Consider the following 71386-nt stretch of genomic DNA (forward strand, 5'->3'; position numbering starts at 1 on the left):
AATACTCTATTATATATAAATAAGTATATATTTTTTTATGTTTTGCTATTAAATTTTAGATTTTATTTAGAATATATCCGAACCGATTTGATATAACCCGAATCCGAGTGGTATATGGTTACTTCGGATATTATCCGAACCAAACCGAAACCGATGTGTTATATCCGAACCCGAACCGTACTTGTAGATTTACTAGAATGGGACCTCGAAGGTGTTACAAAATAGAACCGAAATCCGAAAAACCCAAACCGAACCCGAATGGCTACCCGAACGCCCACCCCTAATCATATTTATGTCTCAACGAACAATCTGCAGCCTTGACTCCTTAATAAATAAACCAATTCTTTCTTTAAAAAAAACAAAAAAAAATTGTATGAGAGGAAGCCATAATCAATGTCAAAACAGAGGTAGCAACGAGAAGAAACAAAAGAAATAAACATTTCACATGAGATATAATAGAACAATATAACATGATCATCGCATGTTAATATTAAGAAAATCAATTTGGAGAAAAAGCTAGTCTAAATCCACAATTAAAACCAATCAATCAACTACTCTCGCAAACTAGTTTGCTTCTACCAACATGATTAGGAGAAGGTCATAAATGAACAAATTTTCCTTCTTATAGGCAAGACTTGTAAATGCAATGGGAAATTCTAAAGAGTGAAAAAGGCGTCAAAAGGTCAGGTGATCATAAATCGAAGAAGGAAACCTGGAAAATAGTGAGATACAACACAGGTGGAGTGTAGAGGTGATCATACTACATGTCTGTAATCATCCTTGTTGGCTGAAGGATTAGCAATCCTTGCCGCTCTGTAGAAATTCATAGATATAAGAACTAAATATCAGAAAATCGATTTAGATTTATTCCACCGTTCAAGATATGAATCACAAACCCATTATAATTTTAGTGGGTACTGAGTGAATCTTTGGTTGGTGGTGGATTTCTATTGATCGCCTTTCTTAATGGGTTTCTATTATGACTGAATCACTACCTCTCCGTCTTCTCCTTCTCGATCTTCATCTTCTCCAACATCGCATGCATCTCCATCAAATCTTCTCCTACAACTTCGCTTCTTTCCCTTGGCTGAGACCTTCGATGACAACAATGGTGACTCGATTACCGTATTCTTCTGCGCCAACGCTTTGTTGGTTTTTTCAATTTCTTTGATGGAGTATGATCAGCGGCTGTAGCCATTAAACGGAAGAGAGTGTGAGAGGTTAAAAGAGAAATGGATGCTTTGAAATTTAGGGTTAAGTTTTACAAATAGAAAGAAAAGAAAGAAACCATTAAAACATGCAACCGTTTATGTTGGAGAAAATGAACGTGGAAGTTAAATAATTCTAACGTATTTTGACAGTGAGAAGGGGAAGTGAAAACGTTTTTCTTTTGTTTGGGACAATTGATTGGTTTATGAAAGGAATTAGAAATTGAAAGGTCTGAAAAAGAAGTTACGTGTCTCTACTCGCCGTTACGTCTAAAATAAAGAAATCCTATACAATGAGTCTGACCAGAATGAATTCAATAAATTAAGCCCAAACATAAGATATTCTTTGAACGGAAATAAAATAGAGTCACAGAAATTTTACAGACGAAAAAGTATAACAAATGAAGAATTAACATGTAGCGAAAAAATCTCCCTCTCCAGAGTGACATGGACGCATGAGAGGACATATATCTCTACTTTATTGTAGAGGATTACTATTCTATCAAATTAAATTAGTATTTCCTCTGTTTCTTTTTATTAGATGTTTTAACATCACATAAATTAAAAATTATTTTTATCAAAACCACTTGATTATAATAAAGAGTATTTATTTAATCATTGATGTTTTAACAAATAAGATAAAAATTATACATTACTTTAATATTTTAATCAATTGTTTTAATAGTACTAAATAGAAAGATTCAAAACATCATATAAATTGAAAAACATCTTCTAAAACATCTTTAAAAAAAACGGAAAAGTATTAGAACAAATATGATTAAAATTAATTTAAATATAAAAATAATTTAAAAATAAAAACAAAAACAAAAATATAACTTTTCGTAGGACGGATTAGAATGTGTTAAATTACAACCAAATCCATTATATATCTTCTTTCAATATTAAGTGGCATGCTGACAAAAAAAATCAAGTGGCATTTATCTATGATTGTTTAAAAGGAGAATGTCTTAGGAAACTTTTGGCATTCTCCAAAAGTCGTCAATTCCTTAATAATGACTTCTTTTTCTTTAAAATGTAATCATTTTTCTTCACACAGTACCAAAACAAACACATTAAAACAATAGACTTGAACAAAACGGTAGACGACCATCAACACTTTAGAAATTAAAATGCATACATATATACACACACACATGTATAGCTAATATATATTTGGTTGCTATACGTACATGTTGTGTAACCGAAGATATAACAACATTTTGTATAACATAAACTACTACAAATGTTTGGATTCAGTGTGTTTGTTTTTTCTATTAAACCACATATCTTAAGCATTTGAGCACAAAGAGAGTTTTGCAAAAATAGCCTATAATTCGAAATCAACTACAAACAAAACATTTTTCTCTGCTATATTTAACCATTTTTTTCTAATACAATCCTTAACTTAAAAAAAAATATTTATATAAATTCCAATATTGTTTAGTGTTTCCTAAAATTTCTTCTTATTTTCAAATATGTCATTATCATTATTTTTTCCAACTACCTTGAGCAGCCAATTTAAGATTCTTAAAACTAACATTAAATTTTCATCTTTTTCACTATATACCAATAAACTTATTTTCTTCTCATTTTCTCTATATTTTCATCTAAAACCCTCACAACTTTCATTTCTTTTTTACAAAAAACTTCCATATTTTGGTGAATTTCTATTAAGAAACATCAAACCATCTTTTTATTAAGCTAATTTCGAAGTTTTGATTGTGGAAAGTCTGGAAACGAGCTTACACATGAAAAATTAGCTACTACATAGTTTTCATTACTATTCAGATTCGTGTCGCGAGAGCAGACATCTCTATATGTCTATGCATATTTTTATACTTTGTAATCTGCTAGTAAACGCATATGTTAATGGGAAATTTTCATAAAAATACTCCAACTAATTTTTTAAAGATTTTTAATATCCAAATTTTTTCACTGTCCAATTTAATATCCCAATTAATTATTTTACTTATTTTAATACTCAAACTTTTAAAATTAGTATCCATTTTAATACTCAAACTTTATTCATTTTAATAAAAATACTACTAAATTTGAAAAAAACTTAAAAAAATTTCAAAAATCTCGAAAATCTAAGAAACAAATATTAAAAATTCTAATTTTATTTTAAGATTTAGGAAAGAAGGTAGATAAACCATGTAAATTTTTTTTAAAATAAATAAATAAATTTGAATGATAAAAATAAATTTCGTTTTTATTTCAGAAAACAAACTAAATACAATGTTTAAAACTTACAAATTTTATTACAAAATTTAATATTTTACACTATTTATTTACTTTTATTTCTCAAACACCAAAAAATTTAGATTTTATGAGTTTGTTTTGTAAATTTTAGAGATTTTTAAAAATTTTGTTTGAAACTTATTAGTATTTTTATTAAAATAAATAAAGTTTAGGTACTAAAGTGGGTATAGTTTTAAATTTTGGGTATTAAAATGAACAACATAATTAGTTGGATATTAAACTGAGTAATAAAAAAATTTGGATATTTAAAAGCTTAACAAAATTTAGTTGGTGTATTTTTATAGAATTTTTCCTATGTTGATTTTAAAATGGACCAAATTTATATTTTTGTACAGCAAATTTCACCATAACCAAAAAACAAAAACAACAATAAAGTGATGGTAATGGCGGTTAAGCCACCAGCCACCAGGGTTAAAAACTTTGGTTTAAAGCTATTTTGTTAGAGAAGAGAGAGAGAAACTTTTTAGTTCACAAGAAACATAGATTATTTTGAAACAAATGGAGTATAAGAAAGAAAGAAAATTACATAATTGTAGTGTTCTGTTACGAAGAATTTCTACAGTTGAATAAAGGCAAGGACTTTAAAACTTACCAAGCCAAACCACCACATACACATAGAGATTAGCTAGACATTAAACGACCAACAAAGGAAAAATACTTCCTAAGCATTATGAATCGGACAATTTGCTAATCGCATCCCAGTCGATCTCCACCGAAGGAAACTTCACAAGCCCGAATCTCCTATTGATGTATAGATACCGGTTTGATGTATAGACACTGGTTATGACATTTCGGTTTAGCAATTGTAATTACTTTATCCGGTTTGTTCCGGTTAGTTTGTTAGGACAACTGTATATAGTCACATGACTATCACTCTTTTCAATATAACAGAAAAGTTCCTTTTGTCGTCTCTCTCTAAGCTTTACTTTCCGCCATTGTCAAGCTTGAGAGCTTCTTTCTGTTCATCGTTTGTTTTACTAAAATGGTCTCAGAGCGTTGAGCCCTAGCTCAACAATCGATTCTCTCCTCTCCGTTCTCTTTTCGGACCTCTCTGTTTTCTCGTCGTCTCTGTTTCCTCGTCGCTTTTGTTGCTACGATGGTGGTTAATCTTCGTCGGAATCGTCGTTCTGGTCGTTTCACCCGCGCTGGTAGCACGAGCACTCCACCTGAAGCTTCGGCTTTGGCGACCTCGTTTGCTCACTTCGCCATGATGAACCCAGACAGTATTCATTCTCCTCTGTTTCTCCATAGCGCTGATCATCCTGGCATGATGATTACATCTGTTCAACTTGATGGATCGAACTATGGACAGTGGAGCTCTGCGATGAAGATAGCCTTGGACGCGAAGAACAAAATCGCTTTTGTTGATAACTCTCTCCCTCGCCCTTCTGCAACTGATCCTCTTTACCGGATCTGGTCTCGATGCAACAGTATGGTTAAGTCGTGGATCCTGAACGCCGTTTCCAAACAAATCTATGGTAGCATCCTTTCCTTTGATGATGCTGCTCAGATCTGGAAAGACCTTCACGATCGCTTCCATAAAACCAACTTGCCTCGAACCTTTCAGTTGGTTCAGCAAATCCAGGATTTGCGTCAGGGTTCGATGGAGCTTTCCACATACTACACTACTCTGAAAACGCTTTGGGATAACCTTGACTGTTCTGAGATCTCTGATCCTTGTGCTTGTTGCAACGCTGTTAACTGTGCTGGTCAGCGTCAGGCTCAGGCTCGTGTTGATCGGTCCAGAACAATCAAGTTCCTTGCTGGCTTGAACGAAAAGTACTCAGTCATTTGTGGTCAAATCATTATGAAGAAACCACTTCCTGACTTGGCTGAGATCTGCAACATTCTGGATCAGGATGATAGCCAGCGTCAGTTCAACACACCCATCCCAGCAGCTTTTCACTTGAGTTCTTCACAGACTCCAACTCCCTTGGTGTCTTCTCCTCCAAGCAACGTTGCTCCTGATTCTTCTCCTGGTGCTTTGAATGCGTTCCAGAGAAAGGATAACCGCCCCATGTGTTCCCACTGTGGCGTTGCAGGACACATCATTGATCGTTGTTACAAACTTCATGGGTACCCTATTGGCTGGAAGAAGGGGAAACCCATTCATAGCAAACCCTCGTCTGCAGTTGCTGCCAACGTATCTGCTTCAGACGCTTCTTCTGGTGGTAACTTGGACTCTCTGGTTGGTAACCTTACCAAAGATCAGATCCAGGAGTTCATTGCTTACTTCTCATCTCAGCTCCAGCCCTCTTCCTCCTCCGTCAATAACATCACCACCACCTCACTTGCCTCAACAAGTCAGACTCCCTCTGTATCTCTTTCTCACCCTCCACATACAGTTTCATCTGTATACTTACTGTCTCTGCGTGTGTGACTACTGAGAAACTATGGATCATTGACTCCGGTGCAACCCACCATGTCACTCATGATCGATCTTTGTTCACTGAACTTGACACTTCTGTCGTTCATCATGTGAACCTTCCTACTGGACAGTCTGTTAAGATTGGTGGTGCTGGTACTATCATTATCAACACTGATATTGTTTTGAAGAACGTTCTTTTCATACCTGAGTTTCGCTTAAATCTGCTCAGCATCAGTGCTTTGACTACAGATCTTGGCTCCCGGATTATCTTTGATCCTCAGTGTTGTGTGATACAGGATCTTTCCAAGGGGTTGATGATTGGAAGAGGTAGACGGATAGCAAAATTATACGTTTTGGAAGGTGAAGACTCAGTATATGAAGACACTGCTTCCCCTTCTTTCGTTACAAACTCAGTTATTGATGCATCTGTTTGGCATCGCCGTCTTGGGCATACTTCTTTTACTCGTTTAGACTCTCTCGCAAATGTACTTGGGATTTCGAAATTTAAAAATAAAGGATTGGTTCATTGCGATATTTGTCATAGAGCTAAACAGAAGAAATTGCCTTTTCCTACACGTCAGAACATTTGTTCATCTCCTTTTGAGCTTTTACACATCGACACTTGGGGTCCTTTCTCTGAACCGACTCAAGATGGTCATCGATACTTCCTTACCATCGTCGATGACCACACTCGTGCCACATGGATCTATCTTATGAAGCTCAAGAGTGATGTTCTGCAAGTCTTTCCTTCCTTCATCTCTATGGTTGAGACTCAGTTTAATGCTAAGGTGAAATCAGTTCGTTCTGACAACGCTCCGGAGCTTCGCTTTGGTGACTTATACAGCAGAAAAGGCATCATCGCATACCATTCTTGCCCAGAGACACCCGAACAGAACTCCGTGGTTGAACGCAAGCACCAACACATTCTAAATGTTGCAAGGGCTTTGCTGTTTCAATCTCATGTTCCTTTGTCTTTGTGGGGAGATTGTGTGCTCACGGCTGTATTCCTCATCAACAGAACACCTTCTCCATTACTGTCTAACAAGACTCCCTTTGAAATTCTTCACGGCAAAGAACCTGAGTACACGAACTTGAAGACTTTCGGCTGTTTGTGCTATGCAAACACCTCTCCTAAGCAGCGTAATAAGTTCCAGGAACGTGCAAAAGCGTGTGTATTCCTTGGCTATCCTGCAGGATGCAAAGGTCACAAACTGTTGGATCTTCAGAGCAATTCAGTCTTTGTGTCTCGAAATGTGATCTTCTACGAAGATATATTCCCACTTCATAAATCTGACATTTCTACTGATGCTCAGATTTTCTTTCCTTACGTTGGGCACTCCTCTCCTGAGACTACATCTTCTGCTTCTGAAAGCTCTCTTCCTCCGGTGACTACTAAATCAGCTCGTCGCGTTTCTAAACCACCAAGTCATCTTCAAGACTATCATTGCTACGCTATGGATTCATCAACAGAGCATCCTATCTCTAATGTTGTCTCCTATGCAGCACTTTCTGACCCGTATATGATATTCATCAACGCTGTTAATGGTGTTGCTGAACCATCTACATACGCTCAAGCACGAAAGTTCAGAGAGTGGTGTGAAGCTATGGGCATTGAGATCACTGCGCTTGAGGATAATGATACTTGGTTGATATGCTCTTTACCTGCAGGAAAGAAAGCCGTGGGATGTAAGTGGGTGTACAAAGTTAAACTTAACGCCGATGGCACATTGGAGAGATTCAAAGCTCGCCTTGTCGCTAAAGGCTACACACAACAGGAAGGCCTTGATTACGTTGAGACGTTCTCCCCTGTTGCGAAGTTAGCTACGGTCAAACTCTTGCTTGCGGTCTCTGCTGCAAAGGGTTGGTCTCTCTATCAACTTGATATCTCCAATGCCTTTCTCAATGGAGACTTGGAAGAAGAAATCTATATGGAGTTACCACCTGGATACTCACCAAGAGAGGGGGAATCCTTCCCTCCCAACGCTGTTTGTAAGCTAAAGAAATCTATCTACGGTTTAAAACAAGCATCTCGTCAATGGTTCTTGAAGTTCTCTGAAACTCTACTTCAATTGGGCTTTGTGACTTCATCAGGAGATCAAACTCTGTTCCTTAAGAATGCTGGTGACGTTTATATGGCAGTGTTGGTATACGTTGATGATATAATCATCGCCAGTAGCTGTGACAAAGCTACTGAGCTCCTCAAGGCTGCGCTACAGACGTCCTTCAAGCTCAGAGATTTGGGTCCTCTTCGGTACTTTCTTGGTCTAGAAGTGGCTCGATCATCAGCTGGAATCAGCATCTGTCAAAGGAAATATGTCCTTGACCTTCTTACAGAAACGGGTCTCCTTGGTGCAAAGCCTTCTTCAATCCCAATGGATCCTAATGTCAAACTTTCAAAAGAAGATGGTGATTTGTTGACTGATGTAGAGCAGTATCGTCGGCTCATTGGGAAGCTTCTCTATCTCACCTTCACTCGTCCTGACATCACGTTTGCAGTACACAAACTATGTCAGTACACTGCTTCTCCAAGAACTCCTCATCTCAAAGCTGCCTACAAAGTTCTTCATTACTTGAAAGGCACGGTTGGCCAGGGTCTGTTCTACTCGGCTGATTCTGACTTGAAGTTGTCTGCGTTTGCAGATGCAGATTGGAGTGGTTGTCCAGACTCTCGACGTAGTGTCTCTGGTTTCTGTACGTTTGTTGGAAACTCACTGATTTCTTGGAAATCAAACAAACAGGATGTTGTTTCCAACTCCTCAGCTGAATCAGAGTATCGCGCCATGTCTGATGCCGTACGAGAGATGCTTTGGTTTCGAAATCTTCTGGAAGATCTCTGGATTGACATTTCTGAAGCTGCTCCTCTCTACTGTGACAACACTGTTGCACTGCACATCGCCAATAACTCTGTTTTCCACGAACGGACTAAGCACATGGAACGTGCATGTCACATTGTTCGGGAACGAGTTAAGCTTGGACAAATCAAGACACTTCATGTTCGATGAGCAAATCAACTCGCAGACCTGTTGACTAAGCCTCTCTACCCTACTCCTTTCCGGCATCTCTTAAGCAAGATGGGCATTATTAACATATATGCGCCATTTTGAGGGGGAATATTGATGTATAGATACCGGTTTGATGTATAGACACTGGTTATGACATTTCCGTTTAGCAATTGTAATTACTTTATCCGGTTTGTTCCGGTTAGTTTGTTAGGACAACTGTATATAGTCACATGACTATCACTCTTTTCAATATAATAGAAAAGTTCCTTTTGTCGTCTCTCTCTAAGCTTTACTTTACGCCATTGTCAAGCTTGAGAGCTTCTTTCTGTTCATCATTTGTTTTACTAAAATCTCCCAATCTCGTCGAGCTCAGAATCCGAGAATTTTAGGAACGTTATGCCATGTTCTGAAGACGAAGATTCCAACTTAGACTCATCCCACAACGAGTTCTTATCGTTTCTTGGTGAATCATCAGAGAAATTCATTTCTATGTGCTCTGTATTTGGCAAGAAAAGCTCTGTTTTATCCGCAGCAGAGCATATGTCCTCTGTTTTATCCGAAACAGAGCAAGTCTCTTCTGTTTTTCTCAAACTCTGACAAATAGCTTGGAGCTTGGCATCAACAGAGGAAGGGAGAGAATTGATCTCTTCGTGTTTGATGTTTGGGAAGTTAAGCTTTCCGACATCTCCACGGATTTGAAAAGCGGCTTGGTCATAAGCCAAGGCCGCTTCCTCGGCGGTTCCAAACGTTCCGAGCCAGAGCCGGGTCCGGCGTTTAGGTAGACGGATCTCAGCGACCCATTTTCCCCAATGCCTTTGCCTTACGCCTTTGTAGAGCTTCTGGGAGTTGGAGGAAGAAGCTGAGAGTTTCTTCGTTCTTATTCGGTTTGGAGAGAGGGTTCTATGGTTAAGCTGCTTCTGAGCCTGGTACATTTGGTATGGTGTGAGCTGGTTTAGACCGAGAGGCTTGGATTCCATGAGAGGGTCGAAGTAGAGAACTATGGCTGCCACTGATATAGAAATGGGTTTTGTAAAGGTGAGATTTTTATAATACACAAAGGGGAAAAAGCAACGGCTTTTATAACGCCTGTATCCATTGAATTCGTCTAGACATTACTTAAGAAATTATTTATATTTTTAATATCATTCATGAATGAAGCCAAGGTAAACAAATAGGAAATTGCCCTGTCTACATGTGCTCTGGATCTAGCCGGTCCGAGAAATAAAATATTTGTTTCTATTGTGTTTAAGACATGTTTTAATTTCAAATTTTAACACCCAATATATGACTCACCTTTGGGGAATAATTCAAAGGTTTTGAACCATCCAATCAATCGCAAACTTCCACGATTTGAGTATTTTAAATGTGTTAGTGACCTGATCATATATTTTAAATTTGTAAAAAAAACAAAATTTTGAAAAAGCTCAAACTAGTTATATGATCTATTGATCTCATATTATTATAAAATTCCAAAATAATTTATTTTTGATGATAAAAGTTGAAGATAAAGTGGTGACTGGTGAGGTTATTATTATAGCTACGTGTTTTTCACATTCACTTTGATTTGGTATCACATTTAAAATTTAATTAGAATTTAATCCGCACATTATCGCGGACATATTTTTCATTTTATAAATGCATACATTTGATACAATCATAAAGTTTAAATATATGATTTACATTTTAGTTTAAGTTTTTTATTCAGCATTATTAATATATAATGATTTAATTTATACTTTTTACTTTTTTATTCAACATTATTAATATATAATAAATTTTTTATACATTTTATATATTCCGATATATTTTTGAGTACAATGCAATAAATTCACAATCTGAAATAATCAAATAGAAAATAGAAAATCTCTTTTAAAATATGTTTTTCTTTTAAAAATATACAGTTTGCATTCAATACAGTTTTAAAATTTATTTAGTTATACTACAGAAATTATATTCATTTAATATAATTTATATTAACATGCTGTATTTAAAAAATTAACTATCTATCATTTTAGTATATTGCAGGATTTTATAAATAAATAGAATGTTCTGTTTTATTAATTTAGTCATATTATTTTGGTAAATTTTATATATAGTAGAAACTATTATTTTAGTAAATAAGAATTTTTAGATGTTATGGTATTAATTATTATGATTGTTTGTTACTAAATTAAGATTTCAAAATATTATACTACTTTCGATTTTTACAATAGTATTTTTGCGTGTAATCCACTTTAAATTATTACACTCATCTATGATTTATCTATTATAAAATTTGGGATATTTTTCACTTTGAGTTTAGAATAATTATTTTCAAAATCTTATATTTGCTCACAAAAAGATTTGAAAAGAACATAAATATTTTGAGTATGAAAGATAATATGACTTTGAATATTTTTGTTACCAAATTAATGCATTATTTTATAAAAACAAATATGTAATTTTTTGGTAATAGTTTTGTATTTTTCTTACCTGATTATTTTATAATGACAATAAAATATATTTGTATACAAATATGTAAATTTTTGGTAATAGTTTTGTATTTTTCTTAACTGAATTTTTTATAATGACAATAAAATATATTTGTATACTTTTTATTAGTATCTTTTGAATTATTAAAATTTTCTCATATCTTATTTTGTAAATTACACGGGAACTAAAAGTTTGTTATATACGGTTATATTTTGTATATAATCATTTTAGATAATATATTGTTATGAGTTTTCAATTAATTAAAATAATATATAGTTGTATATATAAAAGTTTAACATATGCTAATGTTTTTGTATAAAATATATATAGTTTATGAATTTTAATCATTTTTAACGGTGAATAATAGTTTATTTTATTTATTTATATGGAAGCACTTTTAAAATAAAACAGGTTAATTTACCAATTTTATATAGTTTTTTATTTATTTCATATAGTACTTCTATTTTAATACAATATATTATGAAATTTATAAAAAATAACAAATAATTTTATTTTATTGTTTTATTATAGAATTTTAATCGATATTAATATATAATAATACTATACTACTAATTAAGAAATTGATTATTTTTATCTTATAAAAACATTTATAACTTTTAGTAAGATTTTATTAGATTTCTTTCTTAACATATCTTTTTATAGTTAAAAATAAAATTAAAATCTATATTTCCACAACAGATTTGTTAGACTTATAATAATCTTTTTTGAAACACTAAAATAATTATCATGTCATATTAAGTAATTAATTAAATGGTCCTACTAAGACTTATCTATAGTAGATAAAAAGTAAGACAATTAATAGAGTAGATAAAAGATTATTTAGTTTAATTTACAAAAGGTTGTAAAAGCTATAACAACAAACACAATAACTAAACGGTTTAATATTCTAAGATTCTTTCAAAAGCCAACTTGCCTCCAAACTAGTTACCATAATTTTTTTGAATGAATGTAAAATTTATTCAATCAAAATTTTTGTTACATCAGTGCATCAGTGTTTGAACTTTAAATAGGATCAAAGAAATAAAATCTCTACAAGCCTCTACTCTTTGCTTTTATAATCTGGATCCAAACCAAACACATAAGCCTTCCTCAAGATATCTCTTCCCTTTTCCTTTGACTGCAAGAACTTCAGCCGAATCAGCTTGTCTACACAATACATCAGTACGCTTTCATCTCTCGGTTGCTCACCATGCCTACATGCATTTCTTTCTCTCCAAATACTATGCACCAAAGCTTTAGAGGCATACCGAATGAGGAACAGCTCAGTCGCTGTATGAGTAGACCTCAACTGTGAGATAGTTTCTAGAACTTCATTCCATTCAACAGTGAACTTCTCCTTCATAATACCTCTAACCAGATTCTTCCATATCTTCTCCGAGTATCGACATTTAAAGAAAAGATGCCGACAAGTTTCTTGTTCTTCTTTACATAGAATACACAATGTATCCAAAGTAGCATTCCACTTCTGCATTCTATCGCAAGTTTGCAATCTATTTCTAACAGTAACCCATAGCATAAAGAAAAATTTAGGAGTAGATTGAGGAAACCACACTCCTTTATTCCAATTACAAACAGGCTGCGCCCGTCTCATATACAACCAGGTCTTCTTAGTAGACAATAGATTTGCGAAACGATTCCCATCCTGCCTCCATAAGGCTATATCATCATCCACATAGCTTCTCCTACTTCTCAACTCTTCAATTTCACCCTCCACTTCATTGAGAACTTCCAGCCTATGCCTTTTCATACGATGGCTTAGTAGAACTTCCTCCATCGAAGGTCAATAACAAACAGATCCGACTAGTGAGTATTCTGGATCGTTGACAAATCTCAAATAAAATCTCCATTCCATACTCTATAATAATTTGATCAGAAAAAATAAATTAAACAAAAATATGGCCTATCAGGTCCGACTAGTAAGTATTCTAATCAAATTATTATAGATTTTATTTTCTGATCAAATTTCATAAGATGGTTTAGTAGAACTTCCTCCATCGAAGGTCAATAACAAACAGATCCGACTAGTGAGTATTCTGGATCGTTGACAAATCGTAAATAAAATCTCCATTCCATACTCTATAATAATTTGATCAGAAAAAAAAATAAATTAAACAAAAATATGGCCTATACAGGGATCGAACCTGTGACCTTCGCGTTATTAGCACGACGCTCTAAACAACTGAGCTAATAGGCCTTTTTGTTTGTCTATATTCTCAACTCTTAAAGCCTCTTCATTGTTACTTTGACAATGGCTACTACGTCCAACTGGTTTCTCTTCCTGAGCTCTCAATCTCTTCTCGTCCTACCTAACAAACAATCCATCTCTCTTACGCTTCCAACAATGGCGATAACGTCTCATCCAAATAAGATACTCCAACCGAACTCCGTAATAAAGTTTCTGGACTTTCTGATGTCCGTGTGATGTACTGATGTGAAATTTCAACCCTCCCCACTTACGCTTCTCTTCTCTAGCCTCCATCTCCAGGGTTCCCAGCATTTTCAAGTTTCAACGGTTATGGACATTAACAGCGTCAGAGAGATATTCCCTCATAGGTACATTTCTCTAGCAGTTGATGAGATTTCGTTGAGACCCATATTTGAAAGATTCTTTTTGAGGGATCTTGAGGTGTCCACCTGGTATTTCAGCAGTACTGATTAAGAACGTCGCTACTATTAGCAATGACAAAAGGGAAGATGTGTCTTAACTTATAAATTAAATGAATCTTTGTTTCATTATGCCAATTTAGATATATGTTTGCATATTTTATATGGAATACCCTATTTCCTATAACTTTTTTCAATTTCTGAAATTTTAAAATTGTACAAATTATACTAGTTAATCTCAATTATATTAGTCAGATCACCCACATAAAATTTGTAATTAGCTTATCTAATATGGAAAACCAAATTTATAAATGTTGGTTTTGCCAATTTTCGTCATTACAAAATTGTAATAGCTGTACCAAATAAATCAGATGTGAAAATGTTTGGTAAATTATACAAAGTTACACATGTTGAAAACTAGAATTTTACCGTCTATAGGAAAAACACTAATATATTATGACATTTTTAATAAATTATTACCTGTTAAAATATAATATTTATATGTAACTGTATCAAAACTTTAACTAATTATAATTAGCTGTAATAAAATCAGAATAACATTTAACATCTTATTATAAATAATTAATACATAATTATTTTAATCATTTTATTTATCTAAATGTTTCTAATTGTCTTGGTTTTTATAGTTGTTTTAGTTATCCATGTAATACCAACAATTCATATTCATAGTCATTAATATTTAATTTCTTAAAACTCTGATTTTTCAATATAAGATTTTTTTAGATCCAAAAATTTTAATTTCGTAATGAATATCTTTGAATCATGTAATCTATTACTATAAAGTGAGGATGTTTCTCTCCTGCTGACACATCAGATGCCAGGTCAGAAATAGAGTCTATGTGACACCGACACGTGTCGCGTTAAATGAAACGCAGTGTTGTGGACTTCGACTTTCATCGTCTCTTCCAATTGGGCTTCGCGTTGCTCTCCGGTTTTGAGACCCAGCGACCATACGACTACAGAGAAATCCTAATCGGTGGTGAAGAACGCATTTATGATTATCGTTTCTCTTCGGAATCGGTGGATGGGACGATCCAGTTCCTGTAATGGTTTTCGTGGTGATTAATCGTCTTAAATCCTCTTAATTCGTGAGCCCACCTCGAAGCTTTTGTTTGCGATGTTCGTCGGCGAGTTCTGGTATAAATAAGTTACGATCTTTTCTCTGCGAATCGCGATCTCTACATCTCAATTCTACTCATCTCACTCACATACATCTCGATCCACACACATCGCGTTGGCTGAGATGTTCATTCTTCCACTGTCGAGGTGCAATTGATCAGGTTTTTAGATGTAAAAGCATCTTCTTTTTCTTATGAGTTTCAGTGATTTGGAGCAGAATATGGGTACTCTTCAAGTTCTCTCCGTCTCTTTAGTTTCCCTTTTGTACACTTTCCAGTGAATTTTTTTTTTTTTTTTCATGTAATCCCAAAAAAGTTTATTGCAGTCTAATGGCTAACTCATCGGTTTATCTTGCGCTGGCCACTGTTCTTTCACTTGATGTGCGAGTTCTTAGATCTGGGAGGCGAGGAACATGAAAAGCTGTGGCGAGTTAATTGGGTGTGAACATGCTTCTTGATGTAAAGATTCTTCTTCCTTGATGTAAATGTTCTTCCTTTCTTTCAACTCATGATCATTGTATTTTTAAACTATTATCAAGCGATTGTGTTCATATCTTTATTGAACCTTTGTTGATTACCTTATCGCTTCTTCTTCTTCTTTGGTCACAGTCTTAGAGTTATAGATTGTTTTTTTTTGCTTCATTTTAGCAGAGAACATGGTATCTAGATCACCATAGAACCTGAGTCATCACCACCACGTACTGGAGAAGGATCCGGTGAGAAGATTTGGACATCAGTAAGTCTCTTACTCTTAGGGCCATAGTGTTTGGTGTCTCTTGATTTTTTTAGTTTCTTACTGTTTTTGTTTGATAGGACTGAACTTAGTGTGATGTTGGATGAAGATTTAGTAGACTACAATGGAAATAATATAAAGAGATGATATAGCTTATGGTGGAATCTGTAAGGAAACAATCCCTGGAGCTGCATGAGAAAAAAGGGATTATGATTTAAAACAGTCTTTGGAAGCACAATTAGTCTCAACGACAAAGAAATGTGAAAAGCAAAAGAGAGAGCTTCAAGTTAGAAGAAACTTGAAGGAGAAGGAACTTGAAGAAAGAGAGGAAGAGCTTGAATGGAAGGAGGTTGAACGATCATCCGAGAATAGAAAGAGATCCAAAGATGAATTTGAGCCTTCATTGCTGGCTGAGAAGGACAGAGAGACGACGATCCTACAAGAATAGACTCAATCAGTCAATTGTTTTTAGTTTTCTTTAGACCATAACAGAAGAAGTTGATAAAAAAGGAAAATACAGAAGAATAAAATATTACAGAGATAAAACTGCTTATGAAATGTTTATAATAGACAAACATACTGCTCTCTTCTCTTTTCAAATGGTTTTCTAGATATTCTATCAACCCTGGAATAGTGCAACTCAAAGCTTATCTGAAAACAACAAAGGTTCATACCTATACGATTTAATCGTGACAACACTCACTCAATCTCCACAGTTTACATCATTGCAGGACATTTAGAGTTGTGGTTCGATGGAAATCTGAAACCAAGTATAACTAAATGAGGATATGTTAAGACGTCCTACAATTGGTCCTGCTTTGTTTCTGTTGGAAACAAGTGCTGGTTCGTAATCTAAGCAAAAGCTAATATACTACAAATCTCTGGTCCAAACAAAACTTATTCGTTTTCAAATGATAGTTAGTACCAGTCCCATATTACATCAATATAATGATGCTATCTATTAATTTAATACAACTGATGTGTCAAAACGATGGTTTAAATCATATGGGTTATATTGCAGATATTACAATGAACATAGTATCAGTCGTGTAACACACATGGCTAATCACAATTAATCACCCCAAACCTTCCACAATTGTATAAATGTATCCAATTACCCAGTTCATCACAATCTTCACAACACAAACTCTTTCACAATGACTAAACATCTTAGAATTTCTCCCCGTAAGTCCGTAGTGTCCTCCCACCGTCTCCCACAATTTGTCTTCACACTTTTCGGTTTTCATGCTCTCTTATTATTTTTTTTCTGCTATCATTGCATGAAATATTATTCTACTTTTTATAAGAAATCCAAGTTCACATTATTATCGAATCACTCAAATTGCATGTTAAAAAGAAAATGGTTATAAAATGAGAAAGTGATTACTCTTACAATATCATCGAAGATAGACATGATGTTCCCAAAAAGCTTAGAATGTCAAAATGCATTTAACAATATTCTACACTACTAATATACAAAAACAAATATTATACACTACTCAGACAGTGACTGATTTAATAAATTTCTATATTAAATAGTTTAAATAAAAAAATTAAATTCAAATAAATATAAATTTAGTACCAAACATATTTATCATCTACATCTACACGTATGATTTTTTTTGTTATCAACTTAGCACAGACTCATATTGACTCATTAAACTACACCAATAACTCTGCATCCAAGCATATGCTAAATCATTAAATATAAAATTTACATATGTTTATATATATAAAAATAATTTAGAAATATATAAATATAAAATATATAAATATCTAATAAACAAAAAAGTAATGAAATACTATCAAGTCAGTCAATATATAATATTTGAATATGTATAGTTAAATTACCATAAGAATTATATTTTATAAATTAGTCAATAACATTTGATAATATGGGTAACTTCGTTATATATATATATATCAGTGATGTTGGTTTTACGGTGACTGTCAAACGCCTACACTCATCAGCTACTACTCAGTTTTTATACTTTCCAGTTTCAATATTTTCTTATTTTGATTAGGTTTGTATTACTATCTTCTTCTCACTTAATATAATATTCTATTTTTAATAAGAAATGCAACTTTAAATAATCATCATTTCAACTCCAATAGCATGTCGAAAGATTATGATTTTAACATAAAAATAAATATTTTATAGCATACACAAAAAATTACAGACAACTCAATCCTTCTAAACCCAAATATTAGGAGTCATAAATAACACACCAAATACGAAATCAATTTTTTTTTTTAGAAAAACAACATGAAGACTATTTGAAGCACTCACAGTATACCAATGCCACAACTCTTTAATAAAAAAACAACAATTAGAAACAAGTAAAGGGGGTGGTGTATTCAACCGAGAGTTTTAGGTGATTTGTATTAAAGTGATAAATCCACTGTTATTCAAATATGAATTTTAAAAAATTATTTAAAATACACTGTTATTGAACTAATTCATTTAAAATTCACTGTTATTGAACTTGACATTTCGTAAAGTACTCTGAAATCCATTGTTATTGAAAATATTTTAAGTTGTGAGTTTTAAAGTTTTATGTGTTTTAAGGATATTTAGATGGATTTTCTTAGTTAAAAAAAATAAAAATCACATCTCTTGATTTTAGATGATATTCTGGAGTAGTTTAACAAAAATCACCTAAATCTCTGCAATTTATTGAAATCATCTAAAACTTCATTAAAATTAAATCACATCAAATGTTAAATTGAATACACCCCCAAAATATATTTTATCACATATAATCTCTCTTTACCTAAAACTTTCTAAAAGACAAAATATTATCATATACATCTCTTGCAAATGGAAACTAAAAACACAATCTTTAAATTATATTATCTAAATAACAAACAAAGGGAACAAAGTGTATCCCGCCCGTAGGGCGGGCTCGACCTAGTCTATATATATAAAGAACTGTTTTAATCCCTTCTGTGGTGTCCACATGGGATGCCAGCTCAGAAATTCGAGCTCCATGGCGCTGACACGTATGAAACGCTACGTTTCATTAAAGTGCTCCTTTCATAATTTCGGGCCTGACATTGGGCTTCATGGCGTGCGGGCGTTTGCGACCCAAAGGACGATGGAAACCCTAATCAGTCGCGAGGTGAACCTTTGTGTTCTTCGTTTATCTCCGATCGGTAGAGGGACGATTTGGATTCTGTAACGTTGCGTTGTGATTTAATTGTCTTAAATCGTCTTAAATTTCATTACCAAGCTTTTCTATTCAGATCTTTATTGAATGAGTTATTTTGAAAATATGATGGCAGCCACCGTGAATGTCCACCGACTTAGAAGACTCACTTTAGATCTCAGATCCTCTTCCCTTCCATTCACCTTCACCTCTTCCTCCTTCAGACGATGCCATTTCCTCAAGCCATGCTCTTCCCTCAAATAAACGAAGAAGCAACAACCTCTTCTCCGCCTTCTTCCACCACCGCTCCTCCTAAGAGTCTCCGATGGTTCTTCAATCCCAGATACAGCGATGACAATAAAGAAGATGACGCCTACATCCCCCACGGCCGAGAGCGATGACAGATCAAATGGGGATACTGCTATCAAGGGTACGATTTTGGCCGGAGTTATGTTGATTGGTACTGTTGGCTACGTCTACAAGGACCAGATCCATATATATTCTCATTCAGTTCTCCACTTTCATCGAAGGTTCAACTAACATTGAATCAAATGATCTCAGTGACAATTGATGCATTTATACAAGTTTTGAGATCAGTTTCAGAGCTGACATGAGTTTTGTCTTGACGGAGTGAAAACAGGTTATGGTCATGCTGGGTATGCACTTTTCATTGCTGTGTACGCTGGCCTTGAGGCAAGCTTCTTCATAATCTCCTCTTTTTCATGTCATTAAGACTTTGTAGCCTAAATTTTGAAGCTTTTGGTTTCTGTTTCATAAGATACCAGCCATTCCGGAACTCCCGTTGACTCAAGTTGAGTTTAATGAATTTGGTGGAAGCTCAATGTTGGCTACAACTCTTGCTTGGAACAATGAGCTGTCGACGCCAGAGAATGCTATTGAAGCACTCAAGAGAGTATGCATCAGGTAAACAAAGAACAGATTATGCTTTAGGTTATTGTATGGTCTTCACACTAACGAGAACTTTGTTGTGTCAGGATTCTTCTGTTATGATAAGGTTACGAAGGGAGACTCTAAGAGTGTATGTTCTTAGCAAGAACCGTGTTCCCAGTAAAGGAGCACATTACCTTGCTGTAGAGAAGGCTTTGGAGATGATTGAGCGAAAATTTCATCTCTTAGCAAGGTAGTTTAGTGACCAAATTCCATATCTATTCTTGCACTTTTATGTTTCCAGCTTAATTGATGTTTTCTGTTTGCAAAAACAGGTTGTGCTTTCACAATTACATGTGTGTTTTTGTCTAAGGCTACTATATTCACTTTTTAAGAATAAAGCAATGTTAGGACTTGAATCTCACTCTGAGTTATTGTTTGACAGAGTGAAGGGCATGATGCTTATCAATTCTGACTGCAACCACCTGGTGCACAAGCTTTTATCGGGAACACGGTATGGTACGTAAGTAGTCTCTTGATGCATTCTGTTTGATTTACATATCTGGAACAAATTGTTGTTAAAGAACATAGTACTTGAATAACTTTACATCACATGATCATCTAGATAGCTTGAAATTAAGCACTGTCAATGTTATCTCCATTCTTATCTTTTCTATTGATATGTGATCATTGTTGCTTCCACCGTTGCATTATTGATCCGTTATTTGTGAGTAATGTGTAAGAGCGTTGTTGAACGATCTTGCAACATGTTTTTTTGTGAGTAGTGTGTAAGAGCGTTGAACGCTCTTAAATCCTTTGCAAGAGTTTCTGCAGACTCATCATCTTTCTCATTCCTCTTCTTTCTAACAGTCATGAAAATCTCATGGGACTGGTGAACAGAAATACTGAGTTATGAACAACTCATGTGTATCCTGCAAGGCTTCTGACAGAATCAAGAGATATGGAAACGAAAACCCTACCGCAAGTGATTATGATCCGTTGCAACATTCACGTCCATTGGAGACAGCCACTACACATGTTCAGCCTGCTTGCGACGGGAGCACTGTTGAGAGCTACTGGTTTTAGCATTTGAGTGTTTTCTCAAAAAGGCACGCAAGACTTAATTGATCAAGTTAGAAAGTTGATAATTTATCATACTGACCCAGTCACAGAGATAAGTTCTATGATGAAAGTAACTAATCATTATTACACAGGAAAGATATTTATCTTACTACTTGGAGTGAAAGTATACATGCTAACGGAAATTAAAGTTGCTATTGTTGTGTGCAATATTTTGAAGTTGAAAGTGCTTTAATGATATACGCTTATAGCCGAATCTCTCCAGAACAGTGAAGATATGTTCTTTTTTTTTTTTTTTGGCTAACAAGAAGGATATGTTCTTTCTAAATGAAAAGATATGAAAAACAGTTTAACTACAAGATTGAATGACATGAAATATATTTATTCAGATCATAGGACAATCAAATAAATGATATAATCTTACAGAAAAACTAAAAGTCGAGTTCTTCCAAATGCGCACGGAAGGACGCATAAAAATAATAAAATGAATAACAGCTTTTATGTTTAGCAAGTTTTTTTTTTTGAACAACGCATTTGGAAATTCAACTGTTCATATTTTGATGATTTTAAATACAAACTTGGATACAAGTCCTCGCATTTTTGAACTTTTGTGATTACCCTGTTTTGTAAGTAGTTACAAGATTTATAAAGAGATTATTCGCTAAATAACTAAAACAAGGGAAATTAGATTTTGGGAGAGAGAGTAGAGAAAGATAGAAAGCGAAAGTAAGAGAGAGAGAGTGAGTTTTCGGTTAGTTAGTGAATTATAGTTTTTTGGGGGTTATTTGACTTAATTTCCAATTTATAAAGTAGTCACCTATAAATTAACCATTATTGCTTAATAAAATGTTTTAAAAGTAATTTCTTTTATAGCATACACAAAATATTATCCACTACCTGATCTTTCCGGATCCAAAATATTAAAAACCACAAATAACATGATAGCTAAAAAAAACATGATGAGCTCAAATTTTTGTAAAATAAAAACAATATGAAAAATTAAGTTTACCAGAAAAAAAACATGAAAAATTAAAAACCATTTGAAACCCTCACCACATATCAATGCCACAACTCTTTAATACATAAACAATTATTCTTAACAATCAAAATATAATTTATCATATATAATTCTTTATCACCTAAAACTTTTTAAAAGACAAAAATTATTAGTATTATATATATCTTTTGCAAATACAAATATAAAACACAAACCACAAATTCATACAAAAAATAATAATTTAGATCACAAGTAAAGTATATCCCGCCCGTAGGGCGGGCCAACCCTAGTCTAATACTATAAAGAAGAGCATTACTCTCTTCTCATCAAGACACGTCAACAATTCGAAGTTTCACGTATCTACACGTGTCCTGTGCTCTCAATACTCCCCGTTTCATTAACTTAGATATTCTGGTGAGTTGGGCATCTTTCTTTACATATACATTTTGAAGTGCTTCTGGGCTAAAAAATCGGATGGGTTTAACTTTAGATATAGAAGTAGCTCAATAGCCCAATAATTGTAGTTCGTCTTTCTTCAGACTTTTGATCTTCGTCCTTGTCTCTCAAACGTCTGTAACGGTATGCCTTCATCGTCTTTAATCCATTTAATTGAATTAACCCCAACAAAGTCTTCAATGCATGGTTAAGATCAGTGAGTCGGTGCATCTGCGAGTATAAAAAGTTATGCATTCCTCCTCTCAAACCATCTTATCAATCTGTTCAAACGAAATAAATTTTTTTTCCGAAAATGGCTAAATCCAAAATTTTTCTTTCCGATTTGAAGTCCGACAGATTTTCTTCCACAATTGAGGTTCGATTGCTGTTATTGTGGAATCTGGACTTTGGTCAACTATTCACCAACCCTTCTATTCAACAATCGATGTCTCCTTCAGTAGAAACCAGGAACTCATCAAAGAGCTCAATACTTTTTTTTTTGACTAAAGGCTTTCAAAGAGAGCTCAATACTACACCACCAGGATCGAAAATCTCTCTTTTTTCAGTTTTGGTCTCTGCTGTTAGGGTTTAGAGAGTTGAGTTTTGTTTTGCTGTTGTTGTGTAGCATTGTGGAGAGTGTTGTAGGAGTGGCTGAGCTTCAACCAGGAGATCACGTTCTTCCCATCTTCACCGGAGATTGTGGAGACTGCAGTCACTGCCACTCGGAGGAATCCAACATGTGTGACCTTCTCAGTATCAACACCGACAGGGGAGGGATGATACGCGACGGTGAATCAAGATTCTCCATCAACGGCAAACCGATACACCAATAAATAGCTTCATTAGGAACTGACATGTGGCTTCTCTTGGAACTCTTCTTCTACGACTTTGTTTACTTTGGGTTTCTTTGTTTGCTTTAAATTTGTTGGACTCTCTTTTTTTAATTAGGCCTAAACCTGAAATCAATCCACCATCTCTGGTCAATCAAGGCGTAATGGTTTACGGTTGCATTCAATCAATCCGTACCCGGAAAGATTCTGAGAGGGGTCGAGTCATCTGCGTTTTCTGTGGCAAGCAGCAATGATAATCGAAATCTTCCTGATCCAATCAAGATTTTCTCAACTTCCGTCTACTAACGTTTCTCAGTCCTCCTGATCCAACCAAGCTTACCTTCACTTCAGCCTACAGACGGTTTCTTAGCTCTCTTAATTTAGATGATAGCTAAAAACATTAAATCTCATCATTCAGACAATGTTTTTGCTCATAATACTTTTCATTATGTTTATTTTCTTTTGCTATTGTAATTTGTAAAGAACGGGACTTTATGAAAAGATTCTATCTGTAGAGCCACTAAAGGAAACGAATGGATCAAGCAGAGGAGCTAAGGCACCCTTAGTAGAAGGAATTGTTTTGTCTAAGTTTCTTGATCAGCATGTACAATGGTCTGTAAGAGAAGAAACATTGATGGACTATCAGTACATAATAAAATACTATGAATCTAGGAGGAATCGGTGTTGATGATTATTTTGTTGCAGCGGAGATCTTACCAAAGTGGATCTATTAGGGAGTAAACCCGAGGACTATTTGATAAGTGACAAGAGCTAATCAGTTGTTAAATCACAGCAGAATGAGAAATGTTGGTTTGCCAAGGGAAAAGATGTGAAGAAAAATGCTTTGTCTGGATGACATGAGAATCTTAGTTTGTTTGCAGGACGAGATGTACAGGATAGTGTTTCTTCAATCTATAAACATGATTTATTCAAAAAAAATAAAACATGATAGTGTTTCTGGTCAATCAACATGATAGTGTTTTCTTAAGACTACCCCTCTTTCCTTCATTTTAGAGAATATATACCTACAAATAAGAGAGTCCGCTTCGCTACATGTCTCTTGCTCCCTCTTATACTAAGAGAATCACTCACCAGCGATGGCAGCTTCTTCCATTTTGATTGCCTATCTAAAAGCCGCTACTGTAACGACATCGTCGAAGTCCAAATGTTGAAATTTTGGGAGGTCTGTAATTTGAAGAAAGGTGGCGAGCTCATGGGGTAGACATGCCCCTCCTTGACCAGAAGTTGATTCCGGCGAGCCATGGCCTCTCTTGATACATGAGAAGCAGCTGTAGTGACTTGTATAGTTTACATAGAAATATTTTAGAATCTATGAAATGCACCCTTACCTGATTTCAAATTTCACTCTGTTACGGTAAACTAACAGCAGTATACTAATCTCTGTTACCACCATGGACGGGCACACATATGCACACAATAATTGCATCTGTGTCTTCATATGCCTGCACAATTTAAAATAGACACATAGTTATGTTCACTGCGAGTTGAACATTTTTTCCCGTTCACAAATTTACCTAATCGAACAGCCAGCTTACATTGTCCAAACAGTGGGTTTACAAACTACTAACACTTTTTTTTTGAAGAACAACAAACTACTAACACAGCCAAAGGATCTAATAAAAGAACGCACAAAGCCTATTATTACACTATCACCGCCACATCGTTCAATTAATTTATGATAGACTTAACCATCTCAATCGGAATGAAGCGTTGACATGGTCTTCTTATAAAATAAACCACTTTTTAATCACTAGGAACCAACCAAGTAAATATTAAATGGTAATAAGTCACGTGTCTACTAAAGAAATTTTTAACATTAACAGAACTTTATATTGATTCACATTTTAAGAAGAAATTAGCAGGTTTAAAGATTTTTTAAAAAAAACTTCAAAGTACAGTAGAAAATCCATAAATTAATACTCAATCAATTAATAAATATTATAAATTATTATTTTTGTTTTAAGTTGGACCAATTCAAAATACGAGACACAAATCGATAAAATAATAAGATAATATTTTTCAAAAAATCTTACATAAATATGTGATCTCATTAAAATTATAAGTTAATAATTTATATGTATGTATATTTTATATAAGCACAAACCAACCGTTATATTATTTATTTTATATCTACAATAAATTATTTTTATATTTTCTTAACATTTAATATATTTTAATGAGATTTAGTAAAAATAGCTAAAACATATTTAAGTTCTATGAAACATATCATTATTATTATACACCAAATAATATAGTAAAACTAATATAAATGTAAAATTTCAAAATGTTAATTAATATATAGACATTAAAATCAAATATTTTCTTATTTTAGGAAATATATCTTCAAATAGAAAATCAAAATAAGAAATTTTTTTGTAGATTAATAACTCTATAAATTAATAAAATATCAAAGTCTCAACATTACTAATTTATAGAGTTTTTACTGTATATATCATTAACATTCTTTCCTAATCTATTGCATAATTAATCTCACTATCTCTCGAACTCACTCACACTAGAATAAATTACTCTTTCATTTGGTCCGACACCAACCACTTTATCTTGAACAAAAATTTTAAAAACTAAGAACATTCATAAGATCGATAAATCCAAATACAAACACATAAACACTTCCAAAAAGTATATTTTAAACAAAAATACATCAAATCCCGCCCGTAGGACGGGTCTACCCTAGTAAATATATAAAACAATATAAGAGATTAAGCATTTAAAAACTAAAATTTGAAAGTCATTTAAGAAGAAAAACAGTTTCTATTGGTAAAGGAAAAGGAAAAGGAAAAAGAAAAAGGAGGAGACAAACATGTGGAAGAAGAGAAATAAAGAGATGATAATTTTACCTTTAACTCAATTTCATTAAAGATAGAAAATTACTTTTGTAAGAGACAAGACCATCTAAATTACAACATAGGTCTCATGAGATTAATTTTTGTCTTTAGTGTCTATATCAGATAACGGCCAATAAATAGAGCCGAGGAAAATGAAGGAGACCATGACGAAAAGGGAGATGATATTTTGTAATTTTCATTCCATTTTTTTCTGTTTGTTTAGTTAATTTAGCGAGGAGAAAAATGTTTCATTCGACTTTGTCTAGGAACAGAGCGTTTCCAGTAAACCAAAGTAGGAACTAAACACCACCAGAATTGATTATGCCTAGAAGAATGAATCTCATTCCTTACTTCCTCCACAAACATTGTCACCAAAGGTCTTTAAACGTGTTTTGAAAGAAAAAGAACAAATAGAATAGTTTGACAGGGATATTTAAGCATTTGGGGGAAGCATGAGGGGCAGACAAACTCTCTTCATTGTTTGTGTCTTTCATAATGGCTATTGCGTCTAACTTGGTACTATCCCTGAGCTCTGACTCACTGAGTCATCATGATAATCAGCCTAGAATCCCTCTCATTCTTTCCTCAAGATCTCATTCTGTTACTCTCCTACACAACAAGCGACCAAGTTCCCTTGCGCTTCGTTGTTCAAACAATAGCGATAATGTCTCATCCGAGAAAGATACCCCCATCGAACTCAGTAAGAAAATTTCTGATGTCTGTGTGACATTTCAATCCTCCCTAACTAGCTCAACTCGTCTCTTCTTTAATCTCCAGAGTTTTCAGCATTTCCAACGGTTATGGACATTAACAAGATCAAAGAGATATTGCCTCACAGGTACACTTTTCTGGCAGTTGATGAGTTTTCTTCTTTAAGTTTTTATTTATTTTTATTTTCTTGTTTCTTTGATCTCGTTAGGTTTCCGTTTCTGCTGGTGGATAGAGTGATAGAGTACACGCCTGGTGTTTCAGCTGTAGCTATTAAGAATGTCACAATCAATGACAGTTTCTTCCCTGGTCATTTCCCTGATCGACCCACCATGCCTGGTGTTCTCATGATTGAGGTATAACAAACTTCAAAGTTTTTTTTTTTAAATCAGTTAACTACAAACTTCGAATCTCATTTTGAAGACTTTAAGCTCATTTTGCTAAAAGTTATATTCAGAGGTCATAATAACTGGATTGGATAGATCAAATTCGATATTGAGCAAGAACTCTATAAATTAATATTTGATAAATTAATAAATATCAAAATTTGACACAAATCAATAAAATAATAAAATAGTATTTTTTAGAATTTTTTTTTGTAAATATATGGTCTCATTAATATTATAAATTAATAACCTATCTGTATATACATTTTATATAAATACAAACCAACCACTATATTGTTAGTTTTTCTAACTATTATATTGTTAGTTTTATATTCAAAAGTATCTTTATATTTTCTTAACATTTAATATATTTTAACTAGGTGATTTTCCCGTACTCATGCACGGATATAAATACTTATAAAGTAAATATATTATAATAATTTATTTACATTATTATAATTTATTAATTTTAATTTTTTTAACTATTTTTTTTATATTATAATCAATATGCATGGTTTATTTTATGTTACATTATTTTATTTTAATTAGATGTATAATTGGATATATATAATATCTCGATTGTTTGGTTATTATTTGGATATATCATATAACATTTACCGTTTCAATTCAACTAAGATATTTTTGTTATACAAACTAAAATTTTGATTATTTTTTAAAAAAAAATTTCATGTAGTTTGATTCTTATCTTAGATTTATATATATATATATATATATATATTTAAGAAGATTATGTAATTTAATGTATATGTTGTTTTGATAATTAAATAGTAAAAATAAACTGAAAGTGTCGATCAATTCAAAGTTACATAAATAAATATAACAATGATACTTAATTGCAATAGTTGGTTAATATATTTATAAAATTATTTGAGAATTTCATATTTATTTAGTAATATGTTGAGTCGTTCTATAATTTAAAATCTGGGCTCCCCCAGCGTCCGGTGACCGAGGCGTACTCCGGCCGATAATGTAGGCTGATACGGACACTCGCCGCTAGTCTGGATCCACTTCGGTGGATGCCAGGATACACCGGGTTATTCAAAAAAAAAAAAAAAAAATCACTATAAGTGAAAATATATTATTTTTTGTTTATTGTTTGACTTTTTGTAAAAAAATTGGATTGGTTTAATTACTCATTTATTGGCATTTCGAGTTACATATGAATCAAATTCAAGTATAACTATTTCTAATCTATTTCAACCAAATCATATTAATTATATTCATTGCATTTGTTTGATTTTCATCTTAGTTGTGTATATATATTTATAATTTTCTAGTTGTAAATAGCCCCAAGAAAATGTTAATTTTATATGACTTAGTAATTTAATATATGTTAATTTTCAAAAATAAAATTATCAAAATAAAGTAATTATATGTACAAAATTTCATAAAAACATAAATGATACATTGTAAAAAGAAAGATTAATTATTTACTATCATATCAAGATTATTTTCTAAACTTTCCCTTTTCATAAAATCACATTATATTTAAAAATATTTTCGTTTTAAGTTTTATAAATATTCACCTTATCATATATGTTATTTGAAGATTATAAAAGGGAACATAAAAAGAAGATTACATTAAATTTTGTTCACTAAAGATATCTTAATATCATTATTTATGTTATTTAAATTATTTTTTAATAATTTGAGATATAGATTGATTTAGATAAAATGCTTCATACTTTTAAAATATATATTATGTTGTTTAAGGTTATATTTTAAAAGGGGAATTTGTTTCTTTCATTTAAAATCAAGATTATTTTGTAAAATTTCCTTATTATGAATTACACTATATATTTTCGTTTTTAAAATTTAAAACTTTTTTTTATATAAGTTCTTTGAAAAAAGTAAAAGGAAACCCTAAATAAAAAAAATAAAAAATAAGATAAATAAATATTTAATAATAATTAGATATATTTGATTCATTAAGGGTATCATTGTAATCAACCACCGGGAGAGTTAACTTGAGCGCGACACGTATGAAACTGACTTCTCAAATAATATTATAGAGATAAGATTTAGTATAATTATGTCTAAAACATATTTAAATTCTATGAAAGATATCTTATATACACCAAATAATATAATAAAACTAATAAAAATATAGAATTTCAAAATGTTTATTAATGTGTATACACTAAAATCAAATATATATTTTTAGTTTAGGAAAAATATATAGTACAGATCTATAAAATATCAAAATCTTAACATTAGTAATTTATGGAGTTTTTAGTGTATGAGCTGTGCTTTTCTAGATGAAAGATGGTATTTCTCGGTTGAGGTGAGTATAACTCGTACTTCACTAGAAAGTTGAGGCTGTGTGTGTCGCAGGCAATGGCCCAAGTGGGAGGCATAGTATTGCTGCCGGAAGTAGGAGGATCTAAAGATAACTTCTTCGTTGGCGGTGTTGATAAAGTGAAATTCCGCAAACCAGTCATTGCAGGAGACACACTGGTCATGAGGATGACTATTCTCAACTTCCAGAAACGCTTCGGGCTTGCTAAGATGGAAGGTAAAGCTTATGTGGGTGGCTCGCTGGTCTGTGAAGGCGAGTTCACGATAGTCTCTTCTGAAAGTTCGCCATGATCTCACACACCCATTCCCCATTACTGGTCTTAACTCAGACACAGCTATATGCGTTTTCTTCTTATGCTTCTGATGTGATTCTCTTGGAGTTCTGTGTTCTGTATTTAATGTCTCTGAGTGATAAATAAAAATAGAGAAAGTTTGATATATAACACAAGGAGGCATAAACATAGTTACTCTTTAAGTCTATTACACATTTGATCCAAAAGCTTAGCTAACCTTCCCAGATCATTATCACACAAATTACCCATAACCATCTCCATCTTCTCCCACACTTCACATAAGCAAAGACAATGGAGCATTCATAAAAAGTCTCATATCCTAAAACTCTTCGTCCTCCCTGACCTTCACTTGTACTCCAAGATCATGTTGTTCTCTGGCGCAAGCCCAACGCAGGCCCTAAGAATGTTCTCCAGCATAGCCCTCTGCTTCGACAGAGCGTTTACCACCGGTGTCCCAGGCGGTACTAGAGGTGCCTTTGTGAGGTAACTGAGTATTGTTGCTACTGGGTGGAAAGAGTGGAACTTCCCCTGAAAATATAAATGATTCAAACATGAAAAAACAAGATCATAGAGAAACTCAAGTAGCAGAACACAAACCTCCCCTTCGGCTTTGAATTGGATTCTGGTGCTGAGTTCGGCGAGAAGAACAAGATCCAAGATGATTGGAGCAGCCAAAAGAGAATCCTCACAGGTGTTATGCATAACAATCGTATTCTTCCCTCCCATGAATATCTCAGAGGTGTACTCATCCATGGCTCTCTTACTATCCGCAACATATGGTACATACTACAACACACAACAACAATAGATCTTTGAAACGTGTCTAAAAAAAATGAAAGAAGAACTAATGACTCTGGACTCTTAAAAAAAACTAACCTTGATGACAACGACGTGGTCAGGATGTTCACCAGGCTCAAAGAGGATGCCATTACTAGCCACCATGTCATCAACAACATTACTCTTTGAAATCTCCTTAGATCTGAAAGTCTGCGGCGCTGAGAGGTTCATCCCGTCGTTGTTTCCCAAGTGATTATAGCTCACAATCGAAGTAGGCTGCCACAAACAAACAAAAAAAAGATTAGTCACAAGCTTACTTCACTAACAAGAAAGAACCAAAATACGTTACTTGATAAAGAAGCTTTCTTTTTTTTTACCTTGATACCAGCTCCAACAAGAAAATCTACCAAAACAGATTTCATCTTAGTCTGACCACTCTTGAAGTCATCCCCACCAATCAAGCAGTTCCTCGATACCGCAAGCTCTATAAGCCCCGGGACAAAAGTATTCTGAGGACTCCCGTTGATGAAAGGGATGCCTTCAAGAACGCAAGCGATAGCATAAAGCGTAGAAGGCGAGATCTCAGACTCGTTCTTCTCAACAGAAGCCAATAGATTCTCCATCGTGTCATTAAGCCCTACAACCACATCGCTGTAACGCTCCGTGTTGGCTGTCCATAACACAACTACATTATCCACTTTGTTCTTCTCCTTAAACTCCCTAATAAGATTGCAATTAATTACACAAAACCAACCAACAAATCTATATAAGTCTTGACATGTTGTTGTTAATTTACCTCATGTCCTTGATGATGTGATCAACTTGTTCTTTCTTCGTACCTTTGATCACGCTATTAGCACGTGACCCTTGATTCGCAGCGATGAAGTCAGGGTCGTAGACACCAGGGAGCGGGACCATGCGCTCCATGTAAGGTCTGAGCTGTTTCTGGAGATCAATGTCGAGGACTCTGGCTCTAGCCATAGCGTCAGCTAAGTTCATGTCGCTTATGTCCCAACCACCAAACACAACCTCGTCAGGATTCACCATCGGGAGAAGACTCTTGAAAGGAGCGTAGATCTCTTCGCCGTTGTAAGACCCGACCCGAATTGAAGACGCTTGAGTGAGCGAGCCAAAGTAGTTCGCTTGTTGCACTCCGTCTTTAGTCGCCCACGAGATCCCTCTGCAAACAAAACTTGACATCTCAGACAAAAGAAAAAAAAATAGTAAACCATTCTCCTGAGAGAGAATTTGAAAGCCCCAGGTGGCCACGCGTCGTGAAAATCAGGTGTGGTGGGGATTCGAACTCGAGTCCTTCAGACAAAAGAAGCTAATCAGAACAAGAAAGACAAAAACTCACTCTTTGTTAGCGATCACACCAGCGGTTAGAGTTGATCCGTTGTTTCCTCCCCAACCAACAAGCATAACCCTAATTAATCAATAAAAAATGTGATCCCAGGTTATTGCGTAACACGAGTTAGAGATTCAAACTTGATTTACCCTAGTTTGGGGACACGGGTGTCTGTTTTGAAATCGTATTTGACGGTTTTGGGCTTGACGATCCATTGGTAAGAACCGTTACGGTTCTCGTGGACAACCTCTGTGGTTTCGTAACCGTACACGGAATGGATCTCATTCTCTGTGTACTTCACGTTCGGGCTCTCTACCTTAAAGCTCTCGATGAACATCTCCGCTCTCTCTCTTTTTATCCTGAAGCTCTGTGTTTGGTTTTGTGATCTTGAATCGACGAAGAAGAGCGAGGATATATAGAGAAGACGCAGAGGAGGAGACACGTGGCGGAATGTTTGTGATGGTTTAGTGAGTGAGCCCACTACTCTAAGCCCAAGAGAGCCTGATAGCAGTTAAACCACACGTGTTTGCTTGGTTCACACGCGTGGATGAAGCTAGAATGTGAGAGACACGTTAGAAGCTGAGTCTATCTATATATACGTGAAGACAAGTCTTGTTTGCTGTGTTGCTTTCTTTGTTTTTGTTAATCTGTGAAGACACTCGAAGGCCCCCGTGGGAAGAGGAAGCGAGAAAGACGAGAGAAGCGGTTAAAACGGTAGTGTTTAGCCACCGAGAGACGAGTGTATGCCACGCGCAGTCTGTTATGTGGAACTGGTCTTGTTGGATCTACACGTGGCGAATGATGTGGTGTCACGTCGAAAGAGCGCGTCAGACAGTTAACGTCTCCGTTAACTGTAAAGTAGACCGTTTGTGGAGTCTAGAGGGTCCCAAGGAAATTCTATTGGCTACATGTGTGTGAAGTGTCGGGACTCATGGAGTTGGAATATACTCCTTGTTGTGTTAACTTTTTGTTTGTTTGTTTTTCTTGAGAAATTTTTTTTTTTGTTTAGGAGAATTCTAGAAAATGTGTAGTTTTTTTTTCAGCTATCAACACAAATCATAATTGAATGCATATTCTGAGCACAGTGTGGAAGCTTGTCTGGCCATTATATTTTCGTTTTCAAGATACTAGAACCAATCTCCGCGCTACGTGCGGATAAGTGTTTGTTTAAATGCCGATTATGACAGAATTGTATTCAAAAATAAAAAATGCTGATCACCACGGAATTGTCATATCTCAAATATAAAAACCAAAGTTTTATAAAGTCTTAATTTTTTAAACATCGTCTAACAAAGAGAAGTCGCGATGAAATCGGTTGTAAGAAATGACCTGCAATAGATAATTAGTAAGTTAGTAACGTGAATGAAATTACATAGAATACAAAGATTTTATATATAAGAAGTTATCTTCTGTAGCATAGGGTTGTAAGAAGCGGGTGTTTTTTTTCAAGAGAATGCATTTCCCACTATTGGGTTGTTGAACTTCTTAAATTTGCCACGAAGTTTTATTTATAAGGATTTTTTTTATAACAAAAGATGGTGGTTGGACATTTATTTACTGAATTGGATGTACTTTTGTGGAGAAGAAGACCTTTGAAGATATATTTGTAAACAACGTTCTTCACTCTTAGATGGTGAGAGTCTTCGTCTTTTATGATCGTTAATCCCGCTTTGCTTATGACACATGATAAAGCCACATAAAGTTGACCATGAGAGAACACGGGTTTAGAGAGATATAAAACGACTTCCTTCAAACTTATTTGAAATAAGAGTATGGAATCTGGATATTTACTCCAATAATGAAAACTAATTAATACAATAAAATATATTTAATTTTTTTATATTTATCATTTTTATTTGAATTTGAATTTTTGTATTTTAAATTATATTAAACTAATTATTGAATTTGAATATTTTTATATTTTCAGTTTAAAGTAAGTATTTGAAAATAATTCATTGGTATTAATGGATAATTTAGTTATATAATTATCATAAATATACCATGATGAATATTTGTCAAACATGTTCTATTATATGTAACACAACTAACTAACAAAATATGAAGAATTGAGTTTGAGGTTATAGAATTATGTATAAAACTTAAATTATTTTAGTTTAAAAGATCGGAATCTCATCTTGAATAAATTCAAAAAAGGATAATTACTCCAATAACATACTTCAAATTTTAAACTCCCTCTTCAAAAAAAATACTTAATAAATCTTTTTCGTGTAGTAGTTGGAAACTAACACTTGAAGATCGATCTAGAATAATATTTTAATATGTCTAATGATAAAATATAAATTATAATAAACAAATTTCCAATTTTATAATATTAGATGAATTAAATCATAAAAATCTGAAATATATTTTTAACATAATTTTTTATTTATTATTTATTATTTTGACATTATAAAATATTGCTTTAGTTTTATTTGTATACTATTTTGTTAATAATTTAGTTTTTCAGTAATTTTAAAATTATCAAGAATATAATATATTTTAAAAAAATTATTTAAATATATCCAAATATAATGTCTCATTTTATATGTGTTTGTGTTGAGCATATTTAATTTGTAGTTTGTATATTTAATAACACCTTGTTGTGTTCCGTCTATGGTTTTTAATAAATGTGTTTGTCATTTCATTTTTATAGCTACGAACATGATTTTTTAGTGATCAGTGATAATGTAATTTTAACATTTTATGTATTATATTTTATTGTATATTTCTATTTAGATTTTCCGATCTACCTGCTGTCATATATTTTAGAATCATTTTAGTACGGTAATAGGTTTTAAGATGTAAATAAAACTGTGACATAATGTTTATTATTATTTTAAAATAGAATTGTTTATATTGTAACTAAAATTAATTATTATATTTCAAGTATTTCAATTCATCCACTGTTATTGTCATAACTGTCAAAAACGGTACTTAAAAGATACATAAGTCATTTATACTCTTGAAACTCAACTATTTATTGATCTTTTATATCTGTATTGTGCTATCTTCTATTGTTATGTTTTCGAATGCGAATTTTGAATAATTTTTAAGAAGCATAGAGAGATGATCGGTAGTGTAAAGACTAAAGAGTAAAGCTCCTTCAACAAGTTCTATAGAAGAAGAGTTGGTCCTAAACGTTTACCTGAAGCAAGCTTCACACACAATGTATAATGGCTCATAACCAAATATACTCATAGGTCTAACATTTTACCGGACCCAAAAAACCAAACTAGAACGGATCCGAAAATACAGGTTCAGATTCGAGTTTATGCTAAAATATTTATTGGATCTTTTTTTATTGGGATCCACAAGTCTCGGTTTGGATCTACGTCCTACAAGAGACCCAATCAGGTATTCGAAATACTCAAAAATTATTATATATTAGGTAAATTTGGATGATTGTGTGTATTTTAGATATTTCAGATATTTTTTTTAATTTCGGATTCAGGTTTTTAGGTATAATTTCAGGTTTCGGGTAAATTTTAGATTTCCAAAAAATATAATTTGGGTGTTCGGGTAAAATTTGAGATACCTTTCGAGTTTTCGGATCTGATTTTGTGTAAGTTTCAGATATATTTTCTCCAGGTATTTTTAGGATTTGCAGGTACTTTTTGAGTTTTCAAATTCAGTTTGGATATGTCAGGTTTTTTTCGGGTCCTATATACCCAAATCAACCCGAATCCGAAATAAAACTGAAATTACGAGTGTTTTACATATATTAGAATTATATACTTGAACCGACAAGAGTTCGACAAGCTCCTGGCCGAGCAGACCTGAAAAACTATAGATATCTATATGGATCTAAATTTTTAGGAACCGAAAGATGCGGACCCAGTAAGACTTGATCCGAGGACTGGATGCCTAGGCCTAATCTGAATAGATAAATATGATTACAAAAAATAGATTTATAATTATAAAGAAACGAGTATATGCCGGCCAACTTTAAATTACTATTATTTCTACAGTAAATCAAATAGGTTTTGATTAAGATTTATACACATATATGACTACAAAAAAATATGATTAAGAAAAAAACACAAGTACTACAATTAAATATCTAGAAAAAGTTAAACAAAAAATATACATGTCCTTTTGAAAGGGCGGGTCAGAATCTAGATTCTGAAGACCCGAATGTTCTCAAATATTTAAAAAAATAGTTTCATTTAAAATAAAAAATCATATAAACTTTTTAAAATACACAAAAACATATTTTATCAATACATAACGGGTCTATGACAAAAAAAATAGTTTAAAAATATTAAACTTTTTCTTTAAATTAAAATACTAAAAATTAAAATCACTGTGAAATAATTCACAAGTTTAACAGCAGGTTAATAAACAAAAATCATAAAGTACGAATCAGAATTATTTGAAGTCTTCAAATTTTTTGTCATATTTAAAATAACAAAAATTATACATACAATAATTTTAGATAAATTTCATAAAATTCTTAACAAAATATAATTTATCAAGTATAAAAATATTCACGACATAAAATTAATATTTTCAACAAAAATATACCCGCCCTCTGAAGGGCGGGTCAGAATCTAGTTTATACTCTTGAAACTCAACTATTTATTGATCTTTTATATCTGTATTGTGCTATCTTCTATTGTTATGTTTTCGAATGCGAATTTTGAATAATTTTTAAGAAGCATAGAGAGATGATAGGTATGTAAAGACTAAAGAGTAAAGCTCCTTCAACAGGTTCTATAGAAGAAGAGTTGGTCCTAAACGTTTACCTGAAGCAAGCTTCACACGCAATGTATAATGGCTCATAACCAAATATACTCATAGCCAAAACACCAAAGAGCTCATAGCCAAATAAATATATAGAAAATATAAAAACAATCTTGTTGCTCTTTGAGCTTTTGCTACATCAAATTTACTCTGAAAAGTTTTACTTTGCTTAACTTCACAGATCACTTTGATGATATGAAGTTCTCTTTTGATTCAGATTGAGTTTGCCTTTTGTGGGGCACAATTATATTTCAATTGATTATCATCTGACTCGACTAAAATTAAAACACGTTTGAGCTCCTAAAATGTTAACATCATAGTTTACAAAAGATTTGCATATTATATAGAGTTCAAAAGTCACACCAGATGAACAGAGCATTCATTGATCAGTTGGCTAATCAGGTTGATTCCACAGGCATTAATCAACGCAAATTTGACTGATAAATTTCCTGAAAGAGTTCAATGTTAACATGAGAATTTGTACGCAATGTTAAATATTTAAGACTTAAAATAAATAACATGAAAGATTTTATGTAACTTCTTAAAATATTAGTATATTGTAAAATCAATTTATTTTTGGTCAAGTCAGATACTCATCAGAACTGACTTTGTAACCATAAATGAGGCTATATATCTAATCTTGCCTTATTTAGAAACATACATGTCATTTGGTATATTATTTTCCTTGTTAAATTTTGAACGCGGCTATTTCTTGTGCAGCAGAAAACATATTATCTAGTATTTAGTCGACACATGAGGGAAAAGATTAAGAAAAGCGAATAAACATAGTATAAGGTACATACTATACTCAAAAACTCATTCAAAAAAAAAAAACCAAACTTCTCAAATCATAAAGTAGAACACAACATAAAGTTCTTTTTAACCAAATAAACCTATAAGTGCTTGTGACATCAAAAGCAAATTCAAAAGCTTGAAGCTTAAAAGTTCAAGACGTTGGCTGCTCTTTTGACTTTGAAACACAAGAAACCTTGATAACCTTGTACCTAACTTCAGGAATATCTCCCACAGCATGATCCCCCTACGACCAAATCCAGAAACATATACCACGTCATGCAAACATTAACAAAAGATGATTCAAAATGTGACAAAACTAATTCGTGTTTAATAAGTTGGTTACAAAGAGCTTTTGATTCAACTTACATTTGCCTCAATGAGGTTAAAACAACCATCTTGGGGACCAAAGCAGTAACCTTCTCTCCGTTCTTGATAGGTTGTACAGATTCCTCTGCATATTCAAACACAGAGACTCGCTCATCAACACCACTGTCCACACTTAAATTAAACAGATAAAGAAGCCAATTCATATATAGCTCTTACATTTGCAGACGGACAGTTTCTTTTAAATATTAGAGAAACCTCTATTAACATAGTTTGACCCTATCAAAATACTTGTTTTTATTCTGCTTGTAAAAAATATTTACCTGCTTATTCGGTGTTCTTCCCCAAGAGAGCCTGACAGTGTTCTTCTGATGACTCTTCTGTTCAAACTCTGGATGGCATCATCAGCACTCTTCCTGTCACGACCAAAGGCAGCAAGGTCGCTTTGAGATTACTCATTAGGTTTTGGCTCAGTCTTATGACTGATAAGCCCACACTTCTAGATAGAAAACCGCACCTGTTATCAAACTGGACGAATCCACAACCTTTGCCTACTGGGATCTTCACTGAAACAACCTCGCCAAATTGTGTAAAAGATTGTCTGAGGTCTTCTTCAGTAACATCGGGGTCAAGACGCCAACAAATATCTACAATAGAATAAGAGGAAATGAAACAGAGCTTGAATAATGTAAACAGCGTAAAAGGCTATGGCAACTCACTGTTGAGTTGTTTGAATCGTCATCAGACTGAGAGCCATGCCTGGAAACCATTTGCTCCATGTCCACCAGTCACTATCACAGCTACTCCAACCAAAACATAAACCTTTGTTAAATGTTATCAAGAAGCATTATATGTCTAGAAGAAGATATGTGTCAGTGTCACCTTGTGAAGAATGTTGTTGCTGCTTATCAACAGCTCTTTTAGGAGTCGCAACACCAACTCTCATTTGCCTATTGGAACACAAAGCTCCATTCATCTCAGTCAAAGCCCCTGATCTCTCACTCTCATCACCGAACCTAACAAACCCATAACCTTTAGACCGGCCAGTGTTTGAATTGATCACAACCTGGCGCTTTTGACAGAGGGATGTTTTTCAAGAAACAACTATTGCAATACAGTATCAGTCACATCCGGAGACAAATATCCAACGAATATGGACAGCTCCGGACCATTCTCTACTGCTCTATTCTCGCCAGTGCTAAAAGACGCCCAGTTTAAAAAGATTTCTTGAACACGGCGGATCAACACAGGTGAGTGACATCACAAGTAAGAACCTGAATGATGATGATTCCGCGGTGAAGGAGCAGAGTAGAGTCGATTGATCGATTTTTGGGTGAGAATAGGAATCGTCGAAGAACACAGAGAAGCAAAAAAGAAGTGTTACGTCTGTGGGAGAGACAGTTTAAGTCTTAGGGTTTCTGGAATTTGGGTTTAATGGGCCTCAAAGAAAAAGCAAAACAGATTTAAAAAATAAAGCCTACATCATTTTGTAACGTGGCAAAATGAAATATTCTGATAGGTGGATTTAATTAAACGACGTGGACAGTCCCATAGAGCTTCGTATTGCCCTTTTAGTAGTGTAATAGAGATTTGATGACAAAACTGTAAAAAAAATCTTTGCATCGTAAAAATTTCTTAATGTATGTAGTAAAAACCCGGTTATTTTGTCACCGTTAATATCATCTTTATTAATTGAAAATAGTGTTGGTTATGTGTATTTGGTCTAAATAGATATGTCTGGATGTATATCACTCGATGGATGTAATTTCGTGGATATGTTTGTTTGGATGCCGTTTCTGTGGATGTCTTGTGGTGAATGCCTTCTGCATATATATGCAGTTGGGAAAAAGAGAAATTTGTTTGTTTAAGCCTTTAAGAGTTTAGAAAGTCACTATATACACTCTCTAAATCTAATTTTTTGTCTCCTAACACTCACCTAACACCAAGAACAAGATTAATTAGAGAGAAAGAGAGGCAAAAAGCAATAAAAAGCTTCAAGATTGAAAGGTATAATCACAAGGAAAAGCACAAAGGAATTTGGTCAAGAATCAATGGTTGTTCTTCTTCCATAAATTGTGGATTTCTTTTTCTCTGTACACAGGATCAGTAAGTTTAAGTCTTTAGTTTATTGTTGTGATGTTTCTAGGTGAATAAAAAAGCACAGTGGTTGTTGTGTAAGAAACTCTTGTAAACACTTGATACTGGTGAATCATTGAGAGTGTCGTCCTTTCCCTAGATATACCGCAAGAGAACTAGATTAAAAATCTTGTGTCTTTAAACAAATTCAAACAAAATTAAGTGTACTAAAGTTGATTAGTCAAGTGAGATAAACCGGTTAATTGGTTAAAAGAATTCTCAACAAATAGTATATTATACTATTTCCTATTTCTGTAATATAAAGTGTTTTATGCATTTTATCATCGAAATCAATGTTTTATATTCTACTTATGTATAGCTATGCATATAGTTTACATAGTAAATACCAAATTAAGGTGTCAAATCCTTTATAAATTGATATCAAATTCTTATAAAAATTCTAGTGTGCTATGTGCAGGTAAGTTTTAATCATCTGGAATCGAAATATTCTTTAAATTTAGAAGAAAAAAAATAATTTATCAAACTCATCTAGAACTGATTCTTTTTTTTTTGTCAACATCTAGAACTGATTCACTTACGTGACACTGTATCTCTTTCTGTTTTCTTTTTTATTTCAAATTTATTTATTACTATATTTCTTGTTTTGTGTCTTACATGTAGATAAAATTATATTTGGCGAACTTAAGAAGAATTATGTTTGGCAAACTTAATGTATGTTGAACAGTCCTTTGTAGACGAATGTGTTGTAAGAGAAGTAGAGAACTATGTATGTGTCGTAAAATCTTTATTTATTTTTTTGTAAAACCGTTTGATCATAGTTTCTTGTTACTCCTTGATGTTTCTGGTAACATTATATCTCCGGACAGTCTAGATATAAAGTCAGACATCCCAACCAACTTGGAGAATTTGTTGTTACAAGGCTGCGACATCAGCGAGTTCCCAAATATCTTAAAGAACCTTGAGAAGTTGGAGTTTTGAGCATTGTCTGACAATAGAATCAAAGGAAAAATACCGGAGTGGTTATGGAACCTTCCTCGTCTTACCTCAGTGTTTGTTCCAAATAATTCTTTTGATGGTTTTGAAGGTCCACTGGACGTTTTGGTAAACTCATCGTTGAAGAAATTATATATCGATCAAAACTGTTTTCAAGGAGCAATTCCTGTTCTACCACTGTCCATCAACGACTTCTCTGCATCACTGAACAGATTCACAGGGAGCATTCCACATTCAATTTGCAGTTATAGGTCTATGATGCATTTGAGACTAGATTACAACAACCTCACAGGTCCATTTCTTCAATGCTTGACTCACAACTTGACGATTGTGAATCTCCGGAAGAACAACTTGGAAGAAAGTATTCCTGACGCCTTTTATATCGGTTCTTCTCTACGATCACTTGATGTTGGACACAATCGATTAACCGGGAAATTTCCAAGGTCTCTTCAAAATTGCTCATATCTAGAGGCTCTAGTTGCCGACCACAACATGATTGAAGACAAGTTTCCTTTCTGGCTCAAGGCATTACCAAATTTGCAAATCCTTATCCTCAGTTCAAACAAATTTTATGGCTCCATATCTCCTCCTGATCAAGGTCCTCTCGGGTTTCCAGAGCTGCGTATATTTGAGATATCTGATAATAAGTTTACTGGAAGCTTGCCACCAACATACTTTGTGAACTGGAAAGCATCGATGAACAAAGATGATGTTCACTATATGGAATACGATAAAGATAGCTCTGGGAGTGTGAGATATAGCATTTTAGAGTCTATAGATTTGCGATACAAAGGTCTATCGATGGAGCAAAAGATGGTCCTTACCTCGTACGCCACCATTAATTTTTTGGGAACAGAAATTGAAGGACAGATTCCTTAATCAATTGGTCTCTTGAAAGCACTGATTGCACTCAATTTATCAAACAACGGCTTCACCGGCCATATTCCTCTGTCTTTATCCAATCTGAGCAATCTCGAGTCACTAGATCTATCAAGCAACCAACTCTCAGGGACAATTCCTAGTAGACTCAGTAGTATCTCGTTTTTGGAGTACATAAATGTGTCTCACAACCAGCTCAAGGGTGAAATACCACAAGGAACACAGATTACGGGGCAAGCTAAGTCATCTTTTGAAGGGAATGCAGGGCTTTGTGGTCTTCTTCTCCAGGAAACTTGCTTTGGGACTTATGCACCACACACACAACAACCTAAGCAAGAAGATGAAGAAAAAGAAGAAGATGTGCTGAACTGGAAATCTGTAGCTATTGGGTATGGACCTGGAGTGTTACTTGGATTTGCAATAGCACAAATCATTGCTTCATACAAACCGGAGTGGCTCGCCAAGATAATTGGTCCAAGCAAGCGCAGAAACCGTTAGGAATGTTTTCAGTTTGAGTAAGATCCTTTAATGTATGTCAAGTGGTTGATGTGATTCATCTTGTATGAAGCATCTCTTTATGTTTGTTGTTGATTATCTGATGCTTTGTTTCTATTTTTTTTCTATAAAGTAAGAAGGGTGAATGTTTTATAGTCAATTTCATGTGCATCGCTCTCTTTTTTTTGTTCTACTGAGTAAACTGGCAGAAGCAAAGAAGATGGTGAAAGGTGGTCATATTGGAGTTTAGTGATATTCAAATACTAGATCGATTACACTCCGATAAGAAGATGCCAAGAAACTGTTGAGACCTAAATGGGATATAGAGACAACTAATATATCTTTTTTTTTGGTCGAAGAGACAACCAATATATCAAATGGACGTTTTGTGTAGAAAGCTTTGTGATTGGGTCACTTATTAATTTGGAGCTGGTTGTGAAAGATTTCTGCCTTTATGTTTCAAGATACTACAAAAATATTGATCGTATATGGAAGCTACTCTTTCTAGAGGAAGAAACCTGATTCTGTATACGTAAACGAAGCAGAGGATGAGGAAAAGCAGAGATCACAACATGTTAATTTTTCAAGGCTACAAAAATGCAAGCGGTAGGAAGTTTTCTGAATTTAGAAATTATGCCCTCAACACTAGGAAAAAAATGCCATTATCGTTGAAAAATGAAAGTTAAGAAAAAAAAAAATTCATCACTTCATTGATAAAAGAAGAAGAAGCAGAAGTGCTTAACTGGAAAGCTGTGGTTATTGGGTATGGAGTTGGACTGTTTCTTGGATTGAGAATAGCACACGTCATTGCTTCATACAAACCTGAGTGGCTCGTCAAGATAGTTGGTCAGAATAAGCGTTTAAACCGTTAGAACTGTGTCAGTTTGAGTGTAATCTCTCAATGTGTCTAGTGCTTAAGTAATCACGTATAGAAGTATTTCCTTATCTTCGATATTGCTTGTCTTTAACGTTTCTACTTGTTAACCACCACATAATCAAATACAAGTTTCCTTTTTGGCTCAAGGCCTTACTAAATTTGCATGTCTTTCTGTTCAAACAAATTCTATGGCTCTATATATCCTCCTTGTCAGGGTACTTTGGGGTTTCCTAAGATGTAGATACTTGAGATATCTGATAATGAGTATGATGGAAGCTTGCCATCAACTTATTTTATAAGTTGGAACGCATCATCACTCACAATGAATGACTATGGGGGTTTATATATGAATTACACTAACAGTGTCTACACTCCAATATGATTTATGTATGTGGATACTAGAGATAATTTTCATTATAAAGGTATATCTATGGAGCAAACATGGGTCTTTACTTTCTACGCTGCCAACAGATTCCTGAAACCATTGAAGGCAAACTAGGCACTAGTGGTTACATTCTTGTAGAACAAAATTTTCACAGGCCAGATTCCTTTGTCTTTCCGCCAAGCTTAAGAAGCTGGAGTCACTAGAGCTATCAAGCAACAAACTGACAAGGGCTATTTCTCAAGTATTGTTCCAGTCTGAGTTTGATATTTCCGTGTCTGTCAAGTAGTTGGGGTCTTGTACTAAAGCATTACCATATGATCAGTTATATCTTAATAGAAATACATTTTTTATAATTTCGTCTTCTATCAAATAAGTAGAGTGAATTTTCTATCACCATGAGTGCAAAGATCTAATATAATGTTTTCCCCCTAATGTGAAAATTTAGAATACAAAAGCCCAACATTCAAAAAAAAAACGTCATTACCATGGCACAAAGTCCTAGCCTATATATAAGCAAACCGAAACAGCTTAAATCTCTTTCCAAACATTCACACAACCCAAAGCACTGCTCCCTCCGTTTCGAATTATTTGTCGTTCTAAAGGAATTTTTTTGTTTAAAAATAAGTGTCGTTTTCGGTTTTCAATGCAAAATTTATTGATAATATTCTCTATTTTATTTTTCTATTGGTTGATATATGGTTAGGTGTATTGGTAATAGTGTTTTTATTTTGGAAATATGTAAAATTAAATGTTTTCTTAATCTGTGTGTATAAGGTTAGAACGACAAGTAATATAAAACGGATGGAGTATTTCTCAGTACTGACTCATCATATTGCTTTTCCCTAACAAACTTAAAAAAAAACTATAAAAGACACTGCAAAAACAAAAAGATCAAAATAGAAGGGCAAATACCAGGAGGAGTAAGGTTAGTATAACAATAAGGGGCTTATAATCTCTCAAACTGATCTTCTTTTCAAGTACACTTGAAGCCAGGACAAACCGAGATGATGATGATGAGAATCAAGGCAATGATGATACCTGCGACTATGAGCTTAATCTTCATGTTCTCCCACCACATCTTTCTTCTTATTTTCGTTCCTTGTGTTCTGAAATCTTGTGCCTGTTGATATTCAAATGGCAAATATAAATCTAATGCCTTGTTATGTGTTTATATGATACACATGAGTTTTTCTTTGATTAGTTCAAGCATGAATTAATACTGCTGAAAAAGAAGGTTATTAAAAAACTAAGACACATATCAGTGGAAGGAAGCACTAACATGTGAACGAAGGTCCTCAGTTTTGTCCACTAGAAGTTCAATTTTCTCACCGCGGTCAAGGACCTGAAAATAAATAAATTACACAAAGCTGAGTCAGTTAAACAGGAGTGGGTCACTTTTACCTTAGTGAGCATAGAAAATTCAAGTCAGTTATGACATAGATAATACTATTCTGACCTTCTCAATGTTCTCCATCATAACCCCTTTCAACCTTAGCAAGTTTGTTAATCTCCTCAGGATGATCCACACAGTACTGCATATGCTCCTTCAGTTTAGACCTTTGGTACAACCAAACAAGTTTTAAAAAAATATCCAGAGAGACTAAAAAGGAAGTTTAAGTTTTTTTGTTCATTCAGACGGTAGAGGCTTAAGTACCCAAACTCTTTGTTCAAGCTGTTGGGTTTAGCAGTGGTGGCCTTCCCACCACCATATCTCTTGCTGAAATCTTCTTTAACTCGCTCCAAGAAGGCCATTGGAATCTGCCTCCCAACAGCTTCAACAGCAACAACACAATACGCTACACATACACAATTCTTTTTGTCAGATCTATTTTGATCATATAGCACCTAGTACAAATACAGAGGCCGAGCAAGAGACCGCATACAATTGATCTTCGTTAAGGATCCTATTAACCTATACCTGATTCTTAACATCATCAACATGAAGCAAACAACGAGCCCATATCACAAAAAAGCCAAACATAAAATATCCACCGAATAAGAACAACAACAGAAAGAGAGATTAAGAGAGATCCAAAACCAAGAGATGGAGCAATAAGTTAAAAGATGCAAATGAAAGCTAACTTCATCGGCAAGAAACCTTAATATGCAGAAACACACAAAAAGACCTAAACAGAAGCAGAATAATGCCATAAATATACACACCAATGTCACTGGTTCAAACAATAGCCAAACAGATCCACTGTAATCGATTGCAATACCAATACAAAGACACATCCAACAGCTTCAACAGCAACAACACAAGATTGTATCTATCATTTTTGGCTTCCGATATATTCACTTTAAAGTCTGATTAGATTCGGCTATCTTTGTTTTTGCTTTCATTTCCTCACCTTATGCATGTTCTTATTGCTTTCTGATCTAACTCCGGAAACCTCCAAATGTTGGATTGATGTGTAGATCTCTTTGTGTTATCGGTTAATGCTTTGATTTTCTATCTTCTGAGAATAAATACTTGCTCTTGTAGAATGAACATGGTGGAGCGAAGTTTCTCGATTGCTAGAATCATCAAGTGATTCAGACCGATTGGTATGGAACATGTAGATTTTAGAGTCTCTTCGCTGTATCTAGATGGTGCACCAATCAGTGATCGGTTCCAGTCGCTGCGGTTGTACTGTTCCAAGGATTTCGATAATAGATCAAATCATGAAAATGTACTAGCGGTTTTTTCGAACTGAGGATCCTGGAGGGTGATGGCTTCCAATGCCTGGAATCACCGGCTAAGATCCATGAGATGTTCTTCCGTGGCGATTCGGAGAAACTGCGTTTCGCTTTCAACGTCGATTATCCATAAAGCTAGCTGACACGCGGCGGTTGGCCTGATTTTTATCCTAATCTCTTTCCTCTGTTGTGTTTTTCTTTTTGGCTTAAATATTGTAACAGGACAGGTTATACATTTTTTCGGACGTCGTTTTTTCTCCAAATCGGAAGCCTTTCTCATCTTAGACACCTCATTGTTTTGTTGGAAAGTAATGATCATACTCAGATAAGAAGAAGCCAAGAAACTGCTGAGACCTGATGGGATATAGAGACAACTAATTATATCAAAGGGCCGTTTTGTATAGAAAGGTTTGTGATTGGGTCACTTACAGGAGTGAGAAGCAGTGGCTATATAGGCTATGCTCTTGGAGATGCAGTACCACAAGTCATTGCTTCATAGACATTTAGTATTTGAATGTTTATTCATTACATGGTGGCGTTGTAATGAAGCAAATTTCCAGTGTTTTTTTCTCTTATATATTTAATTCTGATTTATCTATACATATCTATTCATTGTGCCTCCAAGTTTTCGAGGGTAAAGCCTGTCTCAGTTACACCAAAAGAACCCTGATTCTGTATACGAAAACGAAGCAGAGGAGTGAGGAAAAGCAGAGGATCACAACATGTTAAGTTTTCAAGACTACAAAAGTCCAACCAACAGGGAGTTTTTCTGAATTCAGAAATGTCCTTAACACTAAAAAAACAAAAAGAGAAGCCTTTATAGTTGATGAATGAAAGCGAAGTAAAAACAAATTCATCGCTTCGTTGATTAAAAAAAAGTCAACTAGGCTTGACACAAAGAAGGGCTAAAAGCAGAGGATTATAACATATCTCAAAAATGAAGGAGCATTTGTACTCTACCTGTAAGAAGAGATCTTTCTTATTATTCACTAAGGACATTACATGAGTATTTATATGTACAAGAGAGGAGAGCTAGGTTTAGCTAAATACAGAAGCTTCCTAAAGTGTACAAAAGAGTTAATAAGACAATGAATGGGAGAATATTGAGTATCCTTAACATGCCCCCTCAAGATGGAGATGGAGAAACCACTCCAATCTTGTCTCGAAGATAATGAAACTGAGCTCGGTTCAGGGGCTTTGTTAATGCATCAGCAAGTTGGTCCTTAGTGTTGATGTGAGCAACGCGCAGCATACCACGTTGTATCTGGCCTCTGATGAAGTGATAGTCCAGGGCTACATGCTTCATTCTTGTGTGGAAGAAAGGGTTTGCACAGAGAAAAGTGGCACCAAGATTGTCACAATAAACGACTGGAGGGGCTGGTAATGTGATGCCGAGTTCTGTAAGTATGTTGCAGATCCAGCGTATTTCTGCAGAAGCATTGGCAACTGATCTATACTCAGCCTCTGTAGAGGAGCGAGCCACACCAGTTTGCTTTTTAGCCGACCAGGATATTGGTGTTTTGCCTAAGTAGATGACATATGCGTTGGTGGAAACATAGTCGTCTGAATCACCGGCCCAATCCGCGTCCGAGAAGGCATGTAGCGTGAGAGGATTCGAAGCAGAGAAGAAGATGCCATGATCCGTCGTGCCAGCAAGATATCGGAGTACTCTCTTTGCGGCCTGTAGGTGAGCATCGGTTGGTTGATGCATATACTGCGAGAGACGATTCACTGCATAGGCTACATCTGGTCGTGTGAAGGCGAGATACTGCAGGCTGCCTACTAGTTGACGATATGCTTTTGGCTCAGCGAGAGAGTGGCCTGTGTGTAGCATGAGTTTAGGTGTAGACGCCATCGGGGTGCTGACTGGTTTGGCGTCTGTCATGCCGTGACGATGCAAGAGGTCAAGAATGTACTTCCGTTGCGAGAGATGTAAACCTTTTTCCGTTCGATGTGCTTCAATACCTAAGAAGTAATTCAAGTCTTCGGGATCCTTCATTGAGAACCGATCTCCTAGTTGTTTGAGCACAAGAGCTATGAGAGTTTTGCTATTGCCCGTGATTAGGATGTCATCGACATAGACAAGGAGATAAACCACTTCTGATCCACGATGAAGAACAAACATGGAGGTGTCGGACAGTGAGTTCTTGAACCCGAGGCTTAGAAGAAACGTTGTGAGCTCAACATACCATGCACGTGGGGCTTGTTTAAGGCCATAGACAGCTTTACGTAGGCGACAAACATGGTCTGGATAATCTTTGTCAATGAAACCCGGAGGCTGTTCCATGTAAACTTCTTCATCCAATGTGCCTTGTAAGAAAGCATTATTGATATCAAGTTGCTGAATTGGCCAGCCTTTGGAGACAGCAATGTCAAGAATCGTGCGAATCGTTGTAGACTTGATGACAGGGCTGAAGGTATCAGTATAGTCCCGACCATATTGTTGCGTGTAGCCTTTGGCGACAAGCCTCGATTTGCACCTGCGACGAGTACCACACCGTGAGTATTTGTTTTTATAAAGCCATCTACAGTCCACCACGTTCTTATTTTGAGGTCGTGGAACAAGATAGAAAGTTTGATTTGCAGCAAAAGCATCAAGTTCCTGAGACATGGAGCCTCGCCAGATTTTGTCTTTGAGAGCCTGGTTCACTGTTTGTGGTTCAGGAGGAAAAAGGGTAGAGGAGGCTGAGAGGTTAAGTTTGGTTTTGGGTTTTTGGATATTGTTTTTACGGCGGGTAGTCATTGGATGGTGGTTTGCAGGTTGTGGTTGTGGGTTCTCAACGGGTGGTGGTATAGGAGCGGGCTCTGTTTGCGGTGGAGAAGGGTTGTCGGAAGGTACGGGGGAGACAATCGGCGAGATCTGAGTTGGAGAAGAAGAGGGAGGTTGGGTTTGAACATTGTTTGGGTTTGTATGGGCCAGGTTAGATGGGCCTGAGTTGGGTGAATTGATTTGGGCCGGTAAGGTGGTGGATGGGCCTGGAGAAGAAGAGATTGGGTCAGAGGGACTTACCTGTGTATCGTCAATGGTGTCGTTAGTTTCGTCTTGCGACTGTCGCGGTGAAAGATCCGGAGCCGGGAATCCTTGAGCAACCGGAGGTGATCTGTGGAGTGGCGGGTTGAAGGGAACAAAGGAAACAGGTGGTTGATTGGAAGTAGAAGCTGGAGAGCTCGTGCCATTTGTAGGCGGAGAAGACGAGCCATGGGAAGGCAATTGAGTGAAGGGGAAGATGTTCTCATCAAACTGCACATGGCGAGAGACATAAATTCGGCCAGTATCACGTTGAAGACAGAGATAGGCGCTCTGGCTGAGAGAGTGGCCAAGAAAAACGCAGGGAGTTGACCGGTTCTCAAGTTTGTGATTGGCGTACGGTTTGAGCCAGAGGAAGCACCTACAGCCGAAGATGCGGAGCTTGGAGTAGTTTGGCGTCTTGTTAAATAGCTTCTGAAACGGTGAGATCATCTGTGTAACCGGAGACGGCATCCGATTGATGAGGTAGACCGCGGTGTTGACAGCATAGGTCCAGTAACGTTTGGACATTCCGGCACGGGACAGTAAGGTGAGAGCAGTCTCCACGATGTGTCTATGTTTCCGCTCGGAAATGCCGTTATGTTCTGGAGTATGAGGTGGTGAAGTGAGATGTTCTATGCCGTTCTGAGACAAGTACGACCGCAGTGCGATGAACTCACCTCCGTTGTCAGAGTAGAGTGTGCCAATCCGAGTTTGGAAGTGATTCTCAACAAGCTCCTTGTACGCCATAAAGGTATCTTTAACTTGAGACTTTGTTTTTAGTGGGTATAACCAAGTATAACGGGTATGATGGTCAACTAGGATAAGATAGTATTTGTAATTGTCAATAGAGAGAATGGGGGAGGTCCAGACGTCTGAGAAAACGTATTGAAGGGGACGATGGGAGGTAATAGTGTTTGTGGAGAAAGGCAATTTGTGGCTTTTATTAATGGAACAATCAGAACATAAAGTAGACTTGGATAAAGAACTAGAATAAGGAATAGAAGAAGTTGAAACAATAGTTTTCAGAACATCAAGAGAAGGGTGACCAAGGCGTAAGTGCCATTGATCAAGTGACGGTTTTGAAGGTGAAGCAGCAAAGAAGGAGTTGATAGTTGATGAAGAAACCGGCCACTCATACAGATCACCTTTGGTCTTGCCTTGGAGCAATGGGATTCCCGAGTAAAGATCTTTCACCTGAAAGTGCGCAGGAAAAAATTCAACAGACACTTTGTTAGTATTACAAAGGCGATACACGGAGATAAGGTTTTTATGAATGTGAGGAACACAAAGAACATTATTCAAAGACAGAGGTCGGTTTAAGGCAGGAAAAGACAGTGAACCAGTATGTGTAATAGACAAACCAGAGCCATCCCCAATGAGGACAGAGTCATCGCCATGATAAGGCTGGTGAAGAGCTAGGTTGTGGAGGTCGCTTGTCATGTGATGGGTAGCGCCACTGTCCATTAGCCAGGCCGCTTCAGAAGGGGAAGAGACTGCTATGTTTGCACGCGGCTGCCAAGGAGGATAGGTCGGCTGTGCGTATGTGTGGCTGTTGTTGCGACCTCCAAGTTGTGGACATCTCTTTGCACTGTGACCTTGGATCCCACACAATTGGCATCGCCCTTGATAACCTCCTTGATAGCTTCCTTGGTTTCCTCCTTGATAGCCTCCTTGGTTTCCTCCTTGATAGCCTCTAGGTTGCTTGTCTTTGTTTTGAGCAAACTTTGAATTCTGGGAGTTCTTGTTCCAGGTTTGCTGTTGGCGCTGGGGATATTGTTGACGCCCTTGAGGTTGATGAGAAGCTGCATTGGCAGTGATAGGGAGTACAGCATTGGTGGAGCCGAGAGCAATGAGTTTGGCCTCTCGATTCAGTAGCTTCTCGTGGACTTCTGTGAGCGATGGCGTCATGTCTCGTCCTTCAAGTTGGTCTGAGATGGATTTGTAATCCTCAGGAAGACCTCCAAGGATGAACTCCAGCTGGTCTTCTCGATCTATGGGTTTGCCTAACAAGGCAAGTTGATCAAACCTTGTTATGAATCCTTGCACATATTCATCAATGGTTTTGGAGCCTTTAGTCCATTGCTTTAGTTGCAGTTTGACTTGTTGAATATGACCTCGGCTTGGTTTGTTATAGGTTGCTGCAAGGATATTCCAGACATCAGAGGACGTCTTTGACATTGAGACGAGAGGCTGCACAGTGTCGGTCAGAGATCCGATGAGGCCACTGAAGATCAATCGATCTTGTCTTTTCCACTTGGTGTAGTCTGGATTTGCAGAGGACACACCAGCAACGACCACGGTGGGAGTTGGTGGTAAGACAGTTGAGTCAATGAAGCTGGCTAGATCATAGCCATCTAGGAGAGCCCAAACTTGTAAACTCCACATCATGTAGTTGCTGGAGGAGAGTTTGATGATGTTATTCATGTTGATGTTAAGAAGCGTGGGTATGGTGGGATCAACAATCTCGGCTGTTCTTGCAGACATGATGTCTGTGTTTTTGAGAGGAGAAGATGAGATGTACGAAGAAAAAAAAAGAAGAAGGAGGGGAGAGTCGGCGCTAAGAAGCGAGTAGAGCCGAGAAGAGATGAGAAAGAAACAGGTTTTTAGGGTATCGATGTGGGCTCTGATACCATGTAAGAAGAGATCTTTCTTATTATTCACTAAGGACATTACATGAGTATTTATATGTACAAGAGAGGAGAGCTAGGTTTAGCTAAATACAGAAGCTTCCTAAAGTGTACAAAAGAGTTAATAAGACAATGAATGGGAGAATATTGAGTATCCTTAACACTACCACTCTTGCACTCTCTATCGACAATCTGGAAGGAAGTATTCCTATCAAGTTCAATGCTGGTGCATCGCTTCAGACATTTGAAGTTGGATATAACCGGCTAAACCGAGAAGCTTCCAAGGCCTCTTGTAAAGTACTGCTCTGTAGACTGTAGTGTTTCTTAATCCTTGGAAACAGCAAAATCAATGACACAGTTCCTTTCGGCTCTACCAAATTTGCAACTTTCTATCTTTCATTCAAACAAATTTTAGGTCCTTTTATCTCCTCGTCATCAAGGTCCTTTGGGTTTCCCTGAGCCATGAGAATACTTGAGATATCTGACAATAGATTTACTGAAAACCTATCACCAAACTACTTTTTTGGATTGGAAGCATTATCAATTACAAATGAATGAAGATGGTGGTATACAAAACGATTGGTTGGTTACGAGATGATTTCCCACACCGGCAGACGACCAACTCCATGATGAAATACAACAAAGGAAAACATATTGCATGGCAACCTAATCTTCCTTTGAAGAGAATGCATGGCACTGTGGTCTTCCTCTATAAGAAAGTGTCTTTGAGACTTAACACACCCATCAACAACACTATATGCAAGCAAGAAATAGAAAGTATGCAGTAGCAATTTAATAAATATATAAAATGAAAAATCTATTCCGACATCCATCAATAGTACAAACAAACGAAAATTAACTTCTTTGGCAAGAAACCTTAAAATGCAGAAACACGCAAAAAGACTTTCACAGAAACAGAACAAATGCCATACATATACAAAAACTAGTGTCATTAATAGGTCAAATGTAATCGATTTCAAAACGAACAGAAAGAAACATCTTATGTCTACGAAATTAGTTTGCCTTTGGAAACTTATTGTTACGCGAATCCAAAGCTTTATGTTTTACTCCAAATCGAAAGCTTTCCGCATCTTAGAGACTCTCATTATATTGTACGATATGACTCAGTATCTTATTGTATTTCTGGCTCATAAGTACACAGACTACAAAACCTCCAGAAATCTCAGTAAACATCAAAGGAGAAAGAAGAATCACAGAGATGTAACTCGGCTAATTCACACATTTCTCCACACGACACCACACATACCAAATGAAGATTCTTGTTCCCTTAGTGTGTGCTACGTGTAAGGTCTTCTGTTAGCCAAAACATAACGTGACCGCTTTGTTTATGACCAGGTCTGCGATTTGACACTCCACTAACATTATTGCCATGTCTTTATGCTAAACTGATTTATGTAGTTTTGAACTTGTGTTAGAAATTTCAAACTGATGTCTTTCCAATCCAAGTTTTTACTTTGTATTTTTCTGTTAAACTATTCCTATCCACAGTTATACGCTATAAAAATCAACCAACTTGGATTTCATTTCAGGATTGAGTGGCAATTAGCCACTTAACCATACTGCACCTCAAGCCAAAATAGAAAGAATTCAACTTAGCTCTATCTTCTTTCTAAGTCAAGTTGTATGGGTGACATAGCTCCAGTTGAAACCTACATATCTTTATTTATACCACCGATCTTCTCTCTCACTTTTCTTACACCAAAATACTTCTTCCTCAATAATTTTCATAAAGACCTAGACCATGTTTGAATCCCGTTTGCGTTTGCATTTCCTCTCTCTAATCTTGCTCTGTTGTGTCTCCCCTTCAAGTTTCTACCTTTCACATACGATAGTACGAGTTATGTTGCTTGTCATCCCAATCAGACTCAAGCTCTCACTGAGTTCATGAAGGAGTTTGATAGCAGCCAGTGCAACCTCAGCGATCCCTCTAATGGAGTCTGGTGCGATAAATCGACCACTGCTGTCACAATGCTACGACTCACTGCCTGCCTCAGTGGAACGCTAAATCCCAATAGTAGCCTCTTCAGATTACATCATCTTCGTCACCTTGTCCTCTATCAAAATAACTTCATCTCCTCTTCCCTTCCTTGGGAATTTGGCAATCTCAGCAGGTTATAGGTCTTATATCTTGCCAATAATCGCTTTGTAGGCCAAGTTACTTCCTCATTTAATAACCTAAGCCTTCTCTCCTACTTAGTCATATCCCTAAACGAGCTCACTGGTAGTTTCCCACTCTTACGGAATCTATCAAAGCTCTCAGATTTAGACCTTTCTTATAATTATTTCTCTGGAACTCTGAATCCCAACAGCACTAGCCTGTTTGAGTTGCGCCACCTCAGTTACCTTGATCTAGGTTACAACAACTTCAGTTCATCACTCCCTTCTGAGTTTGGAAATCTCAACAGGTTGGAGTTCTTAAATCTTTCCAATAATAGTTTTTTTGGTCAAATTCCTTCCTCATTTAATAGCCTAAGCCTTCTTTCCCTTTTATCCCTTTCCCGAAACGAGCTCACTGGTAGTTTCCCACTTGTAAGGAATCTAACGAAGCTTTCTTTTTTAAGCCTCTCTCATAATCATTTCTCTGGAACTCTGAACCCAACAGTACTACCCTGTTTGAGTTGCACCACCTTCGTTACCTTTATCTAAATGAAAAAAACTTCAGTTCATCAATCCCATCTGAAATTGGAAACCTCAACAACTAGAGGTATTGGCTCTTTCCTCCAATGACTTTTTCGGGAAAGTTCCTCCCACAATTAGTAACCTAACCTTGTTAACCGGATTGTACCTTGACCAGAACCAGCTCACTGGTAGTTTCCCACTGGTACAAAATCTAACCATGCTCTCTGTTCTTAGTCTTTATGACAATCGCTTCTCTGGAACCATTCCGACTTCTCTCATTACTATGACGTTCTTATCGATTCTCGATCTGAGCAGCAACAATTTCATCTGTTCTATTGGATATCCAAACTCATCTACCCCATCTAGGCTCGAAAAATTGTACCTTGGGAAAAACCATTTGGAAAAATCATAGAGCCTATCTCAAAGCTCATCAACCTCAAGTTTCTTGAACTTTTTTTCCTTAACACAAGTTACCCGATTAATGTAAGCCTCTTTTCCTCCCTGAAAGATTTGGTGGACCTAGACCTTTCCGGCAATAGTATATCTCCGGAAAGTTTAGGTTCAAAGTCAGACATTCCAACAAACTTGGAGAGTTTGATGTTACAAGGCTGCGGCATCACTGAGTTCCCAAATCTGTTAAAGATGCTTGGGAAGTTGGAGTATATAGACATTTCGAGAAATAGTATCAAAGGGAAAGTGCCCGAGTGGTTATGGAAGTTTCCTCGTCTAAACATAGTGTTTTTAACAAATAATTTGTTTAATGGCTTGGAAGGTCCAGTGGAAGTTTTGGTAAATTCATCGGTGGAGAATTTATTTATGGAGCAAAACTATTTTGAAAGAGCAATTCCTATTCTACCACTCTCTATCAACGTCTTCGCTGCATCATCCAGTAGATTCACAGGGAGCATACCTCTTTCAGTCTGCAATTATAGGTCTCTCACGGAGTTGTGGATACCTTACAACAACCTCACGGGTCCAATTCCTCAATGCCTGAGTAACTTGACGGTTTTGAATCTCCAGAAGAACAAATTGGAAGGAAGTATTCCTGACGCATTTTATGCCGATGCTTCTCTAAGGACACTTGACGTTGGACATAATCTACTTACTGGGAAACTTCCAAGATCTCTTCAAAATTGCTTCTCTCTCGAGTTTCTAGTTGTTGACCACAACCGAATCAAAGACCATTTTCCTTTCTCACTCAACGCTTTACCGAATTTGCAAATCCTTATCCTGAGTTCAAACGAATTCTACGGCTCTATCTCTCCTCCTGATTAAGGTCCTGTTTCCAGAGCTGCGCATATTTGAGATATCTGATAATAAGTTCACTGGAATCTTACCACCAAGGTATTTTGTCAATTGGAAAGCATCGTCAGTTACCATGAATGAAGATGGTGGTCTATATATGGTACACGAGGATAGTAGACATATCAATACAGATTATATAGATTTGCGATACAAAGGTATCTCAATGGAGCAAGGGAGGGTCCTTACTTCCTTCGCCACCATTGATTTTTCTGGGAATAGAATCGAAGGGCAGATCCCTGAATCAATTGGTCTTTTGAAAGCACTTATTGCACTCAACTTCTCAAAGAATGCCTTCACAGGCCATATTCCTTTGTCTTTATCCAATCTGGAAAAGCTCGAGTCACTAGACCTATCAAGCAACCAACTCTCAGGGACTATTCCTAATGGAATTGGGAGCCTCTCGTTTTTAGCGTACATAAATGTGTCTTACAACCAACTCCAAGGTGAAATACCACAAGGAACACAGATCACTGGGCAACCTAAATCTTCATTTGAAGGGAATTCAGGGCTTTGTGGTCTTCCTTTCCAGGAAACTTGCTTTGGGATTATTACACCTCCAACACAACAACTTTCGGAAGAAGATGAAGAAGAAGAGGAACAAGTGCTGAACTGGAAAGCTGTAATTATTGGGTATGGACCTGGAGTGTTGCTTGGACTGGCAATAGCGCACATCATTGCTTCATACAAACCTCAGTGGCTTGTCAAGATAGTTGGTCCCAATATGCGCAGAAGCGGTTAGTATTGTTTCAGTTTGAGTGTAATCCTTGAATGTATGTCTGGTAGTTAAATGCTCATGTATGCAAGCATTTCTTTATGTTTGTTTATCTGTTTTATTATATTTCTCCTTTTATAATGTTCCGAAGTCTCTTCTATATTTCTCCTTTTATAGTTGTTGACCACAGCATAATCAAATACAAGTTTCTTCTTTTGGCTCAAGGCTATACAAAATTTCCAAGTCCTTATCCTCAGTTCAGACAAATCTATGGCCTGGAAGATAACTGGTGCGACCGCATAAACCGTTATTTAGGATTGTTTCAATTATAGCATTTCCTTGTGTTTTTTTTTTGTGTGTGTATCGTTAGAATTGCTGCTGTCTGACTTTGATCTTTCGTTGTTTGTCAACAAGTTGTATTAAAGCATTATCTTATGTTTGTTGTATCTTAATCAAATAATTTGCCTAATTTTTTCTTCTATCAAATAAAGTACACTGGATTTTATATTTTTATATCACCATGAGCACAAAGATCTAATCGAATGTTTATTCCTTAGCGAGTAAATTAAGGACACTTGAAGGAAACAGCAGAATCCCAACATTAGATTCAAGATTACAAAAACCATGTCATCACCATGAGCACAAAGTCCTAGCCAATATATAGCAAACCCAACAGCTTAAATCTCTTTCCAAACATTCACAATCCAAAGGATTTTTTTTTACCAAAAAAAAATAGCCATCATATTGCTTTTCCCTAACAAACTTAAAAGTAAACTATAAAAGACACTGCGAAAAAGAGATCAAAATAGAAGGGCAAATACCGGGAGGAGTTAGGTTAGCATAACAATAAGGGGCTTATAATATCTCAAACTGTTCTTCTTTTCAAGTACACTTGAAGCCAGGACAAACCGAGATGATGATGATGAGAATCAAGGCAATGATGATACCAGCGACTATGAGCTTAATCTTCATGTTCTCTCACCACATTTTTCTTCTTATTTTTGTTCCTTGCGTTCTGAAATCTTGTGCCTGTTGATATTCAAATGGCAAATATAAGAGCCTTAGAACTCTGCGCAACGCTCGTCAGAACAATCACCTCTTCGAATCAGAGGAAAGAGATCTACAGTGTTCTGCATGACATCAAGAAACTCTCCTCTAACTTCTATTCTTTAGTCACATCTCGTCTCAGAACAGAGAAGTTGATATTTTATCTAAGCAGACCCTTAAGACCCATAGTCTTTCTATTTGTTTTCATGTGAGATAGCCTTTGGGCTTGAACCTTTTAAGATATATGGATTTCACACTTAAAACAAACTAGGTTTTGACCCGCACGCCCGTGCGGGTGTGTTTTTTTATAAATTATGTTGCTATTTGTTTTTCATGTCAATATTAAAGTTGGGAAAAATCCCAAATCCAAAAAATTGAACATATCCTTATCCAAAAAAGTACCAAACCCGAACCAAAATCGATTAAATATCCAAATTATTCAAAATTTTAGTATTTACAGATCTGAAACCGAATCCGATCCGAAGTATTTCAGATATCCGAATGTATTTGAAATAAATTTATATACTTATATATATATATATATATAATTTTAGATTTAATGTATATAAAAACATCCATAATATACATGATGGTACTTTTAAGTTGGTTTAAGTAATTGAAAATATATATAAATAGTCAAATGTAAATATCTAAAAATAGTTATAGTATACTTAAAATTCAAAAGTACTTCAAAATTATTGATTTTCTATCCAAATATTTAAATCAAACCAATTTATATGTTAAGTTTAGGTATTATGGCATATATTATTCAAATTTATATGTAATATATTATTTTGATTATAGATTTTGAGAAATCTAAAATATATAATGAATTTTGAAAATAATTTAAATGGGTTATCTGAACCCAAACGAATCCGCAAAGATCTGAATCGAATTCAAACAAAAATTTAGAAATATCCGAATGTGACTGAAATCTTCGACCCTGGAAACCCGAAACAGACTCGGACCGAAACTAAATGGGTACCCAAACTCCCACTCCTAATTCACAATCTATTTTTTTCTTTAAAAGAATAAACATATAATTAATAGTATTTTACATGCTAAGTTTAGGTATTCTGACATATATTATTCTATTTTTTAAAACATTTCGCTTCTACGTTTTTATACTCTCCTTTTTTATGTACCCGCTTCTGTTTCCAAGTAACATCCTCCTATATATTAAAAGAGAAGTATATTTGTCACATGTCGCTCATACAGAGATTCTCAGCAAAATTTTAGCGATTCTATTGGTTGATTTTTTGTAATTTTCTTTTTGATTTATTTTTCTGCTCGAGCTATTAATCGGAAAGTTACATTAATTGCTAATCTCATTAATCATAACTTGCGCAAGAATATTAATAAATATCGACCATTTACATTAATTGATAATCTCATTAATCATAACTTGCGCAAGAATATTAATAAATATCGACCATTAACATTAATTCCTAATCTCATAAATTAAAACTTGCGCAAGAATATTAATAAATGTCGACCATTTATTAAATGTCTTAATGGCATAATACGTTTTATATATAATTGGAAACTTATTATTATGACATACCTTACTTATACCTTACAAATTTAATATATTCTCTTTAACCAAACTTAATTTAATTAACATACCTTAATAATAGTGATTACTTGCGCAAGTCTCGCAAGTATTATTTTTTGCGTCATTAATACTCTTCACCATCACAAGACTATATATAGAGTTCAAAGTCGAGTTCAAGCAACACAACCATTCTTCTCTTTTGAAAGCAAAATGGAAATGGTTGCATGTATCACGCATCTATTGTTTAAGCTTTCTTATGTTTTTGATCGTTCTAATTTAAATTCTATTTTGTGATCTTGAGCAGGTTTATGATCCAAGAGATGATAATCAATACTTAGCTCACAGACGAACATCATTACTGGTAATTTATTCGAGACTTTTCTTCTCCAATTATTTTGTTCTCTTGCTCTCCACATTGTCTCTCTATCAATCTTTGAGACGAAAAAGTTTTTTTTTGTCGCCAAAAAGATCACAAAACTTCCTCCATCCATTCATGATGCATCTCATCGGGTTTGTTCTACCAACTATACAATTTTGTTTTTGTTTCGGTATTGTATACATCTTCAAATCTTTTTGTTATAATCAATGTCACTAAATTTGGTGAAACTGATCTTGCAGAGCTGGAGCCTTGGATTTGAGTCTAAGTTTTGGGGTTGAATCTATATGTATTTTATAATATATTTCTTCTTTGTTTTCTTATATGCATAATTACAATAAACACCATTCTTGATGTTTCGTCACAATTCATTGTTGAACCTCATGAATGTAATTTCTTTTTTGTTGATTTTTTGTAGTTTCTTTTTTTATTTATTGGTTCTATTGGTTGATTTTTTAGTTGATTTTTGTAATAACCTCATCAACCAATTTCATGAATGTAATAACCTCATCAACCAAGCGATTCTATTGGCTGGTTTTTTTGTAATTTCTTTTTTGATTTATTTTTCTAATTGAGTTACTAATCGGAAAGTTACATTAATTGTAATCTCATTAATCATAACTTGCGCAAGAATCTTAATAAATGTCGACCATTTAAATTAATTTATAATCTCATTAATCATACCCTTGCGCAAGAATATTAATAAATGTCAACCATTTATTAAATGTCTTAATGGCATAATACGTGTAATATTATAACTTTCTCCCAAAACGTTTTTATTATGTTTATATTATTAATCTAAACTTGATAATATTAATTAAATTCACTCATTCACTATACATATATATAGTATAAAAATGAGTCAAATGAAGGCAAAACAATCAAATATATAATTATAAAAATACCAATCATTTTCCAATGAAAATGTGATATCATATATGTTTTATTACTTTTAGAAATTATTATATTTTATGTTTTAAGCATAATTCTCTTAATCTTATTAGTTGATTTTTTTTAAAATCATCGACTTAGTATAAAAAGGAAAGTAACAAATGTATTAATTAGTTTCCTTATTACAAATACGGTATCAAAGGTTTTTTATGAGAATACAAATATAATAATTATCTTATTATGTATTACTTGCGCATGAATATTAATTAATTGCGTGAGAATACAAATACATATGTACATCTTATATTATATTAACAATTAATTGAAATAACCGGGGCTTCTAGCTTAGTTGGTAAAGGGTTCACAGCTGTGAGTTCCGCCATCTAGGTTCGAATCCCGGCCACTGGAGAATTAACTTCTGTGGGGCCAGGATACCTCTGTATAATTAAAAAAAAAACAATTAATTGAAAAAGAACGAATCCGTTTAAATAAATACAATTGGAATTTATTGGGTTTAACTATTGATATAATGTGAGACTTGTGGACTGATTAACTATAAAATGGTCCATTTAGTTTGCTAACTAAATCAGCGCATAAAAAAAAATTAGATCTCGATAGGATCTTAATAAATAAGGCCAGTGGCACTTGAATGTAAATATTTAACAAAAGTTAGGGTTGTATTTTAATTGTACTTCAGTTTTAATAGATTAGACTAGAGTTTGACCCGCACACCCGTGCGGATATTTAATTTTATTTTTAATAAATAAATATTTATTTTTTGTAAATGATAATATATATTTTAAAAATTTATCCTATTAAATAATTGTTTAATATGAAATTTATAAAACATAACAATTTTATAGTTTATATTGAATAATTTTATTTTGTCTTGTAAATCATCAATTGTATCATCCATATTTTTAAAATATGGTTCTTCCTTTCGCACAAATGTAATTTTAGTTTCTATAGATCAAAATTTTATGATAATTTATATTTTTAGATACTATTTTAAGTATGGTGCTATATGTTGAATTTATTTTGGACTATTATTTATATGAAAATATACATAAATAATATATTTATATACAAATTTTATAATTTATTATATATTATATAAATGATCCTTTTATATTACATTTGTTTTTTTATTATTAACAAATCATGTAAAACATGACTATATAATTTTAAAACAATATGATTTTATAAATTTAGTAAATGGATAACAAAATCATTTTAAGGGAATTTATGTTTGTTTAATCATGTTTATTACTTAATTTTTGTCATCTTATTAATTAGTTAATAATAATATAACATTAATATATCTAAATTGATTTTTGTTATATTTTATGGTTGTTTGCTTAATCAATATAACATTGATTTTTTCGTGTATATTAATTAGTTATTTCAAATTTAGTTTATAAAATTAATGAGCTTAAAAATCAATTTGTTTAAATATATTTTATAAGTTTGTATTTTAAAAACATAATTAATGCTAAAACTTAGGATTGTGTAATTTATCAGTTGCATTAAATTGTAATTAATTAGTTATTTTAGTTTATGATCTAGTTAGGAAATAAGTTTTTAAATTAGGAAAGTACAAATGATACTTAATGTTAAGTTTATTAATTACTAGGATCGGCCCGCCCTACGGGCGGGATGAATATTCGGAAATAATTTAAATAGTTTGAGTAAATAATTATAATTATTATTATTAAATTTTTTATAATTATAGATATATTTAGAATTAAAGTTGAAGTGTTGTCAATAGGTTAGTGTACCCTATAATATATTCAGGTTTCTCTCTCTAGCTTAAAAGCTCCAACTTCTTTTTTTACCTATGATCATTGCCGTTGCTCTGACCGACGTTGGTGGGCTTTCTTAGCCACAGCGTCGGTCAGATCTAGTTAGATTTCTTTGTTGTTTCTCTTGCATGCATAGATCCTTTTGTTTCAGCTTTGTATCTTTCAATCTAAGATCTTGTTCAAGTTCGATGAGTTCTAATTGAATTACGCTGCAAGGTTTGGTGCTTGCATATCCTTCCTGTGATCTTTGATCTTGGGATCTGGTCGGCTCCGTCTTTGATTGTGCGTTTCTCTTCCGTGGATCATCGCAGATTTATAGCGTTGTTGTGATGGTGAAGTTGTCAAGTTTAGGAGGTTGATTTATCCTTGTCTCAATGCGACGGTGCGGTTATTTCTGTTGGACGGATTTGGCTTAACCGGCATATTCAAAGGATTTAGAGCTCTGGCTCAATTTCATCCAGCCGCTGGAAGTCTTCAGTTCAACCAGGTTCTGCCCTCAGTCTTCCTAGGTTGTACCAATTGGTTCTTATTCATGGCTCCGTAGTGGGATTTGCGTGGTGTGGAGCAGAAATAAGAGTGATGCTTTTGGTCTTCCTCAATAAAGTCTGGCAATGGATGTTTGTTATCCCTATTCTCCTCCTTTGTTTGATTGTCTTTACTAATTTCGTAACTTTATCTTGTTTGATCGGTTTTAGATTGTTAAGTTCTTAGCTTGCTTTTGTTACAGGAAATCTTTTTCTTTTGGTGCGTTTTTTCCATCTTTGAAATTGACTATTTAGTTATCTGGTCGTCATTTTGGTTGCCAATAAATTAATAATATTTATTATGCACTGAATCAGCTATACTCTCCAGACTTCTCACTAAATCGTTCAATGTGATTATCTTTCCTTACTGGATCTTTTATAAAAGGCTTATTGTCTACTTGTTTAATGAATCTGTTAACATGTTAGTGGATAATAAATAACTGCAGTAAACGTTCCATTATACATATCCCTAATGGATGTCATAATAACTTTCTTTAACTCCCTGTATTTTTTTACAGAGATCATGTGATATTAGATTATCCTTTTAACATTCAAACGCCTTCCGTGATGTAAAATATTGGTTTTTGCGTGGACCATTCTATAACTGAGACTTAATCTACCGTTAATTACCCAAACACACAGTGATTTGGCTGTCTAAATAGAAATGGTAGTCTCTAAATTAAACCAATAGGATCTAAATATCTACATGAAACAAAAACAACTTATGCCGGAATGCATATAAAACTTCATAATTTAAACTTGAATAAAGATAGTCTGAAGCAAACTTAGTGCCCATATACATGGGAAATAAAACAAAGATTCATAAGCATTATTAAGACTGAGAGTCTGATCATAAATCTATTGCTGCTACATATCAAGCGACGCGCACCTTCTTGACCAACTTCGACGGTGAGTCGCCCATCTTCTTACGCGCAGTACCAGTGGAACGTCTTAGCATCTGCTGATGCACATTACCAGTGGCCCCTCCAGATTCATACTCATCAGGAGATGGCTTGCCAGGTGGCATGTTATCATCATCTTCATTGTTTCCTCTCTGATCCAGTTAGAATGTTATATACACATGTATATATAAATATCGAGACAACATTTGGGACAACATATAGGAACAAACGGCCTGCATAAAGCACTAACTTTATAAGAATCTGAAGGTTAGAAGATAAATATGTGTTTCACCGGAAACCAGTATCAGTGCTAGAATCTTGAGTACAATATAAGAGAGTTGAGTAGAAGATTGAGGAAGAGATTGTGATTTCCAAAAGAAAATACTGACCTATTTATACCCGACCCTAGAGATCAAACCGACGCTGACAACGCATTGATGATCTCGTAGTGGGTGAATCAATTGATGGGATTAATCACGTAAAAAATCATAACGCGATCCGTTTCATGGACATTGAGGAAGTTCGTCGGTCATCTTCGCCGAATAAGAAAGAGAAGGGTTTGGATTTTTTTATGACAAAAAATTAGGTTAAGCGCAGATAGTATTCATTGGGCCGAATCACCCTTTAACCTAAGCCCAATAAAATTGTATGTACAAATAATGAAGAAACAGCCCAGACTACAGACGATAAACAAACGAAGAAATGATGAGTTACGTGCTGAGTTACACGTGTCGTCATGGCAGGGAATGAATTAATGAGCTGTCATCCTACGTGTCTTCACATGAGGGATACACCCTTCTTTATAGTAATAGACTTCAATGGCATTGCTTTGTAAATTTGTAACTTTAAGGGTTATTTCTTATTTGTATTTCTCTTTTAATAAAATAGATGTAATTCATATTTTATTTGATAATATTTTGGTTTTTTGCGAGTATTCAGTTATACTTTTATATATGTCTAGCTTTTATTTTACAATAATTAATTTAAATAAATATTTATTTTTTGATATTATATATAGTTTAATTTTATAACAGTGTAGTTCATATGTCTTATTCAGCATATTTTTATGTAATTCATTTTGTTAACCATTGTTAATACATACCAATAAATTTTCACACATTTTCTACACCAAAATTCATTGTAAAATAATAAAATATAGAAAAACCCCAACATATAAAAATAAATATTTATAGTTTTTCTGCAAATTTTACTTTGAAAACTTATTTAATTATATTCTAAATTTTAGAATTACATACATTATTCTTTTTCATTTTATCTTATATTAATAATAATTATTATTATTATAAATTTTTGAATTATATATGACTAAAGCTAGTTAAAGTTCTTATTCATCATTAATCAGATATAAGATAGGTTAAGATCTGTTAGAGAAGATTGTGCTTTTTGCAATTTAACATGGAAGCTATAGTATATATAATGGGATATGAAACCATTAAGTATTTTGCAAATTTATCAAACTAATTTGCTTAAACAATTTTTATTTATATTTTTTTCAAATATTGCATCGATCTTGTGTTAGTATAAATGAATTAAACTTGTATGATATTATATAGAGAGATGGCGATTAATATAAAATATTCCATTGCTTTGTTTTGGTTTATTCTTTAGTTATGCATGAAGATGAAAATGATTAGGAGAATATTAAAGATTATGGTTTGATAAATTTTCATGGGAAGATATTGGCAAGGCATTAGTGCCGACAGAAATGTTGCATTGATTGTACTTGATTTCTAGAGGCTGATTTAATTGTGGCGTTAGATTAATTTAGGAAATCTGTATTATTAAAAAGGAAAATACAGAATACTAATTACATATTTAATAACTAATTCAATGGCATTCTAGTGTAAATAAATTCTAAGTATAAGGGTTAATTTTTATTTGTACTTCTGTTTTAATATACTAGATGGTCCATTTAGTTTGCTAACTAAATCAGCGCATAAAGAAAAATTAGATCTCGATAGGATCTTAATTAATAAGGCCAGTGGCACTTGAATGTAAATATTTAGCAAAAGTTAGTGTTATATTTTAATTGTACTTCAGTTTTAATAGATTAGATTGGTGATAAGAGGAGTGACTTATCTACCTTATATATTACTAAGGATCCCTTCCAACTATCGATGTGGGATACTTTGTGTCTAATACGCCCTCTCGAGATGATGATTTTCTGAGCGTCAATCTCGGAATGTTCGGACAAGAATCGATAGGCCAACTTTGGGTCTGATCGATGTGGATCGGGTTGGACTGCGTGATAAGAGGAGTGACTTATCTACCTTATATATTACTAAGGATCCCTTCCAACTATCGATGTGGGACACTTTGTGTCTAATACGCCCCTCGAGATGATGGTTTTCTGAGCGTCAATCTCGGAATGTTCGGACAAGGATCGATAGGCCAACTTTGGGCCTGATCGATGTGGATCGGGTTGGACTGCGTGGATCGGACTCTGATACCATGTTAAGCTAGATGAGCTCCACACTTAAAACCAATTGGTGATAAGAGGAGTGACTCATCCACCTTATATATTACTAAGGATTCCTTCCAACTACCGGTATGGGATACTTTGTGTCTAATAGAACTTCTTTATTTCCTTCTCTGCTTTATAAAATTAATCAGTTGTTAAAAAAAACACACACAGTTTCTCTTTGATTAGTTCAAGCATGAATTTAAAACTTCTGAAAAGAATGTTATTAGAAACCTAAGAAGACATTTTGACCACACAAAAAAAAAAGAAACCTAAGAAGACACATATCAGTGGAAGGTAAGCACTAACTTGTGAACGAAGGTCCTCAGTTTTGTCCAGTAGAAGCTCAATTTTCTCACCACGGTCAAGGACCTGCAAATAAATAAATTACAGAAAATTCAGTCAGTTAAATAGGAGTGGGTCACTGTTACCTCAATGAACACAGAAAATTTAAGCCGGTTATTAAAAATATGCTCAAATGAATAAAAAGAACCGTGAGATTGATATAGATAATACTATTCTGACCTTCTCAATGTTCTCCATCATAACCCCTTTCACCTCAGTCACTTGAGCCTTAACTTTAGCAAGTTTGTTGATCTCTTCAGGATGATCCACACAGTACTGCAAATGCTCCTTCAGTTTAGACCTATGGTACAACCAAACAAGTTAAAAATCATATCCAGAGAGACTAAAAAGGAAGTTTTTTTTTTAAATTCTGACGGTAGAGCTTAAGTACCCAAACTCTGTGTTCAGGCTGTTGGGTTTAGCAGTGGTAGCCTTCCTTAACTCGCTCCAAGAAGGCCATTGTCTACCTCCCAACAGCTTCAACAGCAACAACAAAATACGCTACACATACACAATTTCTTTTGTCAGATTCATTTTGCTGAAAACATTGGTCATGTATCACCTAAAGCAAGAGCCAAGTACATAACCGCATATGATCAAACATGAAGCAAACAACGAGGCCCTCTCACAAATAAGCCATATATAAAATCTCAACCGAATAAGAATACCAAAGAAAACAGAGATCCAGAGAGATCCAAACCAAGAGATGAAAGTGATGAGCTGAATTAGAAAGCAGTAGCAATAGGGAATGTACATGAATATAACTGGTTTGACCGATTGTTTCAGTTTTGAGTTTGAGCAAGAAAAGTGACAAGGCTGCTTTTCATCTGCAACTTCATAAAGAGACGGTAGTCGACTTGCTCCCTATATCTCTCTATTGATGACGACATTAGCCTATATTTCTGCTTTTCTGGAGCTTCTTTTTCCATTGAAGCTTGAGGGCAAGCTTCTTAGCGAGGGGGTATCGATAGGCACTGGCAAGTGTATCGTAGACAGAAGAAGAAGAACTTAGCCGTGGAGGATGAGAACGAAGGAAAGCAGACGACTAAAACAGTCATGGATTTTAAATGTGTAAAGGAAAACAAATTCCTCAAGGACTTGGAACCCTCTCGTTTATGGAGTAAGCAAATGTGACGCACGAGGGACATATAATGCATGGCACTGTGGTCTTCCTCTGTAAGAAAGTCTTTGAGACTAACACACCGCCAATACAACAACACTATAAGCAAGCAAGCAAGAAATAGAAAGTACATGCAGCAGCGACTGGAAAGCAGTAGCAAAATTAACTTCATTGGCAACCTTAAAATGCCGAAACACACAAAAGATCTTCACAGAAGCAGAACAAATCCCAAAAATATACAAACCAATGTCACTGCGTACCACCAATAACTAAATAGCTCCACTGTAATCAATTGCAATACGAACAGAAAGATACATACTTATGTCTACGAAATTAGTTCGCCTTCAGAAACTTACTGTTACGCGAATCCAAGGCATAAATAGAATCATATCCACACAAAATTGTGAATTCATACAGAGCCGTTAAACAATTATTTTTATGTTTTTATTCCAAATCTAAAGCTTTCATCATCTTAGAGACTCTCATTATTCTTGTATTTAAGGCCCATACTATTCAGTCCACAAAACCTTCGGGAATCTCGAAAGCACCAAAGGAGAAAGAAGAATCACAGAGATGTACTCCGCTAATTCACACGACATTAGTGAGACCAGAAAACTTATTGTGTGACACATGTAGGGTCTTCTGTTAGCTACGCCATAATGGCTAAGTTTGAAAAAAAATATGTGAGAAATTTCAAACTGATGTGTTTCCAAGTTAATACGTAAGTAAAGTCAACTAACTTGGATTTCATTTCAGAATTGAGTGGCAATCAATCACTTGGCAATTAAGTTCTTCAAGCCAGAATACAAATACTCCACGTAGCTCTATCTTTTTCAAAGTCAAGTTGTGTGGGTGACATATCTTTATTTATACCACCAACCTCTCTCTCTCACTTTTCTTAAACCAAAAATAATTCTTCTTCTAAAGTTTTAATAAAGACCATGTCTGAATCCCGTTTGCATTTGCATTTTCTCTCGCTAATCTTGCTCTGTTGTGTCTCCCTTTCAAGCTTCTTCGATTTAAACATCGACTATAGTAGCTATGTTGCTTGTGGTCCCCATCAGACTCAAGCTCTCACAGAGTTCATGAACGAGTTTGATTGCAGCCAGTGCAACCTCAGTGATCCCTTTAATGGAGTCTGGTGCGATAACTCCACTGGTGCGGTAACAATGCTACGACTCAGGGCATGTCTCAGTGGAACTCTAAAGCCCTATAGTAGCCTCTTCAGGTTACATCACCTCCGTTTCCTTAACCTCAGTCAAAACAACTTCATCTCATCTTCACTTCCTTCGGAATTTGGCAATCTCAGCAGGTTAGAGGTCTTATCTCTTAAAAAAAGTCGCTTTGTAGGCCAAGTTCCTTCCTCTTTTAATAACCTAAGCCTTCTTTCCTATTTATCTCTTTCTCGAAACCAACTCACTGGTAGTTTCCCACTTATATGGAATCTAACAAAGCTCTCGTTTTTAAGCCTTTATAGTAACTATTTCTCTGGAACTCTGAATCCCAATAGCCTGTTTGAGTTGCACCACCTCCGTTACCTTGACCTAAGTGAAAACAACTTCAGTTCATCACTCCCTTCTGAGTTTGGGAATCTCAACAAACTTGAGATCTTGTCTCTTTCCTCCAATGACTTTTTCGGCCAAGTTCCTCCCACAATTAGTAACCTAACCTTGTTAACCAACTTGAACCTTGAAGACAACCAGCTCACTGGTAGTTTCCCACTTGTTCAAAATCTAACCATGCTTTCAGTTATAGTAATCAATGATAATCAGTTATCTGGAACCATTCCATCTTCTCTCTTCACCATGCCGTCCTTATCAATTCTCAATCTGCATGGAAACCATCTCACATGTTCTATTGAATTTCCTAACTCCTCCACCCCATCTAGGCTGGAGTACTTGCACCTTGGGCATAACCATTTTGAAGGGAAAATCATAGAGCCTATCTCAAAGATCATCAACCTCAAGGTTCTTGACCTTTCTTTCCTAAACACAAGTTACCCGATTGATGTAAGCCGCTTCTCCTCGCTAAAGTCTTTAATACAGCTTGATCTTTCCGGTAATAGTATATCTCCGGCCAGTTTACATACAGATTCAGACATCCCAACAAACATGAAGATTTTGTTGTTACAAGGCTGCAGCATCAGCGAGTTCCCAAATATCTTAAAGAACCTTGAGAAGTTGGAGATTCTATCACTGTCCGGCAATAGAATCAAAGGGAAAATCCCAGAGTGGTTATGGAAGCTTCCTAGTCTTACCACCGTGTTTGTTTCAAATAATTCCATTACTGGTTTCGAAGGTCCATTGGACGTTTTGGTAAATTCATCGTTGAAGAATTTAGCTATTGGGATAAACTGCTTTGAAGGAGAAATTCCTATTCTGCCATTCTCTATCAACGTCTTTGAAGCATCAGACAACAAATTCACAGGGAGCATATCTCTTTCATTCTGTAATTATAGGTCTCTGACGCAACTAAAGCTAGGTTACAACAACCTCACTGGTCCAATTCCTCAATGCTTGAGTCACAACAACTTGACGATTTTGAATCTCCGGAAGAACAACTTGGAAGGAAGTATTCCTGACGCCTTTTACATTGGTGCTTCTCTACGTTCACTCGATGTTGGACACAATCGATTAACTGGAAAACTTCCAAGATCTCTTCAAAATTGCTCATCTCTGGAGTTTCTAGTTGTTGACCACAACAGAATCGAAGACAAGTTTCCTTTCTGGCTCAAGGCTTTACCAAATTTTCAAATCCTTATCCTCACTTCAAACAAGTTCTATGGATCTATATCTCCTCCTGATCAAGGTCCTCTTGGGTTTCCAGAGCTGCACATATTTGAGATATCTGATAATAAGTTTACTGGAAGTTTGCCACCAAGTTACTTTGTCAATTGGAAAGCATCGTCACTTACGATGAATGAAGATGGTGGTCTATATATGCTAAATGGAAAAATTATCTCTGAGAGATGGGCCTATTATGATATAGAGACTATAGATTTGCGATACAAAGGTCTATCTATGGAGCAAGGGAGGGTCCTTAGTTCCTTTGCCACCATTGATTTTTCTGGGAACAGAATTGAAGGACAGATTCCTGAATCCATTGGTCTCTTGAAAGCATTGATTGCACTCAACTTCTCAAACAACGCTTTCACAGGCCATATTCCTCCGTCTTTTTCCAATCTGAGCAATCTCGAGTCACTGGACCTATCAAGTAACCAACTCTCAGGGACTATTCCTAATGGACTTGGAAGCCTCTCGTTTTTGGAGTACATAAATTTGTCTCACAACCAACTCAAGGGTGAAATACCACAAGGAACACAAATTACTGGGCAGCCTAAATCTTCATTCGAAGGGAATGCAAGGCTTTGTGGTCTTCCTCTACAGGAAACTTGCTTCGGGACTATTACACCACCAACACAACAACCTCTGAAGGAAGAAGAAGAAGAAGAAGATGAAGAAGTGTTGAACTGGAAAGGTGTGACAATAGGGTATGGACCTGGAGTGTTGCTTGGATTAGCAATAGCACATCTCATTGCTACATACAAACCGGAGTGGCTTGTTATGGTAATTGGTCCGAACAAGCTCAGAAACCGTTAGGATTGTTTTCAGTTTGATTATGATCCTTCCATGTATATCAAGTGGTTGATATGATTCCTTTTGTATGGAAGCATCTCTTTATGTTTGTTGTTGATTATCTGATGCTTTGTTTCTATTTTGTTTTCTATAAAGTAAGAACTAAGAAGGGTGAATGTTTAATAGTCAATTCATGGGCATCTCTCTTTTTTTTCTACTGGGTAAAATGGAAAAAGCAATGAAGATGGTGAAAAGTATATTGCGGTTTATTGATATTCTAATATTCTAAAGAGAAATTGGATTGCATACAACATAGCAAC

The 71386-nt window shown here is 34.9% G+C and overlaps 6 protein-coding genes, 3 long non-coding RNA genes, 1 other non-coding gene and 4 pseudogenes across 16 annotated transcripts in view; 7 read left to right on the forward strand and 7 right to left on the reverse strand.

The window, feature by feature from the left end:
• Positions 1 to 1442, reverse strand: part of LOC130511032 (uncharacterized) — a 2644-nt gene extending 1202 nt beyond the window's left edge. For 3 of the 5 annotated variants that reach the window (XR_008944813.1, XR_008944810.1, XR_008944809.1), the window contains exons 1-2: positions 897 to 1282; positions 1 to 813 (exon numbers count right to left, since the gene is read on the reverse strand). The exon at positions 1 to 813 is cut by the window's left edge. This is a non-coding gene — a long non-coding RNA (uncharacterized LOC130511032). The other 2 variants (XR_008944811.1, XR_008944812.1) reach the window with 2 other exon arrangements.
• A 7585-nt stretch (positions 1443 to 9027) lies between these two features.
• Positions 9028 to 9976, reverse strand: LOC108852987 (ethylene-responsive transcription factor ERF056-like). The gene has a single exon (XM_018626453.2). The coding sequence runs from the start codon at positions 9815 to 9817 to the stop codon at positions 9185 to 9187; it is 633 nt and encodes a 210-aa protein (XP_018481955.1). The 5' UTR covers positions 9818 to 9976; the 3' UTR covers positions 9028 to 9184.
• Positions 9977 to 13453: 3477 nt separating this feature from the next.
• Positions 13454 to 13527, reverse strand: TRNAI-AAU (transfer RNA isoleucine (anticodon AAU)). The gene has a single exon. It is a non-coding gene; the product is annotated as a tRNA-Ile (tRNA).
• Positions 13528 to 14772: 1245 nt separating this feature from the next.
• On the forward strand, positions 14773 to 16360 carry LOC108852539 (uncharacterized). Of its 3 annotated transcripts, none has more exons than XR_008944856.1 (4): positions 14773 to 15301; positions 15393 to 15557; positions 15725 to 15812; positions 15890 to 16360. It is a non-coding gene; the product is annotated as an uncharacterized LOC108852539 (long non-coding RNA). The 3 variants fall into 3 exon arrangements; XR_001949533.2 differs by having other exon boundaries at positions 15403 to 15557; XR_008944855.1 differs by having other exon boundaries at positions 14779 to 15557; positions 15728 to 15812.
• A 2765-nt stretch (positions 16361 to 19125) lies between these two features.
• Positions 19126 to 21761, forward strand: LOC130510887 (uncharacterized). The gene is made up of 3 exons (XR_008944685.1): positions 19126 to 19882; positions 19954 to 20099; positions 20292 to 21761. It is a non-coding gene; the product is annotated as an uncharacterized LOC130510887 (long non-coding RNA).
• Positions 21762 to 22671: 910 nt separating this feature from the next.
• Positions 22672 to 24223, forward strand: LOC130511309 (uncharacterized; annotated as a pseudogene).
• Positions 24224 to 26210: 1987 nt separating this feature from the next.
• LOC108855268 (uncharacterized) lies at positions 26211 to 29935 on the forward strand. The gene is made up of 4 exons (XM_018629039.2): positions 26211 to 26755; positions 26833 to 26893; positions 26975 to 27119; positions 29505 to 29935. The coding sequence occupies exons 1-4, from the start codon at positions 26551 to 26553 to the stop codon at positions 29757 to 29759; spliced, it is 666 nt and encodes a 221-aa protein (XP_018484541.1). The 5' UTR covers positions 26211 to 26550; the 3' UTR covers positions 29760 to 29935.
• LOC108855267 (inositol-3-phosphate synthase) lies at positions 29881 to 32273 on the reverse strand. The gene is made up of 7 exons (XM_018629038.2): positions 32036 to 32273; positions 31896 to 31964; positions 31335 to 31718; positions 30916 to 31258; positions 30638 to 30814; positions 30359 to 30547; positions 29881 to 30289 (listed from the first exon to the last, which is right to left on the reverse strand). Exons 1-7 carry the CDS (start codon positions 32221 to 32223, stop codon positions 30107 to 30109), a joined length of 1533 nt encoding a protein of 510 aa, XP_018484540.1. The 5' UTR covers positions 32224 to 32273; the 3' UTR covers positions 29881 to 30106.
• Positions 32274 to 37575: 5302 nt separating this feature from the next.
• Positions 37576 to 39005, reverse strand: LOC108850763 (polyadenylate-binding protein RBP47B-like; annotated as a pseudogene).
• Positions 39006 to 40294: 1289 nt separating this feature from the next.
• Positions 40295 to 42215, forward strand: LOC108850764 (receptor-like protein 39; annotated as a pseudogene).
• A 2232-nt stretch (positions 42216 to 44447) lies between these two features.
• LOC108854919 (putative vesicle-associated membrane protein 726) lies at positions 44448 to 45268 on the reverse strand (annotated as a pseudogene).
• Positions 45269 to 49285: 4017 nt separating this feature from the next.
• On the forward strand, positions 49286 to 56916 carry LOC108854921 (receptor like protein 28-like). Its single transcript, XM_057008918.1, is given in 6 exon segments — positions 49286 to 53630; positions 53633 to 53922; positions 54217 to 54420; positions 54710 to 54825; positions 54828 to 55710; positions 55712 to 56916. Coding segments are annotated over 6 exon segments (2334 nt in total). The 5' UTR covers positions 49286 to 53552; the 3' UTR covers positions 56475 to 56916.
• A 6385-nt stretch (positions 56917 to 63301) lies between these two features.
• Positions 63302 to 68090, reverse strand: LOC108854918 (uncharacterized). The gene is made up of 8 exons (XM_057008232.1): positions 68019 to 68090; positions 67575 to 67670; positions 67347 to 67416; positions 67126 to 67187; positions 66763 to 66872; positions 66552 to 66672; positions 66336 to 66398; positions 63302 to 63696 (listed from the first exon to the last, which is right to left on the reverse strand). The coding sequence occupies exons 1-8, from the start codon at positions 68088 to 68090 to the stop codon at positions 63517 to 63519; spliced, it is 774 nt and encodes a 257-aa protein (XP_056864212.1). The 3' UTR covers positions 63302 to 63516.
• A 260-nt stretch (positions 68091 to 68350) lies between these two features.
• Positions 68351 to 71187, forward strand: LOC108848230 (receptor-like protein 40). Its single transcript, XM_018621539.2, has 2 exons — positions 68351 to 68803; positions 69380 to 71187. The coding sequence occupies exons 1-2, from the start codon at positions 68433 to 68435 to the stop codon at positions 71088 to 71090; spliced, it is 2082 nt and encodes a 693-aa protein (XP_018477041.1). The 5' UTR covers positions 68351 to 68432; the 3' UTR covers positions 71091 to 71187.
• Positions 71188 to 71386: the final 199 nt, after the last annotated feature.

Source organism: Raphanus sativus, chromosome 4, assembly GCF_000801105.2.
Source record: "Raphanus sativus cultivar WK10039 chromosome 4, ASM80110v3, whole genome shotgun sequence".
In the NCBI taxonomy this organism is placed as follows: domain Eukaryota; kingdom Viridiplantae; phylum Streptophyta; class Magnoliopsida; order Brassicales; family Brassicaceae; genus Raphanus; species Raphanus sativus.

Coding starts and splice junctions, on each gene's coding strand:
- LOC108852987 (XM_018626453.2), bottom strand. CDS start 9,817: ATGGAATCCAAGCCTCTCGGTCTAAACCAGCTCACACCATACCAAATG.
- LOC108855268 (XM_018629039.2), top strand. CDS start 26,551: ATGGCTATTGCGTCTAACTTGGTACTATCCCTGAGCTCTGACTCACTG. Junction 26,756..26,832: donor AGATACCCCCATCGAACTCA/GTAAGAAAATTT, acceptor TTTAATCTCCAG/AGTTTTCAGCATTTCCAACG. Junction 26,894..26,974: donor AAAGAGATATTGCCTCACAG/GTACACTTTTCT, acceptor TGATCTCGTTAG/GTTTCCGTTTCTGCTGGTGG.
- LOC108855267 (XM_018629038.2), bottom strand. CDS start 32,223: ATGTTCATCGAGAGCTTTAAGGTAGAGAGCCCGAACGTGAAGTACACA. Junction 31,719..31,895: donor GGTGTGATCGCTAACAAAGA/GTGAGTTTTTGT, acceptor TTTTGTTTGCAG/AGGGATCTCGTGGGCGACTA. Junction 30,548..30,637: donor ACCACGTCGTTGTCATCAAG/GTTAGTTTTTTT, acceptor TGTGTGTTGTAG/TATGTACCATATGTTGCGGA.
- LOC108854918 (XM_057008232.1), bottom strand. CDS start 68,090: ATGTCGTGTGAATTAGCGGAGTACATCTCTGTGATTCTTCTTTCTCCT. Junction 67,188..67,346: donor TGTCTACGATACACTTGCCA/GTGCCTATCGAT, acceptor GATGAAAAGCAG/CCTTGTCACTTTTCTTGCTC. Junction 66,673..66,762: donor AGCCTGAACACAGAGTTTGG/GTACTTAAGCTC, acceptor GTTGTACCATAG/GTCTAAACTGAAGGAGCATT.
- LOC108848230 (XM_018621539.2), top strand. CDS start 68,433: ATGTCTGAATCCCGTTTGCATTTGCATTTTCTCTCGCTAATCTTGCTC. Junction 68,804..69,379: donor GAATTTGGCAATCTCAGCAG/GTTAGAGGTCTT, acceptor CACCCCATCTAG/GCTGGAGTACTTGCACCTTG.